The 72,089-nt window shown below is 40.1% G+C and overlaps 2 protein-coding genes and 1 long non-coding RNA gene across 6 annotated transcripts in view; 2 read left to right on the forward strand and 1 right to left on the reverse strand.

The window, feature by feature from the left end:
* LOC127637176 (nuclear pore complex protein Nup50-like) overlaps window positions 1–3,814 on the forward strand; it is a 23,759-nt gene extending 19,945 nt beyond the window's left edge. For both annotated transcript variants that reach the window (XM_052118106.1, XM_052118105.1), the window contains exons 6-8: window positions 1,459–1,540; window positions 1,629–1,747; window positions 2,356–3,814. In XM_052118106.1, the coding sequence (XP_051974066.1) occupies window positions 1,459–1,540; window positions 1,629–1,747; window positions 2,356–2,555 (401 nt within the window). In that variant the 3' untranslated portion in view covers window positions 2,556–3,814. The remainder of the gene's footprint in view (window positions 1–1,458; window positions 1,541–1,628; window positions 1,748–2,355) is intronic.
* Window positions 3,815–17,690: 13,876 nt separating this feature from the next.
* On the reverse strand, window positions 17,691–51,510 carry LOC127637207 (uncharacterized protein KIAA0930 homolog). The gene is made up of 10 exons (XM_052118160.1): window positions 51,271–51,510; window positions 46,451–46,599; window positions 31,723–31,827; window positions 27,275–27,352; window positions 26,562–26,663; window positions 22,957–23,097; window positions 22,676–22,864; window positions 21,697–21,856; window positions 19,997–20,152; window positions 17,691–19,435 (listed from the first exon to the last, which is right to left on the reverse strand). The coding sequence occupies exons 1-10, from the start codon at window positions 51,407–51,409 to the stop codon at window positions 19,395–19,397; spliced, it is 1,260 nt and encodes a 419-aa protein (XP_051974120.1). The 5' UTR covers window positions 51,410–51,510; the 3' UTR covers window positions 17,691–19,394.
* Window positions 51,511–51,639: 129 nt separating this feature from the next.
* On the forward strand, window positions 51,640–57,225 carry LOC127637211 (uncharacterized). Of its 3 annotated transcripts, none has more exons than XR_007969687.1 (12): window positions 51,640–51,694; window positions 51,903–52,539; window positions 53,574–53,675; window positions 53,768–53,868; window positions 53,939–54,048; window positions 54,265–54,340; window positions 54,553–54,597; window positions 54,727–54,835; window positions 54,912–54,950; window positions 55,043–55,148; window positions 55,272–56,353; window positions 57,054–57,225. It is a non-coding gene; the product is annotated as an uncharacterized LOC127637211 (long non-coding RNA). The 3 variants fall into 3 exon arrangements; XR_007969688.1 differs by having other exon boundaries at window positions 51,903–52,214; window positions 52,346–52,539; window positions 55,272–57,225; XR_007969686.1 differs by having other exon boundaries at window positions 55,272–57,225.
* The last annotated feature ends 14,864 nt before the right edge of the window (window positions 57,226–72,089 follow it).

A 72,089-nucleotide genomic window follows, 5' to 3' on the forward strand; every position in this document is an offset into this window, starting at 1 on the left:
ACATGACACAGACACAATGATGACTCAAATGACACAGAATAGAACTGAATGAGATTGCATTATTCATGCCTGCTTGATTTTCCATGTGTAATTAGATCTTATGTACAATTATTATTATGTTTTATTTGTTTGGAGAGGCTTTTGGATACTAGGATTAAATATACTTTTAATGCTATAATATTTGATTGCTTTATCATATCAACAACAAAAAAAAAAAACATTGAACCTTTATCTCATCATTAGTAAATAAATATTTTCCTCAAACGCATTGGCAATAATTATTGGCACCCTTTTATTCAATACTTTTTGCATCCTCCCTGTGTCAGGATAACAGCTCTGAGTCTTCTCTTATAATGCCTGATGAGGTTTGAGAACACCTGGCACGGGATCTGAGACCATTTCTCCATACAGAATCTCTCCAGATCCTTCACATTCAGAGGTCTCCTCTTTAGTTCACCCCACAGGTTTTCTATGGGGTCAGGTCAGGGGACTGGGATGGCCATGGCAGAACCTTGATTTTGTGGTCAGAAAACCATTTTTGTGTTGGTTTTTAATGTTTGTTGTTTGTTTTGGATCATTGTCCTGCTGGAAGATCCAACCAGGGTCCATTTGAAGCTTTCTGGCAGAGGCAGCCATGTTTCTATTTTTTATCTGTTGGTATATGATAGTCCATAATGCCATGTATCTGAACGAGATGTCCAGGACCTCTGGCAGAAAAAGAGCCCCACAACATTCAAGATGCAGCACCACATTTAGCCATGGGCATTGGGTACTTAATCTCTGTGTGCACCAAACCCATCTCTGATGTTTGCTGCCAAAAAGCTCTCAAATATTGGAGAATCTTTGGCCACTTGAACAATCCTCCTCACCGTGTGTGGAGTCAATATAGACACACGCCCTGTTCCTGATGGGGGAAATGGGTATTTTCAATGCTTTGGCTATTTTCTTTTAGCCACTTCCCATTTTGTGAAGCATCAGAATTATATTCTTTAGTGTAAGCCACTGAGATTGATGATTAAGGGAATTAGGCCGGTGTGTTCCCTCATATTTATACCCCTGTGAAACAGGAAGTCATGAATGCACAATTTCATGTTTCTAGTCACCCAGGTGCACACATTGTTTTTAAATATGAGTGGGAATATACTTCAAATATATTTTTGGTGTTTTGGAGAAAAGTGTTTATTTCATAATGAGATTTTTCCCCCTTTTCAACTGTTTTACTTCAATTAAAGTTGAGATTTTTGTGATTTGTATTTATTTTTGAACGAAAGATCAAAATATAAACAAAAACATAAATTGGTTTGTGTGATTTTATGGTCCTATTTCACCCCCAAATAAATCATATAAATATATATATATATATATATATATATATATATATATATATATATATATATATATATATATATATATATATATATAAAATTCTTTCTCCTGTAAATGTATCTTATTCTCTAGATGAGAACGGAGAAGAATCAGACGAGCCGCCCGTCCCTGTGGTTAAGGAAATCAAGGAGAAAGACGCCTTCTACTTTAAAAAGTAAACATCACGTCTGTCAATCATTCAGTTTTTTAACAGCACTTGTTACTTCCACATATGTCATGTTCATAACTGGTCTTCTCCACAGGTGTAAGTTGTTTTATAAGAAGGACGGTGAGTTTAAGGAGAAAGGAGTTGGTACGCTGCATTTGAAGATTGTGTCTGAGAATAAACTACAGCTGTTAGTGCGAGCTGACACCAACCTGGGTGAGTGTTTAGAAATGTATTGATTGAGATATCTGATGCATATTGTCAGTCTGATAATATTGATGACATATTGCAGGTGTCAGTGTCATCAATCATGTTCAGTTTGAATTTTGACATTGTGTCATTATCAGTCAGTATTCAGTCAATCAAGAACTGTTTTCAGTATATATCGGGTTTTTTCTTACTCTTTAGTCTGTAAAGAAGTAAAGCATTAAGACCTTTAGTCAGGGGTGATCTTTAAAGAAATGTGAGGTCATGTTTATCGGTCTTTAATTACAGCCCATTGAATTTTGGTGTTGTTTTGATTATTTATGCTGCCCAGAAGGATCGTGAAATTATTCTACTGATGCACTTTTTATGAAACTTGATGGCCAAATAAAAAGCACATTAAAATCATTGTGATATTCATGATATTGCTTAATTTTATATCGTCAGCCAAATGATCATGCTAATATAGTGAATATTCGACATATCGGCCAGCCGTAGCACTTTTTATAGACCATGTGCGCCAAGTATGTTGCCCTTGAAAACGGTCTAGTGTGAGGCACAATAAGTGATGTTTTCTAGAAGATGAACATCTGCTTACTGGTTCCTCTGCTTTTTCACAGGAAACATCTTGCTGAACATCATGGTGCCATCCTCCATGCCCTGCTCACGAACTGGCAAAAACAACGTGATGGTGGTGTGTGTGCCAAATCCTCCAGTGGACGAGAAGAACCCCAGCACGCCTGTCCCAATCCTCATACGCGTCAAAACGGCAGAAGATGCCGACGAACTGCATCAAATCCTGCAGGAGAAGAAAGCTTGAACTGTCTTCACCCGTCCTCATGTCCGTGTGTTTGACAATGAGACTTGAACAACCTGGTTACGTTACATTACTCTTGAGTTACTCGCTCTTCTATAAAAGTGACGGGAAGATATCTGTTCACATACTGTGAAATCACTCATGGTTCTACTGTAACGCTCATTTGAGTAGCGCACTTTTTTTTTCAGTGTATTATCACACTCAAGTCTGGATTTATGAACATTCCTTTAGATTTTTTATTTAGCTGCTATTTAAAGGAAAGTTCACCCAGGAATGAAAAATCAGCCATTTACTCATGTTGTTCCAAACCAGTATGAACATGAGGATTTTATTCTCATAGTGACCACGTCTTTCAAGCTCCAAAGCTTCACTACACGTTTATGTACAGATCAAAAACATCATTTGACACTACTATTCATGCGAAAAATCAAGTGTTCCTATAGTGTGCCCTTTTTCTTCATTTCGGATGCGATTATCAGTAAATGAGCCACACACTCAAATGTATCCCATGATTCCAGGAGTTTGGGATTATGACGCCAGTAATGAGACTTTGACAGTAAGATATCTTTTGTTCTTTTTGGAGCTTGACATTTGTAGTCACTATGAACAGTGAAATAATTTAGCTAGGACAACAGTAAATACAGGTTTGGAACAACATGAGGGTGAGTTAAAGATGATTTTTGGGGTAAAGTGTTCTTTAAAGGGATTATTTGAAGTGTAGACTGTTTTATGTGGATCACTTTGATTCATTTTTAATTCTTTGATGTTTTTCTCATCAGATTGGGTCTGTAAGTATGGTGTGAGTTCTGTACAGTTTTCCATGCTTGCACATGTCACTAAAGGTTTAGAGGTCAGTACTAAACATCCTGATATCTTGATTTGCTGGTATCATTTTTTCCAGTTGAGAGCAAAAGTATGCATCTGAGAGTTACATTGCTGTTATCAAGTTTAATTCCCCACAGTTTTTGATTTGAGAGTCAGAAATACTCAGTTATTTCTTGTTGCTGTTTTTGATGCATTTGCGGTGTTCTTCAATATTTATTGCATATAAGGATTTTGCGTGATGTACGTGAACCCTGTAAATGACTCCTCGCCCTTGAATGACCTGATGTATGTAAACGAGTGATTGCCGTCGTCAAAATGATCTCTGTAACTTGATGTTTCCTTTAAGTGACCTTTTTACTGCCTTACACGTGGTGTTTAAGTGTTGAACAACACTAGATCTACCTTACATTCATTGACTGGTAAATAAATCAAATGAACCTGACTAATGACTTGTTTTATTTGTAGCATGTTCATAATGTAGACAGCACTTTCTATGGATAGAGTAAAAATCAATAAAGAACAAAAATCCTATGTTTTTGGCATGGGAGTCGGGCATGTTTGTTAATTTTATGTTGGATAATAGTTTTAGCATCTTGCCGGGAAAAGTTAGTTTTACATTGGTGATTTTTACCTTTTGGACTGTATACAACAGTTAAAATCATACAAAAGTGTCATCATTTTAACAGTCTGATATTTGATATTTCAATCAGTTTTTTTATTATTATTAAACCTTTCTACAACATGGCATTAAGCCAAGTAAATCATTCCATTTTCTCAATATGCCATTTTATTCACAGGTTCTCTACGCAAGACTAAGATAAAAAGTCTGTAAGAAAACAATATATTTTTAATTAACGGGAAATGTATGTTTACAAGTTACAAAGCAATATTCGATCCTAAATAAATTATTTTGAACAAAAACTCAAATGTAAAACAAGTAAAAAAATAAAAACATTATTATAAAAACTCAAGTAAAAGTTTTTGGTTTTGATATGCAGTATATTATGAATTGAAACTTCATTAGCCCTAAAATGCATAAAGGGGGTCAAATTGACCCAAAAAGGTGAGTTTTGGAATATTTGATCAAAAACATTGAATTCCTTTATTTCATGTAATCCTCAAAAATTTTCTTGTTAGCTTCGCTAAATTCATTTTATATTTATTAGTCATTTTTGCATCACTACCCCCAAGTCTTCATAAATGGGGTCAAAATGACTACTGTGCATTTCCTGTGGAGTTCTGGCTCGTGGCATTTTTTAATGAATTTTGTCAATAAGAAATTTGTATTCCTTGACATTATGTGGATTACTCAATCTTGTTTGTGTCTGTCAATTTAATATATAATGTATACACTGATGAACCAATACATTATGACCACTCACAGGTGAAGCAAATAATTGATCATCTCCTAATAAAGGCCTCATGTCATGGTCTGGGTAGTTTGGATGGTAAGTGAACAATCAGTTCTCGTAGTAAACATGTTGAATGCAGGAGAAAAGATCTGAGCGACTTTGACAAGGGTCAAATTGTTATAGTCAGAAGACCGGCTCAGAACATCTCTGAAACAGCAAGACTTGTGGGGTAGTCCCGGTCAGCAGTCGTGAGTACCTACTGACAGTGGTCCGAGGACGGACAAACCACAAACTGGTGATGGTGTTGGGCACCCAAGGTTCATCAGTGCACGAGGGCAATGAAAGCTATCCCGTCTGGTCTGAACAGACAGAAGATTTGAATGATGTTTACTGAAGGAATGTGTAACAACACACGGGGCATCACACCCTGCTGCATATGGGGCTGCGTAACCACAGACCGGTCAGAGTGTCCATGAGGACCACTGTCCACCGTCGAAAGTGCCTACAATGGACACACTAGCGTCTGAACTGGAACTTGTAGCAGTGGAAGGTCACCTGGTTTCGATGAGTCCTGTTTTCTTTTAAAATCGTTGCAGACCAGGTATTCCTGGCAATGGTATTCCTGATGACAGTATCCTCTGTCATCATGATAATGTGTCCCGCCACACTGCACACATTGTTCGGGAATGGTTTGAGGAACATGATAAAGAGTTCAAGGTGGTGCCCTGGCCTGCAAATTCCCCAGATCTCAATCCGATTGAGCATCTGTGAGATCTGCTGGACCAACAAGTTTGATCCACAGTGGCTCCACCTCACAACTTTCAGGACTTAAAGGATCTGCTGATAATGTCTTGATGCCAGATACCACAGGACACCTTCAGGGGTCTTGTAGAGTCCATGCCTCGGCAGGTTGGCACTGTTTTTGGAAGCTTCCAGTGCACAAACAATACAAGACAGAGATAATAAAACATATAATAAGTATATATAGAAATACACAATAGACAAAAAAAAATATGTATATATACACTCACCTAAAGGATTATTAGGAACACCATACTAATACTGTGTTTGACCCCCTTTCGCCTTCAGAACTGCCTTAATTCTACGTGGCATTGATTCAACAAGGTGCTGAAAGCATTCTTTAGAAATGTTGGCCCATATTGATAGGATAGCATCTTGCAGTTGATGGAGATTTGTGGGATGCACATCCAGGGCACGAAGCTCCGTTCCACCACATCCCAAAGATGCTCTATTGGGTTGAGATCTGGTGACTGTGGGGGCCATTTTAGTACAGTGAACTCATTGTCATGTTCAAGAAACCAATTTGAAATGATTCGAGCTTTGTGACATGGTGCATTATCCTGCTGGAAGTAGCCATCAGAGGATGGGTACATGGTGGCCATAAAGGGATGGACATGGTCAGAAACAATGCTCAGGTACGCCGTGGCATTTAAACGATGCCCAATTGGCACTAAGGGGCCTAAAGTGTGCCAAGAAAACATCCCCCACACCATTACACCACCACCACCAGCCTGCACAGTGGTAACAAGGCATGATGGATCCATGTTCTCATTCTGTTTACGCCAAATTCTGACTCTGACCATCTGAATGTCTCAACAGAAATCGAAACTCATCAGACCAGGCAACATTTTTCCAGTCTTCAACTGTCCAATTTTGGTGAGCTCTTGCAAATTGTAGCCTCTTTTTCCTATTTGTAGTGGAGATGAGTGGTACCCGGTGGGGTCTTCTGCTGTTGTAGCCCATCCGCCTCAAGGTTGTGTGTGTTGTGGCTTCACAAATGCTTTGCTGCATACCTCGGTTGTAACGAGTGGTTATTTCAGGCAAAGTTGCTCTTCTATCAGCTTGAATCAGTCTGCCCATTCTCCTCTGACCTCTAGCATCAACAAGGCATTTTCAGCCCACAGGACTGCCGCATACTGGATGTTTTTCCTTTTCACACCATTCTTTGTAAACCCTAGAAATGGTTGTGCGTGAAAATCCCAGTAACTGAGCAGATTGTGAAATACTCAGACCGGCCCGTCTGGCACCAACAACCATGCCACGCTCAAAATTGCTTAAATCACCTTTCTTTCCCATTCTGACATTCAGTTTGGAGTTCAGGAGATTGTCTTGACCAGGACCACACCCCTAAATGCATTGAAGCAACTGCCATGTGATTGGTTGATTAGATAATTGCATTAATGAGAAATTGAACAGGTGTTCCTAATAATCCTTTAGGTGAGTGTATATACACGTATGTACAAATACAAATCAGTTATACAAATATACAGATAGTGCAAGTGAATGTATGGCAGAAGAGGTAGGATATGCTGGATAAATATAAATAGACTAAGCTGTGCATTGCACATAATTTTTGTTCATGTGAAGGATAGCCTGAGGGAAAAAAATTTTTTGTGCATGACTGTTCTGGTGTTCAGAGCTCTGAAGCACTGGCCAGAAGGCAACAGTTCAAAAAGGTAGTGGGCAAGTTGAGTGGTGTCCAGTGTGTTTTTTCCAGCCTTTTTCCTCACTATGGAAATGTTTAGTTCTTGACGAGAGGGCAACCAATAATCCTCTCAGCAGACCGAACTGTCCTCTGTAGTCTTCTGATATCCTATTTCGTAGCTGAACCAAACCAGACAGTTATTGAAGTGCAGAGGACAGATTCAATGACTGATGAGTGGAACTGTTTCAGCAGCACTGGTGGCAGAAGTTCAACCTGCATTGAACAGTGAACTTTCCTGATTGGCAGGTTGAACTTCCTCAGCTGGTGAATGAAGTACAACCTCTGCTGGGCCTTTTTCAATGTGTATCTCCTACTTCAGGTCCTGTGAGATGGCAGTGCCCAGAAACCTCCGTTTTGAGCGTGTTCAGCTCCAGGTTGTTTTACTGCACCAGAAAGCCAGCTGTTCAACCTCCTTTCTATATGCAGAATCATTGTCATCTTGGATGAGGCCAATGACAGTGGTGTCATCTGCAAACTTCAGGAGCTTGACAGAGGGGTCATTGGTGGTGCAGTCATTGGTGTACAGGGAGAAGAGTAGTGGGGAGAGCACACATCCCTGGGGGGCACCAGTGCTGATGGTACAGGTGCTGGAAGTGAAAGCCTGTCTGTCAGAAAGCTGGTAATCCACTGACAGATAGAGGTGGCAACAGATATTTGGGTTATTTTAGTCTGGAGTACAGCTGGGATGATGGTGTTGAAGGCCGAATGAAGTACACAAAAAGGATCCTAGCACATGTCTCGGGTCTGTACAGATGTTGCAGAATATGATGCAGTCCCATGTTGACTTGTGTAAGCATCCTCTTTGGCCTGACAAAGCTGCCAGAGTTTTGCTGGAAGCCGTGGTTTTTCATTGTTGAATGTTAAATAAGTGCTAGTAAGAATGCACATAGCCTCACAGAAACTGATAAATGATGTTACAGTATCAGTGAATGGTGATTCACCTATTTGAGTCCTTGCACTGTAATTAAGTTTTTTTTTACCTAACTGTAACCTTGGTTCTCTTTCAAGTCTGTCACTTTTCGCTGTTAGAAGTTGATGCTATGAACACTCCTCTTAAGAATGCTGATCTCTGAAACCCTATAACATCACAGCAGTTTTATTTGGCAGGTGGTGCTTGGCGCTCTGCCTCTATCTGTGTGTCGTCTTAGGTATAGAAACCGGAGCACAATGGCACACGTCTCTCTGAGTCCCTAAACAGCGAGACATCAGTAGTGTGGCAAAACTATGCAGCATCTAGTTCCCTCCTTTCAGGAAATCAATGTTACAACCGTTATCGAGATGTTCCATTTTAAGTCGGTCACTTCGATACTGTGTCAGTAGCTGTGGGTTGTGTACCATAACACAGTGCTACTGATTTTACACACACATGATAATGGCTTCTAGCCAAAAGGGACGTAAAAAACATTGGAACGATCTCCCATTCATATTGAAAAATTGGAAGGAAGAGGGACAGAAATAAATCCTTTATGGTAATAGAGCTATTTATGCATAGTTCCACTATTCAGAATGACTAGTGTCATTGTTATACATCAATCCTCCTTCGCAAACAAAACCTGCAGCCAGACAGATGTCCTTCAAGGACATGCCCTTCGCCCATGCTCCTGGTGGAATGAGCCCAGACACTGTATGTCTTGTAAATTGTAAATGAGCCAATGGCATCTACAACCCAGTGAGACATTTTTTGAAGGCTGTTCAAAGAGTCTGGTTGTCTCCAAGCATAGCATACAAAGAGCTGCCGTCTCTTAGCCACATCTGACTCAAAGGGAGTAGGACCGAACGCTTGCAGGGTAGCAACCTGAGCCCTAAATGGTGTGGCCAGCACTTTTGCACATAACCCTCTATGGGCTTGAATGGATTTTGACAAGCCTGGTCCAAACTCTAAGCAAGACTTGTTGTTTGATAAGGCCTAAAGGCCTCAGACATATTTGTTTTAAGACTGATGACAAGGCGAGTTCCAGCATAAAGAGAGTATGCATAAGCTTACCACCGCTAATGGCTAAAACGGGGAACCCGTAAGCACATTTAATAGCAGTGCTTTAATACCGGGCAGAGGAGAACTTTGCATGCCAAATTCAACATTGGGCATGACCTTACTCCTTGGCGATTCATATATGCCACAACTGCAGTGTTGTTTGTGCAGATCAGAACATGATATCCTTACATATATGACCATACATCTCAGAGCCAGGAGGACTGCGAGGAGGCGATTTATGTATATTCCATGAAGTTTGCACACCTGTCTTTGACTGGGAAAGCTTTTTATAGCCTCCAAGCATGGCGCAATCCAGCTATTTGAAGGCGCTACACCTGAGGCACCCTGGTGCTCTTGCAAAGGTTCCGTTGTTTTGACCAATTATACGGAACAGAATTTGACATAATTTTACATTCTAACTGTTAAAGCATTAACAAATTAAAAAAAATGAACAAGAATGAACTCATTTAAAGCTAAAACTGTTTCTGCCAGATCAAATCAACATGTAAAAAAAAGGTCAGAGAGAGTCATTTGAATTCTTTGCTCAGGTAGTGAAATCAATCCCTTTAATAAAAACATTACTGTGTTCAGCAGACTTTATTCCTGAAACTGCCTCAGTGGAAGTGTGGTTGTGATCAAGTGCTGCCCCCTTGTGTTTTTCTTTTCTTATCAATGAATCATTTGATCCGGTTTCCCTGTTCTGAATTCGAAATAAATGAATTGGACTAACTCAACCAATTAAAAGTGGTTAACAGCCTGTTGAAATTGATGATTTACAATGAAGAATAATAATAAATGAAATGCTATAGCATGACTTAAATAGAAAACTTGGAATTAAGCATAGATTTGTGGACATTGTTTTGGTGCTTTTTAGAGGTTTGATCTTTGAGCCAAAGTCCTCATTCTCAGTGATCAAGGCAAGTAAATCACAGGATTGTAATTTTTGAGAAGGCCATTTCTCTTAATGTCTTGCTCAAGGGTGCTGGTCATCTGTGCGTTCAAGTCGTTTCAGAATTGAGCATACATAGTTTTAATCACAAGTGGGAATCTCAGGATTTTTGGCCCTGTCTTTCAGAGTTTGGGGTGTGTCGATTTAAGAATCATGGAAGAAACAAATTGTTATTGGTAATAATTCAGTTTTACTTGTGGATTTTGACTAACAGTACAAAAATGCATACATACTGAACTGCGCAATGAAGAATAATAATCACGTTTGTCATAAAATAGGACTCATTTAGCTGGTTTATAAAGCAACAGGCTTGTGCAACACAACTCCATTTCTCTTCACTGCATGTGTACATTGTTATAAAAACAGAAATGACATACCTAATGTTTGACTCTGCTCTTCATTTTGTTCATTGGTGCTAAAAAAAGCCAGTAAGTGCCAAAAAGGTCTGTTCATTCCATCTAAAATCACTTCATATTTACAAACTTCCCAGGAGGACTTCAATGGAGTGCAACGGTGTCCACCCACTTTTTCAGCCATCTTGGTACCGGAAGTATTTTTTCCCATTCATTTTTTGCACAGGCTTTTCATAAATTCCTCCATAAAATGTTTGTAAGCCATGAACAAAACCAACCAACTCCAAGGTGAATCACAACATTATAGACTTTGTCTTTTTGTCTGAGATTTTTACTGTACTTACCATCTTTCACAATCACATGAAGCATTGGGAATTATGTAACTGAATAAAAAAAAGAAGGGATTATACGCTCAGAGCACTTAGGGCCTCTCTTTGCTTTCAAAACAGCCTCAATTCTTTGTGGCATGGATTCCATCCATCACAATTTCTGCAGATGTGTCAGCTGCTCATTCATGCTGCAAATCTCACGTTCTACACATCCCAAATGTGTTTCGGATACAGTGACTGGGAAGGCCACTGAAGAACAGTCAACTTGTTGTCATGCTAGATGTATCCATTAGAAAATGGGTAAATTGTGTCCATAAAGGGTTGCACCAATAACATGGTCAGCAACAATACTCAAACAGGTTGTGGCATTCAAGCGATGTTTTATTGGTATAAACAGCCGCAAAGTATTCCCAACACCATTACACCACTGCCACCATCCTGGACTGTCGACACAAGGCAGCTTCTGACCATACCATCCATGTGAATCTAGATTCATCAGACCAGGCTATGTTTTTCTAGTCTTCAACTGTCCAGTTTTGGTGAGCCTGTGCCCACTGCAGTCTCAGCGTTCTGATCATGGCTGACAGAAGTTAAACTCGACGTGGTCTTGTACCCCATGCGCCTCAAGGTTTTACGTGTTGTGGACTCTGAGATGTTATTCTGCTCTCTACAACTGTAGCATTAACTGGTTATCTCAGTTACTCCAACCTGCATCACCTCGGTCTATTGATGGACTACGATCTTGAAATGGAATGCTTAGACTAACTATTGCCAACAAAAGCCTTCATCAGCCAATTAACAAGGACAATTGCATCTATGTGAACTTCTGCAATTAATCAAGATGGACTTCAAAGACGTTGGTCATTAATCTTACAGTTCAAAGAAAATGGAGTGGTGGTGGCATAGTGGGCTAAAGCACTTAACTGGTAATCAGAACTGGTAATCAGAAGGTTGTAGGTTCGATCCCCACAGTCACCACCATTGTGTCCTTGAGTAAGACACTGAACTCCAGGTTGCTCCGGGGGGATTGTCCCTGTAATAAGTGCACTGTAAATCGCTTTGGATAAAAGCATCTGCCAAATGCAGAAATGTAAAATCAATGTTTAAACACTGACCCTTACTTAGTTGAATAATTTTAAACCATGATTTTACCTATACATAAGTAATATTTACATTTATATTCATGATGTTATTCAGAGGGGAACTGGCCCCCACAGTGAGTCTGGTTTAGGGTTAGGGTGGGGTTAGTCAGAGGGGAACTGGCCCCCACAGTGAGTCTGGTTTAGGGTTAGGGTGGGGTTAGTCAGAGGGGAACTGGCCCCCACAGTGAGTCTGGTTTAGGGTTAGGGTGGGGTTAGTCAGAGGGAACTGGCCCCCACAGTGAGTCTGGTTTAGGGTTAGGGTGGGGTTAGTCAGAGGGAACTGGCCCCCACAGTGAGTCTGGTTTAGGGTTAGGGTGGGGTTAGTCAGAGGGGAACTGGCCACCACAGTGAGTCTGGTTTAGGGTTAGGGTGGGGTTAGTCAGAGGGAACTGGCCCCCACAGTGAGTCTGGTTTAGGGTTAGGGTGGGGTTAGTCAGAGGGGAACTGGCCCCCACAGTGAGTCTGGTTTAGGGTTAGGGAGGGGTTAGTCAGAGGGAACTGGCCCCCACAGTGAGTCTGGTTTAGGGTTAGGGTGGGGTTAGTCAGAGGGAACTGGCCCCCACAGTGAGTCTGGTTTAGGGTTAGGGTGGGGTTAGTCAGAGGGGAACTGGCCCCCACAGTGAGTCTGGTTTAGGGTTAGGGTGGGGTTAGTCAGAGGGGAACTGGCCCCCACAGTGAGTCTGGTTTAGGGTTAGGGTGGGGTTAGTCAGAGGGGAACTGGCTCCCACAGTGAGTCTGGTTTCTCCCAAGGTTATTTTTCTCCATTAATCCACATCTTATGGAGTTTTGTGTTCCTTGCCACAGTCGCCTACAGCTTGCTCACTGGGGTTATTAATACAATTATCATTTAATTACTTTTAAACACGATTAACAATCATATTTTATCTAATTACACAATGATGATTCATAGACATTACAGTTTTATCGTCTGTTAATGCTGATCTTCTGTAAAGCTGCTTTGAAACGATGTGTGTTGTGAAAGGCGCTATACAAATAAAATTGACTTGACTTGACAGTAGACTTTCTGTCAACTCGGACCACTCTGGCCATTCTCTGTTGACCTCTCTCATCAACAAGACATTTCCATCCACAGAACTGCTGAGTAAATTCTAGAGACTGTTGTGTGTGAAAATCCCAGAAATACTCAAACCAGCCTGTCTGACACCAACAATCATGCCACCATCACTGAGATAAAAAATTTCCCGCATTCTGATGGTTGATGTGAACATTAACTGAAGCCCCAGAATGATTTTATGCATTGCACTGCTGCCACGTGATTGGCTGATTAGATAATCGCATGAATTGATATGTGTACATTCCTAATAAAGTGCTCAGTAGCTGCTGAAGGGATGTATATTTACCTTCACATTTGATTCTTCCTGATATCCTTTTGATTATATTCTACTTAAAAAGGTTGAAATACTGATTAATAGTTGAGTAAAACTTAGTTACAATCATACAATACTTATCTATCTACAATACTTAAATAATCTTGATAATGTATGCCTATATATATTTTCTCTCTCTCTGTTCACCAACTCCGCTTAGGCCTAACACAGGTCATCAACATAGTATTCCTGCCCAGGTCACCCACAGGGTCATCCAGGATCTAACCCTATATCTCCTATATCGTAAACTAAGCATTCCCTATTCCTGACTATACATTTGAGACACTCTGAGCTTAGGGAAGATATTGTTGTAAGTTACCCTAGATGAAAGTACATCTTATCCAGAGCCGAACTGGCAATAGAGAGAACCTTAATTTTTCCTGCGATAACCTCAAACTGATTTTTAGGAAAGTTTCTATGGAAAATCCAGGGCTGATTTCTCTTCCCAGTCTGCCCCTAATCTTATTTCTATGTTTTGGGAAAAAGCCAAACCTGACAAAGCTTTAAGCTTGCAACCTTGAGCTTGGAAGATGTGTGTTATTATTGCTTTGTCTCCTTTCTTCTTGCTCCTGAAACAATGTGGCCCCTGAGAAGGAGGCTATAGAGGGCCCATCTATAAGAAGATCCTTCATAAAGGAATGCTGACTTGTGAACCTGCTAGGTCATCTAGTAAATAATTTAGAACTGTACCTACCAGACCTGTCTGTGAGATATGTTAGGAACAGGACACCATGTTTGGAGACCAAACCCAATCATTGCATCTGTAACCTGACAAACATTGTTGAGCTCATGTTTTAGTATAATTGCCCCGTTATCTTGAAGTGGGTGAAGTTGCCTTCTACGAACTTGTAGATGATTTTTCTCATGCTGACTTCTGCCTTTGAAGAAGAGCTTAATGAAGAAAGGTTGTTTGCAGTTTCAATTGATTGCAACATTGACTCCTGGTCTTCATTTCACTGGTTTTAAGGGCCTTTACTGTACTTTCCCTACATTGATTCTCAACTATCTGGCCAGTGCGAGCTAGGGAAAATAGCCTTGAGCCATGAGACTAAAATCGATCTGTGTTCCAACCATCGGGCCAATAGCCCTGCAGCATTGGCCTAAAACCTGCCCTTAACATGCCACCCTGGTGCCAACATCACCCATCCCCACCATTTCACAAGCAAGAGGGAAGCTCAAGCTGAGGTATCATGTATCTAGTAATCGAGTTTATATAGTTTGTATACATTAGCAAGCTAGCAAGAGAAGTTAGCATTGACAACTTACTGACTGTAACTGCCATGATGTCCCGAGTGGTCTCTCCAATAACAGCGGGACGATGTCTCAGCACACAATCAATGATCTCAAAACATGGAAAGTTCTTTCTTTGGAAACTGCTTTGTCCGTTGTGCTTTTTAACGGATTTGCACTGTAACTGCAATTTACATTTTTTTTCCCCTAACCTGTACTGTTGTGGCATGAATACACATCCTGGCAAGTTCAGCGAAACCCCGCCTTTGATATTGACCTTGCCTCACTCTCCAGTTGGCATTGTTTGGCCCAAGGGTAGTAACCGGGCCAAAGGCCATTGGCCCAGAGAAACCCCTAAAGCGGCACGATGAAGCCTTGGAAGTGACTGAGGGAAAGCAACTGGCCCTGGCACGCACTTATTTGGCCCGACAGTGGAAACGTGGGTAGTGAGTGTATGTGTCCCATTGTTCAGTGGATAAACACCATTGCTAATGCCCAAATGTGTGATCACGATATACTGATTCACAAAATGTGCTAGGGAGTGAGATTAGACACCCTATGTACTGCACTTAATGAAGAACACACTTCTCAGCTGGTTCTTTAGGTATGCATGCAAGTAGTATGAACAGATTCCTGACATACGTCATCCGGAAATGTGGGCACTGTCCCGTGACCTGAATATATCGTAATCGTAATCCTTTTATTGTCATTGTAACCTGTACAATGAAATTTAAAAGTGCCAAACAGTTGGTGCATCAATAAAATCAATATCAATATAAAAATAAAAATACACACACACACACACACACACACACCACCATTCATTCTGTCATAGTTATTGCACAATCTAACTATATAGTATTGTTTTATGAATGTTTTTTTTATGGCATTAAGGGTGGTTATTGCTGTTGGATAAAAACTGTTTTTAAGTCTGTTTGTTCTTGATTTGATTGTCCTGTATCGTCTGCCTGATGGCAACAGTTCAAACAAGAAGTGACCGGGATGGAAAGTGTCTTTAATAATGCTCTGGGCTTTTTTGGCACAGCGAGCACTGTGAAGGTCAACCATTGTAGGGAGGGGGCAACCGACTATCTTCTGGGCCATGTTAATGACCCGTTGGAGAGCCTTTTTCTGGGCTACTGTGCAGCTACTAAACCACACACATAGGCAGTATGTTAAGATAGATTCTATGGAACACCTGTAAAAGGATAACAGCAGTTTCTTGGTGATGTCGTTTCTCCTGAGGACCCTCAGGAAGTGCAAACGTTGTTGGGCCTTTTTTAGCACCTTCACACTGTTTACGCTCCATGTCAGACCCTCCTCAATGTACACACCCAGAAAACAGAAGTCCGACACCTGCTCCACCCGATCCCCGCCGATGATGAGTGGTGTGATGTCAGTCTTTTCCCTCCTGTAATCAATCACCAGCTCCTTGGTCTTTACAGTATTAAGGAGAAGGTTATTCTCCCTACACCACACCGACAAATGTTTAACCTCCTCTCTGTAAGCTGATTCGTCAGCTCCAGTGATGAGCCCCACCACTGTAGTGTCGTCCGCAAACTTCACTATGATGTTATTGTGGTGGGTGGAGGTACAGTCGTGCGTGTATAGAGTGTACAGCAGGGGGCTCAATACACAGCCCTGTGGGGAGCCGGTGCTGAGACTAAGGGCCGTAGAAGTATGATGGCCAACTCTCACCCTCTGGGTGCGACATGTGAGAAAGCTTTTAATCCACATACAGGTGGGGTATGGAATGCCTAGATCCATCAGTTTGTTCATCAATTTTTGAGGAAGGATGGTGTTAAACGCAGAGCTATAGTCCACAAAGAGCATCCGTACATAGCTCCCCTTCTGCTCTAGATGGGACAATGCAGCATGCAGGGCTGTAGCTACGGCGTCCTCTGTGGATCTATTAGCTCTGTATGCAAACTGGTGTGGGTCCAGGCTTTTTGGCAGGCATGATGTAATGTGACCCCGGACCAGCTTTTCAAAGCATTTCATCACCACTGGGGTGAGTGCGACTGGCCGGTAGTCATTGAGGCTGGAAATATACGTTTTTTTAGGCAGGGGGATGATGGTGGAGGACTTCAGGCATGGTGGGACTGTGGATTCAGCCAGGGACTGGTTGAAAATCCTCGTAAAGATTCCAGCCAGCTGATCCGCACATTCTTTTAGAACACACCCAGAGATGCCATCTGGCCCAGCAGCCTTCTTCGGGTCCACGGCCTGTAGTGTACGCCTCACTTCATGCTCAGTAAAGGTGACGTTACTATGGACCATGGGGTGTAGTGTCGCTGCCATACTTGCTTCCACCTCAAAGCGGGCAAAGAAAGTGTTCAGTTCCTCTGCCAGCGAGGCCTCACCCTCAGCTGCTCCTGCGGTGGACCTGTAATTGGTGAGCTGTTGGACTCCCTGCCACACCCGCCTGCTGTCATTACTTTCCAGATATGCCTCAATCCTCCGCCGATAATCCAACTTGGCCCTTTTGATGCCTCTTTTCAGGTCAGCCCGGGCCACAGTATAAAGGGTCTGGTCACCGGACCTGAAGGCGGTGGATATATGATGGAATAACAAATCCAGAGTAGATTATCTTCACGGTTTTCATTAAACAAGCTTAAGCACAAGCAACAACTTTCTTGGTATATAGAACTGTGGCAAAAAGAAAAGAAGGCGTGAACCGGGTGAACAATCATGAAGACATTTAATCAGACACAACACAAAAACTGCTTTTCAGCACAACCAAACATTGATGCGCACACGCACGCCACACACACACACACACACACACCTCCGTGCATATCTCTCTCAAACTGGCTTCTCGGTCGTCTCCTCATCCCTCTCCTGGCTGATATGGGTAGCTCAGTGGCAGGCGTCCATCCTTACTCGTCACAAGCACATACAGTTGAATTGAGCCGCGTGGCTCGCAGTTCTCCACCATTTATCCTTTCATTCAGCATTTTAAACGTGACGTCTACACATAGTAAGTGTTTGTTCCCTAATCTTTTATAAATATTGAGGATTCGGACACCCTACTGCTTTATTGGCATACTGTTTTTGTCATACTAAACATTAAAAAGTATGCCAATTTGGATGCAGCTTTAGCCTGTCAGTGAAAGGGGTCATATTTCATGGCACCCATTACAGTGATATCAAGCAGGTAATATTAACATTTTCATAAAAACCAAATCGCTTAAAGCATCTTTAAGTGTTCACATTTGGATACAGACAACTCTATAGACCGCAATCTCTGTTACGTTATGTGAAATCCCACAATGCACTTGTAGTAAAGGTGAGTTCATAAGCTCAATTCACTTCAACAAGAGCTTGTTTTTTTGTAATGTGTATTTTTTCATAAAGATGTACAGAAAAAGTGTATATAACTATGACAACATGCACATTTACTTTGCTTAATAACCACTTGATACAAAAGCACATGTACAGCATTTAACAAACTGCTAACGTCCTTAAAAATAGCCTTCAACTGAAAGTCAAATACAGAAAAAAACAATGGCGCAAAAGACTTGGGTCTTGAAAGAGTTCAAACAGCATTTTTCAAAATCTTATATCAAATGGATATTAAAGCTGTATGGTCAATTATTACATTCAGCCGACACACAAATCAATACTGACAATTTGGGTTGGCTAAACACGAGCAACTCCAAAAGCCCTTTAGTGCAAAAGATTGTTCAAAAACAAACTAATTTAAGAAGACCCTTTAACACTCACAGCGAATGACTATCTAGTGTCACATTAATGGACAGTGTCATGGTGGACGTTGATGTTTCTAAGAACTGTGCTCTGGTGATGTCAGAAACTTTGAGCCTCAAAAATGACCTATGAAGTTCCTTCAACACATCATAATCACTAGTATTTCAAGATCACAAAGAGAGTCAAACAAATCAAGTAACAGACAGTGTGTAAGCATAGAAGAGCATTCACCAAACATCCAGCACTTACTAGAAGGAATAATTACCCAAAATTCTGTCATTACTCATGTTGTTTTAAAACCCTTGGTACTTTTCCCCATTTGAACACAAAAGAAGAACGTTTAAGTAATGCACTGCTCGCTCTTGTCCATTAGCATGAATGGAGCTTACCAGCTTCAAAAAGGACACGAAAGAACCATAAAAGTGTATTAAAGGTGGACTTTTCATCTTGAGCGTTACGTTTCCTGTAACTGAAGACAAAAAAGACGACTAGTTCATTCTTCAGAATGTCTCCTTTTGTGTTGCTAAATGAGGGTCAAGAGTAAATAATGGTACAGTTTTCATTTTTGGCTGAACTATTCCATTAAAGTGTTGACAGTTGGGATGCGAGACGGGCTATCAGAAGGACAACGTTTGTTATATATTAGCTGGTCAGCGATGTATTAAGGCCTAGAGCTGTATGGAAAATATACTATGCACAAAATCACGAAGTGTCTCTTGAGTTCAGGCTGAAGGGATGGAGTTGTGGTCGTACATTTCACAGAGTATCTAAGCAGCAGTGTATTTACAAGAAAGACATTTGTTTACTCTTTGTCTTATTTCCCATTAAACATTTCCCTTTCGCGTCAATGTCTGGAGTTATATAGTGCCATTTTAATTCCAGGACTTGAGTCATTTCTGTTGGTCGCGTCGATTCCACAGAAAACTTGTAGAAGAGGCACTTCTTGAGGGATTTTATTCCTTAAGTTTCTCCTCTTCTCTTTTGCTGTTGTGTATTATTTTTAGTAATCTGTCCAGACACCAGATGGCAGTTCCTTGTGGGCCTGATGTGAGGAGGCACTTGGTAATGTGGTTTAGAAGTCAGGAATGCTAGAACATCAAGATAGACTTCTGTCTCACCTCCATAATATCTAAAGATGATTCAAAAGAAAGAGAAGACATTACTTCTTTGAGGCTGTCAAAAGGGATGAGAAACTTATAGATATAATTAGAATTTGGAAATGTTTAAGATGTTATTTCAGTTAGGAAAAAAGCTTCCAGACATCAGTGATCATCAGATTTTTAAAGTCCACAATGGGGCGATGAATAAATATAAATCAAACATCACGGTTACAAAGTTTTGAGAATATGAACTTGCTAAAAATCAAGTAAAACAAGGAATAATACATCTAAAATTTGAACGCACAGTTTTTGCATATATTTGAGGAATATTCCAAGGTTTTAATGTTCACAGAAGCAGCTTCTATATTGCTACCATTCACATATCACTGCAGTTCAGAACTTTAATGTTTCGGCTTTACTCATGCACATCAGATTAAATCAAAACAGAATTTTACATACAATGTTCCAACTCTCTAAACCGGATGAATGTCTACAATGTTCCTATTAAATGTTCTCCTGAATGCAGATAACCCGTCATGTCTTCTTACTGTTGTTATGTAATGTTAGCATGGGAGGCAGGTGTGCTGTACCTGTGGTGATGCGATGCAAAGGAAGAGTCACATAGGTGAGATGAGAATACAGCAGGAAATAATCGTCTTTTCTGTTCAGCTTTAGCCAAGAACCCACCAGTGATCGACCAGTCCCGGACAGCGATCGGGAACGCAGGTTTGTTGTGTTGCACATGTCTGAGGGGGAGGAATTCAGTCCCTTCAACTTCACTTTGTTTAAAAAATAATGGGTGAAATAAATGTGTCACAAATGTAGCAAAAAGCAACCGTAAATGACCAGATCCTCTTGTCTTAACAGGTGGGCATCATGGGAACTACACTCCAATGGTTTGAGGTCCCACCTTATAGGTAGATCCTTAATGGAATAGTTCATGTGGTGTATGACTTTTCTATTCTGCTGAACACAAACAAAGATCTCAGCTCTGTAGGTCCATACAATCCAAGTGAATGGTGACCAACATTTTTAAGCAAAAAAACACATTAAGGCCGTGTTAAAGTACTCCAGAAGACATGGATTAAAACACTGTAGTCTTATGAAGTGATCGAATCGGGTTTGGATGAGAACAGACCAAATGATATCTCCTTTTTCACCGAACATCTTACCATTGCGGTCTCTAGCCACGATCATGAGATCAAGCTCGATTACACTTCTTGATGCATGTGTCAAGCACTAAATGGCTTGAAATTATGATTGCAAAGGAGACTGCTGATGTCAGAATTTATAGTGAAAGAGGAGTTATATTTTGGTCTGGTTTAATCCATGTCTTCTGAAGTGATCCAATAATTTTTGGGTGAAACACTTGAGTCTTGTGGATTACTTTTATGCTGCCTTTAAGTGCTTTTTGGAGCATCAAAGTTTTGGTCACCATTCACTTTCATTGTACTGACCTACAGAGCTGAGATATTCTTCTAAACATCTTTGTGTTCTGAAAAATAAAGAAAGTTATACATATCTAGGATGGAATGAGTAAATGAAGAGATCATTTTCATCTTTGGTTGAGCTATTCCTTTAAGGGTATCTTGGAGGGAAGTGTCTAAGTCACATCAGTTAAGCACTGGTTCAGTCCTCAGACCCTTCTCACTGTACACAACCTTGCTGCCACCTACCATCCAGTCACATGTGTTTCCTACCACTGCTACACCAATGACACCTTTCTGTACTTATTGTTCTCAATGGACAACCACACAATGGCTGCATGGATCTCAGCTGGCATAATGGGCACCTTTGCCTGGATGAAAGAATATCACCTCCACCTCATTTAACCAACATCAATGATAATACTATATAGCATTCTACAACATTAGACACTTCCTATCATGCTGCACAACTCATTGTCCAGGCTCTTGTCATCTCTAGACTGGACTACTGCAATGCTCTGAGCTGCCCTTCCTATATGTGCTTTCAAACTTCTGCAAATGATCCAGAACAAAAAAACCAAAGACAGCGCAGGTAGTTACAGGTATAGAACAGTCACTGGTTCAGCACCCTTTTACTTCCACTCACTTTGTCTAATTTTACACGCACAAAGCACACACGCACACACGCACGCACACACGCACACACACGCACGTCAAGTACGTTTCCATTATATTCCCATTTGCTTCCACTGACTTGCCTTGCTTTTATATTGAGCTGATAATACTGTGACAATTCATGTGTGTGTGTGTGTGTGTGTGTGTGCGCATGTTTTGTGTGGGTGCGTGTGGGTTTGCGTCAATACCTTCATCATCTTCCTCTCTAAAGAACTCCTCGCTGTCATTTGCAGAGTGTGATTTCTTCATCTCAGCGTTTCGGTTTCGGGGCACTTTGCGGCGCAGTGATGGTGAGAAGAAGGAGGGTCTGTTTCTCTCTGGGGTCGGGGGGGTGCTGAAAGATGTCACCTGTGAGGAAAACATCTGTATATTTTAATCTAAATTTATTTCAACTGAATGTTTCGAACTCAATACAAGTGAAACTCAATCAACAGAATTTGTGGCATAATGTCCATTACTGCAGAAATGAATTTTTATCATGTTGTGTAAAGAAAAGCTTCCAGAGGATTTAAAACACAACTGTGAGGCTCATTTATTTTGTTAAAACAAGAATTATTTAGAAAACCCTGCTCATTATTTGAGCTGTAAAATGTCTAATATCCATTTTGAGGTGGGACTCCTGTTCTAACAGACGAACTGGTTATGTGTTCCTGTAAACCAGCCGCAGCCCGTGCATTTCTAGGCCTTCAGTGCGGTTCAAGCCATTAAAAAAAAAACAGTATAACAATGAATAAGACGGCGTATGCCCATCATATATTATGTGGCAGTCAATTGACATTTTAAAACACGTCCACACAACAGTTGTCACACTTTGTTTGTAAGCATCGAGGAATAAATTCTGATGGGATAAACCTTAAATTTTTCATTTTGCTAATTCATTTCTAGATGAATTATGAGTGGAATGCGATTGAAATACAATGCATAAAGGTCAATGAGAATGAAAGGATGAAAAGATTTATTTATTAGGCATGTTACGTCAGCAGAGAAGACTTTGCTGGCCCTGAGAAATCGCCACGGCTGTAAACACATTATTGTTTTAACGGAAATTAGGCCACAAATGCTACTGATAGCACTTATATTGAAGAAGAAACTTTCGTTTTACAAGTTAAGACGTCAAGTGATTGTAATGAACTGAAGAATGGGGAACAGATCATAGGTTCTCCTGACCCTCTCGTGGAGTGGGGAATCTTGGTCTTCTTCAGTGCCACAGGGCGAGGTGTCTCCAGTGGGCACTCGACTCACAGCCATCTCAGCGTGACCTTTGCCCTGAGGACCTTTCATCCGCACAAACTCCATGTTGTTGTACTTGTAGAAGCCGAAAGACATGCGCTGCGCCATCTTAGCTGCCACGCTTACCTTAAAAGATACAAGTAGACACCATGACATAAAAACAAATGAGTTCTTTGGACCCGTCTCAGGACTGTAAAGGAAGTGTAATGGAATCGTACCCGGTTGTCATAGACTTTCTTGAGGGCTTCGTATCGGATGGACCCCTGGAAGATAACGCCCTGGAACGTGTTGCTCTTGTCACTGGCCACCAGCTCCACACAAACCATTTCACCTTCTCCAACAGTCATATCACTGAACACCTACCAAACACACACAACCACATTTCTTAGATTTAGATTAGGTCAGATGTCCATTAGAACCTCCTCAAATCCTGCTGGGACCAGGAACATATCAAATACCAAGATATTCTCAAATGCATGTTATTTTTTCAATTAAAATGTTCACTCAAATTGTTATGCTGATCAAATAATAATCAATTAAGTTGTGTTAAATATATTAAATTAGAAAAGATAACGGATGCATTTTGACTAATGCTCAGAGATGGGTTGTGATATTCATTCAAATATTGTGGCAGGGCAGAGGGTGGAGCCGGGTCGTAATTATACACACCCGGTCCCTTATCAGGCTAATCAAGCCTCTGAGAGGAATAAAGGCCGAGAGTGATACGTAGTAGAGTTCTCGGCACTACCGTCCAACCCAAGCTGCCTGGAAGCGGATGACGGATGCCGACCGCGAGGGGAGAAGGGGATCCTAACGACCACCTAGAGCGGTCAGGGCCGCTGCCAGGGGTGGAGGAGTCCCCTACCAGCCGGCGAAACGTGCCAGGGTCTGAGACTGATGACTACGAGCGTAGAAGGGCTCGCTGCCGACCGCCTGGAGCGGGAGAACTGCTGCCAGCGGGCGGGGGAGACCCCTTCTGTTCCCCAAGAATGTGGCGGGGCGTTCCGTCCGCAAGGGGCTGGAGGTCTGCCTCCGATCCGCCCGGAGACGCGTGCCTGACGTCCGTTAGAGGGTGGAGGAGTGGCCGAGGAACAAGCTACGGTGTATCGGAGAACTGGCGAGTAAGTGTTTTATCTCTCTCTCCTCTCTCTCTCTCACTGCCGCTCTGTGTTGGCCTTTTCCCTCTCATTTAAATTTTACAGTGTTTTTTGGGGGGGTACTACACTGTTACAGGAAGTACCCCTCCTATTTAATTATTTCTGTTTCCCTCCCCTTGTCCCCTCCCTCATCCAGGTAGACGGGGATGACCTGCCGGCAGACGGGGCAAAAGGCACGCCCCTCCCCAGGGAAAGGGGGGGGGGGGTGTACGTCATCCCGGGGCCTCTCCTGCCTGAGAGAACGAGGGAGGAATGTGGCAGGGTGGAGGGCGGGGCCGGCACGTGATTATACACACCCGGTCCCTTTTCAGACAAATTAAGCCTGCGGGAGAGAGATTGTTGGCGGTCCGGCGTGGTGCTGGCCACCCACCCCCTTGTGTACCGTTCCGGCCTTCATAGGTGCTCGCTAACAGCACTTGCCCCTACAGTCTGTTAAGGCTAAATGGGGGATCTTTGTCTTTGTGTGTGTTTGTCTTTTAAGTTTATCATTCAAAATATTTGTATCATCAAGCCTGTTCTCGCCGCCTCCTTTACATTGAACTTCCTTATGCAAACCACAAAAGATATTTGTAAAGAAGTAATTTGAAATGATATGAGGGTGAGCAAATCCTTTATTGTTTGTCAGGGTGGGTCAAGTGAACTAAATATTGAAAAGGTACTGATGGCCTCTGTTGCAGAGTGGTTCAGTGTAGGATTTTATCTAAAGATCGGAGAAAGAGCCAGACCTTCAAATGTACATATTGAAGTCTTAAAGATACAGTCTAAGTGAGGGTGGAAAATGGTCATGAAAAACTAAAATATTAGTTTTATGGCCACTTTAAGAGGTTTTAGTCTGTGCTTGTCTAGAAAAACCAAAAGTGAATGCACATAAACCCATCCAACCTGTCTGCACAAACATTTAATCAATGCTGACCTTTTCACGTCAAATATAGGTGTACTTCATTTGATTTCCTATTGCAAGAGGACAGATATTTGGGCACATGATTTATAGCTATGTTCTGGTCCCACTTTATATTAAGTGTCTTTAACTGCTATGTACCAACTACACGTTGTTCTGCAAAATCATCATAAGATTTACATTTGCTGCTACTGAGGCTGAAGTATGGGTGGTGTTAGGATTAGGGGGTAAGATAAACAGGGTAAATATACAGCTGTAAGTACTTTGGTTGTAATGTTTTGACCCATTATATTCACCCACAGGTGAAGTGAATAACATTGATCATCTCCTAATAAAGGCCTCATGTCATGGTCTGGGTAGTTTGGATGGTAAGTGAACAATCAGTTCTCGTAGTAAACATGTTGAATGCAGGAGAAAAGATCTGAGCGACTTTGACAAGGGTCAAATTGTTATAGTCAGAAGACCGGCTCAGAACATCTCTGAAACAGCAAGACTTGTGGGGTAGTCCCGGTCAGCAGTCGTGAGTACCTACTGACAGTGGTCCGAGGACGGACAAACCACAAACTGGTGATGGTGTTGGGCACCCAAGGTTCATCAGTGCACGAGGGCAATGAAAGCTATCCCGTCTGGTCTGAACAGACAGATGATCTACTGTGGCACAAGTCGGAATAATCGGAATATGTAATGAATACAGAAAGTTCGAAAGTTCTAACAAGTATGTATAAATATACAAATATAGATTCCAGGTTTTATTTATTTCCGCACAAGAAAACATGCAAGTATGAACAGCAGTAGCCAGAAAACACCTATTACAAGTTTTATCTGTGCCTGAGAAAAGCTTACTTCATTTGACCTTTGTAAAATAAATGGAAAACCTTAAATTGAATCAGACTTAGTCTGGCACAGGATGATGTAGAATTAACCCTGCCAGCAACATCCTCACACCAATCCTGGTCCAGACTAGTTCCATCTGACATTGATTGGTGGACTGAGAGGAAGGTGGCAGTACATGCGAAATAAACAAATTGTATTAAATGGACACCGAACCATGTTTCTGAATTATACACTTTTATATAAAGAAGGTTTCAGACAATTTTGGAAAAAAGGACAATAGGAGCAAGCAAAATTATAAACTTGAAATTAACGAAAAAAATTAGAATCTGAAACTTCCCAACAAGGTCAGAAAAAGATGCAAAACCCTTTCAACATAAAGATCTGAAAAGTTTGCTTACATTCTGTGGAAAAACAGATGCCTTGCAGAGTCAAGTATTGAGGGAACAAACATAGAGAGCCATGTTGTCCGAATGGTTTCCATATATTGAGAGTAGAAAGTACAACCATTTTTTGGGTGAATTTGAGTAGACAGAGGGGAACAAACCAAGGCAGAAAGTGAAGATGAAGAACAATACTGCACCTCTACCCTACACCAGTCTGTATCAGGACAAGTATACCAACAAGAAATTTTGCTAATATTAGCTGCCCAGTAATAAGGTCATCTGGAGGATGCATACTTCCAAACGAGACACAGTGCTTATCGTCATGATTAACACAAGGTAACGATTGGGGTAAATTCTGTCATGCGACACTATATTTTTGGTTTTCCATGACATTTGAAGTATCGACATAGAGTTTATGCGCTACAGTTAAACGGAAAAATATTATGTCGAAGCTTTCAGCAATAATTAGCATTTCCATCAGCTTTATTTTGATGCGGCAAAACTTTTTTCCCAAAAAATCCTTGGATGGAAACATAGTCAGTGACGGTTACCTCCTCGAAGTTGTCGATCATGAAGAATATGTTTGGGTAGCTCATTTTGGACTCTTCTCCTTTGCTGTCCATGGGGTGTTTGCTTGGAGAGGCAAAAACTTGCTGAAAAATAAAGTGTGAAGTGTTTCTGCATCAAACACAGCTACTCTAAAATCTGATGAGCCACATTCATTGCTGAGACACACACACACACACACACACACTAATCATAATTAACTATATTACTTGGAAAAATAATTAATTATTTATACCATTTACATTTTTATTGAAAATTGCCTGGGTTAACACCCTTTACCGTGGTAAAATCAGGTCTTTCATGCTAACGATAATCCAAAAGGTGGATCCATTAATATTTTATTCATTATATTTTTAGTCAAATTGTTTTAAAGGGATAGTGATAGAACTCACCATTTCTATGCACATAAAATGAGATAAATGTTCAGCCTCAGTCACTATTCACTTTCACTGCATATTTTCCATAAAATGAAAGTGAATGTTGACTGAGGCAGCCAGTTCCTATAACATCTCCTTTTGTATTCCACAGAAGCATGTCAAACTGGTTTGGAAAGACATATGGATGAGTAAATAATGAGAGAATTTGTATTTGGGGTGAACTATCCATTAAATATTAAAATATTAATAACAGTAAACGTGAATTGCGTGCACACTTCCCCTTCTTGAGCAACAGTGATAAATGGGAACTGTTGTGTTACCTGTGATTTCTTCTTGTGGATGTGAATGTCTCCTGCATCTGAGCGTGTGCAAACTGCGCATGTGACCACATAGTCCAGCTGGGAGAAAAAGACTTCATAAATACTACATACAAACTACGTCACAAAATATGTTAAAACCTCAATGATGCAGAAAGATAGTCTTGCACTGTATTTGTTTTCCGGTATAAACATCATAAGATATAAAGGCTATATACAGAGAATATACAGTATCTTTAATACTACTGAATGTTGTTTCGTTTGAACCATCTAAGCTCTGAGTTTTTAAAGATTTCTTGTTTCAGTGGCATACCCAAAATTAAAGGTGTATAACGTGGCATAAAAAGGGTGAACTGTTCAGTATTATATATTAAAAACAAATACTTTTCAATTTTTTTTAAATAATATATATTATGGAAAAACTCAGACTCTCAGGTTATGAAACTGCTGAAAAATCATAAGCTCCAAACTGCTTTTGTTTTATTCCCAATCATGTCACCCGTATCGGAGTAAAATTTTGAGTGGATAGGACAAAGCAAATCAAAAGTTATAGCATTACAACAATAATTTATCTGTCCAAAAGTCTCTTCAAACAAATAAACAATAGTTGAACATAAGAACTAATTACACAACAATGACTAAATGTATTTTCTCTCTACAAAGAGTTCCATTCTGTGTCATTTGAGTCATCATTGTGTCTGTGTCATGTACTTGGCTCCATCTCCTGGTGGCCATATGTAATAAAGAGTGAATGATCCTCTCTGCCTAGATTTGGATGACTTCCACCTCTGGCAGCAATCATCTAAATCCTAATGTGATTGGTTTAGTGTTCCAATGACGCTGTACAACATAGTACATCATTTCCGAAGTTATCTGATCCAGGAAAGATAACTTAATTTTAACCAGATAGCACATTATGTGCTATGTGCACAATGTGCTTTGTGTGGATTATCTAATAATCTATGCATCTGATTACATGTGAAGTACATGTGTTTGGGCTTGTTTTAAAGATAATCGCCTCCTCGAAGTAATGGTATGTGACATTTTATGTTCCGTTTATTTTTCTTGAAGTTATAAGCAAAAACGTGGCATACAAGCAACACTTGTTTACAAGTAACAAGTATGTCAACGATATATACTTAAATATTACTCGCTATATTTTTTCTGTGAGTAAAACATATTTTACTCTTTGAGAGCATTCCAACAACATATGAAACATGGCTATTTGATCAGTTTGATGTTTTTACTGATTACAATTAAATGTGCAGTTCAAAAATATTAATCGATCAAGGAATACTTCAGATTTGTCAGCAGATTTCAAAGCACTTGTTCAGCTTTGGTCATAATGCCTTCATGCATTAGAAAGTACAACTTCTAAGCTTTAGATGGATACCTATTTTGTGTTGGTCAAGTCTATAGCTATTAATCATTTTATAATATATTTTTTCTCTGCGGGCCCATCCTAGCTTCAAAAGTCAAGTAGACCGATCATCCACAACATTAAAACTACTAGCCTAATATTGTGTAGGTGCCCCTCGTGCCGCCAAAACAGAGCCAACCTGTATTCTTCTCATCACAATTGTACAGAGCGGTTATCTGAGTTACTGTAGACTTTATCAGTTCAAACCAGTCTGACCATTCTCTGTTGACCTCCCATCAACAAGAACTGCTCACTGAAAGTTTTTTGTTTTGGGCACAATTCTGAGTATATTTTAGAGACTGTTGTGTGTGAAAATCCCAGAAATACTCAAACCAGCCCGTCTGACACCAACAATCATCCATGCGATTATCTAATCAGCCAATCATATGGCAGCAATGCAGTGCATAAAATCATGCAGATATGGGTCAGGAGCTTCAGTTAATGTTCACATCAACTATCAGAATGGAGAAAAATGTCTCAGTGATTTGGAGCGTGGCATGATTGTTGGTGTCAGACGGGCTGGTTTGAGTATTTCTGGGATTTTCACACACAACAGTCTCTAGAATTTACTCAGCATTTCTGTGGATGGAAATGTCTTTTTGATGAGAGAGGTCAACAGAGAATGGTCAGACCGGTTTGAACTGATAAAGTCTACAGTAACTCAGATAACCGCTCTGTACAATTGTGATGAGAAGAATATCGTCTCAGAATAGCATTCTGGTTGGCGCTGTTTTGGCAGGATGAGGGGGACCTAAATAATATTAGGCAGGTGGTTTTAATGTTGGGCTGATCAGTGTATAAGCAAGTAAAAAAAGACAAAATACACATATTTTCGAGATACATTGTTAATATACTCTGAAAATAATTCTAAACGTAGTGTTGCTTCTCAATAAATCTTTCTTGTTTAAAGGATTTTTTGACATTTATACTGGAAAAATGCTGTTTTTTTTTTTCTTTTATTTAAAGCTGGCCAAAACTGCACCACCAAAATAATTTGTATAATGAAAGAACAGTGGTTCCCAAACCTTTTACAGTGGCGTAAGATAGGCCAGTATTGTGAGCCACTCTTCATCTGTGCAAGCAGTGACACAATTCAAAAGCATGGTTGATAAAAAAAAAAAAAAAAAAAAAAGTTCATCCCTCAATTCAAACAGTTGAGTTGGTACATTTCCCCTGGACAACCATCGCACGTCAGTATGGAGTAGCAGTGTGACGTGGTCGCTGCCCATTTCACTGCACAATGTCGTAAACAAACAGGAATTCAAGGGCCTTGCTTTAACAAAGTTAACAATTCTCACAGCACTGTCTAAAACTTCCTTCAGATGGTCAGGCATTCCCGTGGTGGCCAGCACCTCTCTGTGGATGCTGCAGTGTACCCAAGCCGCACAGGGCGCAACTGCTTGCACGTGTTTTACCACTCCACTACGCTTCCCTGTTATGGCTTTCACTCCATCAGTACAGATGCCCACAGTTTGTCCACTAAAGTCCATAGTTACAAAGCTAAGACATTAAAAATGTCCTCCCCAATTGCCCTGCCTTCCAACGGTCTGCAGAAAAGTACATCTTCCATAATTGAACCTTCATGAACGTACCTGACATATACCAGCAGTTAAGCTAAACCAGCTACATCAGTTCATTTTTTACAATATGTAAAGAGTTGAATTCACTGACTTCTATGCGAATCAATAGCGGTTTTAAAACTACTTCTGCCATATCAGTGATTTGATGTAAAACAGTGCTGTCTGACCATGGCATCATTATGAGAGAGCACTTTTGCACATATAACACACTGTGGCTGGGGATTTTCTTCACTGAAAATGTATGTAAAGCCCAAAGAAATATATTTCTCATCATATCTGCCCCTCTATGATGGTCTTTCTGCAAATTGCTGGTGAATATGAGGTGGCATTTTATCTTTGGATACGTCGCTGTGTGTATCAGTATGAACTGGGCTAGTAGCAGTGGGTGCACTCGCGCTTGCTACTGATGCGCTGTTAGAGGGACCTGGGGTACTGCTGTCAGAGGACTGTGGATCAGCAGCGAGGTTCTTTCTGTGGTTGCAGGCCGAATTCTTTGTAGACATTTATCCATTTTAATCTTACTAGCCATTACTTTGCTTCATCACATAGCTGTGTGCGGCCGATAAATGACATGCAGTAAGATGCGCACTTACGCATGATGCTTGAGTGGATGCAGTTTGGACAACAAAAGATGGGGTAATTTGATTGGATGTCATGTATTTGACCTTAACGCCATTACCATTTTGCTGTTTGTACACTAGAGGAGGCTCAAATTTATTTTTTGCCTTTGAGAAATACATGAACTTGATTTGAACGTTTTAGAGTGAGGTGGAATTAAATGAATGGTAAATCTCAGCATTTATTCATGTACCCCCTCTGTCCCCCATTGCTTACTCCCATGGGAACGCATACCCCAGTTTGGGAACCACTGGCTTCAATAAATGTTTGCACATTACATGTAAACATACCTGTCAACATTTGGGTACCAAAATCCTGGAGACCTCCGAGGGGGAGGGGTCTTTGGCGTGGGCATTGTCGATATGGCTATGAGATATGAAATGTAATTCTTCCGTCCAGCTGTTAAATTTACATGTATATTTAGTTTTTTTATCGCCAGAGTACCACATGAGTATTCTCCTCCGATCTATCAATGATGCTTGATTCAACTTCTTGTGTCTACACCCTGTGCAGATATCAACAGAGCAACTGGGATGTAGGTTGCCAGGTTGAGGTCACAAATGGGTTGAAATTTGAATGATGTGTCGACTGTGCGAGTAGGATGCGTTTGATACAAGATCTGGCAACTGGACAACCTTGGAATAATATATTGATGTGATTACTCATATAATATGGTTTGGGCCATACAAATTACGGGAGTTTACTGGGAGAACTAACAAAACCGTGAGATGGGTGTGAAATACGGGAGACTACCAGGAAAAACTGGAATGTTGACAGGTATGTATGTAAATCTCTTGAACGTGTCTGCTCATTAAATTTGAAGTTGAAGTTACTTTCTGCAGGATAAGGTTGAGATACACGCTCTCCTCCCAGTCAATATCGGGATCACCCAGTCCAGGAAGCTTTTTTGAATCTCGTCTGTAAACTTCAACCTCCACCTAAACAAACAGAACAGTCAAAGCTGACTAATATACATGCATCAATGTCATGCTCACTTTCACAATCTCCATTTCTCAACCTGAGATAAGGGCCTAGATTTTTCTGTCAGCATTTTCATTCATCTCAATGGCAGTTCTTTTGGCTGGTGTGAGTACATGGGCACTCTGGCCAATTTTTGTTTAATTTAGCTTATCATCTGACCTGTAAATGTCATGTGACTAATCACTCAGGATTAGATATTAAATTAGATAGGATAATATTAGACACATAATATAATATTAGATACATAATATAATGTATAATATTGGATTACAATGCAATTTAACACAATGTACACTACCAATCAAACGTTTGGACACAGCTGAATTATTTAAAAACCCAATGATCTAAGTGTTTATGCTTAAATGTTAGGACTAACATACCTAGATAATGTGACTGCAGCTCGGCTTAATATTGTGTGCATGTTAAATATGATGCCCATAATAATGTATTATGGACATGACAATTACAGGCGCTTTAAATCAGATCATAAGGATATCAATGGGAGAATCAAACATTTTGGATGGTTTAGGTTGTTTATCCATGCCCATTTTTGTCACGTCCATACCTCCAGTACATTTCTCATATCCCCCAAAAAACTTGTCAAGACTGAAACTGTTCTGATATCAGGACTTGTATCTTCAAGAGTTTTTGATATACAAAGAGTTTGATAAACTGGTAATTAGTGGTGGTGGCGGCGTCGTGGGCTAAAGCACATAACTGTTAATCAGAAGGTTGCTGGTTTGAACCCCACAGCCACCACCATTGTGTCCTTGAGTAAGACACTTAACTCCAGATTGCTCCGGGGGGATTGTCCCTGTTATAAGTGCACTGTAAGTCGCTTTGGATAAAAGCGTCTGCCAAATGCATAAATATAAATGTAATTAGAAGGGTATAACAGGGCTAAAAGCACCCCTTACATTTATTTTTCATTTTTTCTTCTTGGTAAGTGCATCAAGACTAAAAAAAATAAATACATTCTTCTTTACTGAATACTGATGGAGCAGCATAATTTGTCTGAAAAGAGTTATCTGAGTTACTGTAGACTTTATCAGTTCAAACCAGTCTGACCATTCTCTGTTGACCTCCCATCAACAAGTGTTTCATACACAGAACTGTCGCTCACTGGATGTTTTTGGCACCATTCTGAGTAAATTCTAGAGACTGTTGTGTGTGAAAATCCCAGAAATACTCAAACCAGCCCGTCTGACACCAACAATAGTCAGCCAATAGTGTTGGAAATTTCTCGAATCTCTACAATTTACTCATCAACAAGGTGTTTCCATCCACAGAACTGCTGAGAGGTCAACAGAGAATGGTCAGACTGGTTTGAACTGCTAAAGTCTACAGTAACTCAGATAACCGCTCTGTACAATTGTGGTGAGAAGAATATCGTAATGCTGTTCTGAGATACGGGTTGATGCAGTTTTGGCAGCACGAGGGGACCTACTCAATATTAGGCAGGTGGTTTTAATGTTGTGGCTGATCGGTATATATATATATATGTGTATATATATATATATATATATAGTGTATATATATATATATATATATATATATATATATATATATATATATATATATATATATATATATATATATATACATATACACAGTGCATCCAGAAATTATTCAGACCCCTTAATTTGTTTCACATTTTGTTATGTTGCAGCCTTATGCTAAAATACTTGAAATTATTTATATTTTTCACATCAATCTACACCATACTAGGGATGTGCCCGAAACCAAACACCTTATTCGGAAAGGCACGAATAATGACTTCATACATCATAAAACGACATTGAAAAATGTACATTTTGAATTCATGAATCTGTGCAGCCAATATTTCTAATGTGTAAACCTTATGAATGAAAATGCACACGTTGTGTTTTCAGATCAGATGGCCGCTCCATTTGCGGTCTCTGTTAATGTATCACACGATTCACACGTGATACTCACGTATTTAAATAAAGCCTAAACATGAGCGCGATGTTAAATTGCTGACCTGAAGTGATCTATATAATCTATTCAGAATATTCTTGCTCATGTAAAACAAAGTCACTGAAACTTGCTGTTTTTTTTCTTGTTCCTCTTTAAACTGTGCTAAATTTGAGAAAGTTAAGTGTTCTTGAGCTCTGAAAAGGTGCTGTATAATTGTATCTATTTTTTAGGATTTTATAACATTAATTTTAACATTCCCTTACATTTGGATGGAATCTGAAATCTTAGAGAGTAAAGATAATCAACAATTGGATATATTGGCTGAAAGAAAATAGGAGAAACTGAAATTACATCCATAATAAAAGTAACAAATATTATAAGAAAAAAAGGACAGAAAAGACATAAATTGTGGTAACAATACAATATGTTGCAAAATAAAGTTAGCTTTTACAGTAATACAGCCTTTTATGTAATTCAATAAACAATATAGTTGTAAATGTATTACTCAGCCGGTAGATTGGGTACCATGTCCGCCTTTCAGTTTTAGCTTCTTATATCACCTTTTTAACATCACCTTCCTTCTCTTCTTCCCTTCTCTCCTCAACTACAGCCGTGGCCAGAAGTATTGGCAGTGACATAAATGTTGTTTAACAAAGTTTGCTGCTTCAGTATTTTTTCCCCACATGTTTCTATGGTATTCTGGAAAACAATGATAAGAGTTTCATGAGTTTTAAAGGCTTTTATTTGCAAAAACATTCAATATATGCAAGGAGTCAATATTTACAGCATTGACCCTTGTTCTTCATAACCTCTGCAATTCACTCTGGCATGCTGGATATCAGCTTCTGGGCCAAAACCTGACTGATGGTGATCCATTCTTGCCTTATTAGTGCTCGGAGTTCATCACAATTTGTGGGCTTCTGTTTGTCCACTCGCCTTTTGAGGATTGACCACAGGTTCTCTATGGGATTAAGATCCGGGAAGTTGCCTGGCCACGGATCCAAAATCTCAATGTAATGATATCTGAGCCACTTCATTATTACTCTTGCCCTTGTGACATGGTGCCCCATCATGCTGGAAAATGCACGGATCATCACCAAATTGCTCCTGGATCGTTGGGACAAATTGCTCTTGCAGGATGTTTTAATACCATTCTTTATTCATGGCAGTGGTTTTGGGCAAAATTGTGAGAGTGCCCACTCCCTTGGATGAAAAGCAACCCCACACATGGATGGTCTCAGGATGCTTCACTGTTGGCACAACACAGGACTCATGGTAGAGTTCACTTTTTCTTCTCCGGACTATCGATATTCCAGATGTATCAAACAGTCGGAAGGGGGCTTCATCAGAGAAAATAACTTTGCTGTCCAATCCTTGTACTTCCTGCAGAATTTCTTGGAGATAAGTGGCTTCTTCGCTGCCCTTCTTGACACCAGGCCATTGTCCAAAAGTCTTCGCCTCACAGTGCATGCAGATGCCCTCACACCAACCTGCTGCCAATATTGAGCTCTGCACTGGTGGTGACACGATTCTGTATCTGACTCCTCAGGAGGAGACGGTCCTGACGCTTGCTGGACACTCTGGGATGTCCTGAAGCCTTCTTCACTGCAGTTGAACCTCTCTCCTTGAAGTTCTTGATGATCTGGTAAATGGTTCTCAGGTGCAATATTCTTTGCAGCAATTTCCTTGCATGTGAGGCCATTTTGATGCAATGTGATGATGGCTGCACGTCTTTCTTTAGAGGTAACCATTGCGAACAAGAATACAATGATTGGAAGCACTTTTTCCCTCCTTTTATAGCAATCAGTCTGCTCTTATAATCCAATCAGAATGATCGAGTGATGTCACCTGACTAGTGCTCGTTCACACTTTCACAGGTGCTGCTGATATGATTAGTGAAATTATGTTAGCTGGTCATTTTGTGCCAGGGCCAAAAATTTCATTCATTATTACTTTCGTAATCCTATTTCTCAAGATTTCCCAACTCTTCTTAATTATCATAATTTCTACTAGGTCTGATCTTAGTGGATCATTTTCCCATAACTTGACAAATTTCTCAGACTGTAACCGAAGATTCATTGTTAAACTCTCCATCATGTAGATTTCGTACACTATTCCCAGCCAATCATTAATTTCCGATATTTCAGGTTGAAACCATTTTCTGGTTTTAGCTTTTTGCAAGCTATCAACAGAATCCTCATCAAATATTTATCAGATTTGTCTTCTAATTTAGGATTTGTAAGACCAATGTATAGAGTTAAAAACTAAATTGATGGGTACCTTGAATATACTCTCTAAACTCTAATGGATTTCTTGCCAATTTTTCTGAACTTTAGAGCATTCCCAGAATATATGGCTATGATTGGCTTCATTCGAGCTGCACATTCTCCAGCAGATTGCGTTTTTGCTTTGATATCTCTTCTGCTCAGGTGAGGAAAAATCTAGTCATATTTTTCAAACCAAATTCTCTCCAGGTTGAGAAATGTGTCGTCTTCCACTGTGATTTAAGAATACTTTTCCAATCTTCCTCTAGGATTTCAAGATATTATTAGTTTTTTACTACATAGTGTATTTTCTAATTTACTGTCTTGAAGACTTTTATAGAATTTTGTAATGATTTTAGTCATGTCACCCACTTTATACATTGAAATAAACATTGTAAGAAAACAATTGTTTACCTTTTCATTATAGTCCCTAATAATATTATTAATTTTATGTCTTATTTATAAGTACCTATAAAAATCTTGATTACATAACAAGTATTCTCGTTTGAGTGTCTCGAAATCCAACACTTTTCCTTTATGTAAAAGTACAGTATGCTGTGAGACCTCATTTAGTCCAAATTTTAAAGCTACCATCTATAGTATTTGGAGCAAATGTTGAATCGTAAACGGGCCATCTCAATATTGATACCAATTCTATCAAATTATTTTTTTTATTTATATCTTGCCAAATCTTTTCTAAGTTACTAGTACACAGATTGAATTACTATATATGTATATATATATATTTTGGTCAAACGATCATCTGCCATTATAGATTGTATTGGAGGTCTTCTTAAGGTTAGCATTTTCTATTTCTTTCCATCTGGCTTTAAAATCTGGATTGCATAGACATAATAAAGACCGTAATTGGGCCGCACGATAATAATCCTCTAAACATGGCAAGGCAAAGCCACCTTTTTAAATTTAACATTATTTTTATTGCATCTATTATTATTTAACTAAATAATGGTGTCCTATCGTAAATATTCTTGATAGACATATGGGACTTTCACCTGTTTCTAGGCTATATTGATTTATTATATTTATTTTAATGCTTTCATTTGTATTTATTATTTACTGCAAAATGTGTGCTTGACATTTCACATTTTGCTTGAAACCTGTTGAAATTCCTTTTCAGACAGATATTAATATCAGAAATACCAGGAGAAACCAAAGTTAACAACATATTCCACAGTTAATGTGTCCAACAAATTCAGCTTCATCTGATAAGAAAAACATTATTAAATAATAATTTAATTAAATAATAATAATAATAATGATTTTTATTATTATGAAAAGGCATTCAAAAGGCATATTTTATTAATAGAAACTATAAACATAAGAGTAACATTTAAAAATGGTTGTTTCACTTTTCAGAGATTTTCAGTTGGGTTTAAGTCCGGGCTTTGGCTGGGCCACTCATAGCCCTTTTCCACCGACATGGTTTGGGTACGGGTTTCTGGGCTGGTGCAAATTCTCGAACTGTTCCGCACATTTCCACTGCAGAAAACGCCGTTCTGGGGCTGAAAACCTGGTTCTGCACCGGCCCCAAAAGCTTGCTGGTCTCTAAGCAGGAAACTATTACATTAGGGGATGGAGGGCGGGCTAATGTTTTGTCACCATGGTGAAGTTTTCCCAAACAAATACAGTAGTTACCGTCTGCAGCAAGGAGTACTTCTTCGCTCTATAACAACAAGAAAAACCCCACAAAATTATCAGACATCAAAAGCGTTCAGGTAACTACTTGCGATATGGTATTTAAGAAGATCCGAGATAAACTAGATAGCTCACACACGAACAAAAAGATACAGCAAGAAATGATGCGCGCCGCCTTCAATCAGACAATTGACCATAAGTAGGACATAACAAACAGTGGATGGAGCAACAATGTTTTGGACTAAGACACCGACCAGTCTACTAACCAACGGGCATTGAATTCAGCCAGAAACACTCATGATACACAGTGAATCGCTGGTGTCCTCTGCAGCTCATCTTAGTAAGTTGTTATATTTGCCAACTTTGTTAGCTTTCTTACACTGTTGTCATCTTGTTTTTTGCATTGTTTTGTTCTGTAAGGGGATTTTTGACAAGCTACTCACAAAGTTTGGAAGATTGCAGCCATCTGTTAAGTAAAACGGTGGGATTCTCAATCAATATTATTATATGCTATGGCAAAAATCCAAATACAACATCTGCTAAACCAATGTTAATAATGATTCCACTGTAACAGTTTACAGAACTTAGCAAGTTAAGCCATAGTTCATACAATATAATGTAATTACCTCTTGTCTTTAGCATAGATGTCGTCTCTGACAATCTTCTTGAGCAATGTAATAACGATGGATTGCATTCATTTGTATGTTTAAATATGTCCTCAAAAACAAGAGTAAAAACGATATACAAACACACTGAGATGCGGCATGTTTGATTATGTTTGAGGTAGTCACATGAAAACTAATCGTAGACAGTAACCCGTTACATCACTGATCGCTTTCATGTCATTGGAAAAACGCGGCCGGTTTACGATAGCTCCAGATTGTCCCGGTCGTGAATCAGGAGAGCACAGGATCGGCACGAGAACATCGCAATTTCAGTGGAAAAGGGCAAACAAGGGCATTCACGGAGTTAAGCCATAAGACACTCTTGTGTAGGGTTGTAACGGTGTACCGGTTTCACGGTATACCATGGTATGAAAATTGATGGTTATCATACCATGTACATTTGCGTATCTGCGGTATTGAGAAAAAAATGCAACCGGACGGAGAATCTCACATGCATGTACGCATCTCCATTTCTTCTCGACTGCCTGTCAGACTCGTCAACTTACGCCACACACACACACATGCAGCGGAGAAAATGTCAGAGAGAAGCGAGGCGAGGGGGTCTGACATGAGTGTGTGTGTGAGTTAAAGCAGTGTTTCTCAACTGGTGGGTTGCAGGTCTATTCGGACTGGGTCGCGGACAAAAGGGAAAAAAATGTCATGGTTCTCCCATTGAAGATATTTCGGCAGCTGTCCAAGTAATAGTCTATTTAGGACTGCCGAGGCAGATTTAATGAGAATCTCGCAATCAGCTAAAGGCTTCTCATCTGCACTTTCGCATGAGTGTAACAGAACAAGCTCGCAATCATGATCTGCTCTTCTCTCTGACACGTGCGTGCAACAACCGGGCTTCTTTCGATATTGCGGAGCACAGACCTCAAAACTGATCTGACCAATTTCAATTCTAGTGAGACTTTTATAGTTTAAAGCATTACAGAGGAAGTCAAACAGTAACAGCCCTGACATGCCAAACAGCTCTGAGGAGGAAAAGAGCAACACTGTGCTGTGTGCCAAAAAATAAAATAATGACACATCACCTTTACAAAATTGTTATTTATCCAGAATATATGTTATGCAACCGTTATATTTTCACAAAATGTTATAGTTTCATATGAAATAATCTAAAGGTAGAATCTATTAGACCATTTTATATCAACAGTGGCAGTTTTAGTTAAAGTTTCAAGATCTGATAAAAGGGGGGAGAGACAACTTCCTGTTGCTTTTAATGTTGACATCAACAACAAAAATAATGTCACTTGATGCATGTCCTTGTACTGGAAAACCATGAACAAAACTATACAACATAAAAGGAAATGTGACCCAGGATACATTAAATACAGGTTATGTTTAATCTATGACAGGTCGACACTTGATTTAGAATGTAAAATCTGTCCTGAAGCAAAACCAGTTGAGAACACTGAGGTAAAGGTACAGACAGGAGCAGTCTGGCCTCACAGTCACGCACCTACAGTATATTCATGTTATAGTTACATGATATTTTATATCATGTTTATAAATCTGTTTATTATTATAATTCTGTTAGCTTTATTACTTATTTTCAAAAGGGAAACTTTTATTTTTTACACATACTTGAATTTCAAATGGTTTCAAGTTGCAATTATAAATGTAGCTGCAAGCAGCGATGATGGTCCCAAGCACCATTTTGCAAAACTCACAAATAATCATTATATACCCATTTAACTGTGTTAATTACATTTGAAATGCAATTACATGTAAATATTTTAGTGCATAATAACGGAATATGCAGTTAGCAACCAAAAAAATTAAAAAATGCACAACAAATAGCATACATTTAAGTGAAAGCTGTGGGTATGGTTCATTATTTGTGTTTTATAAATTTCTGCCTCAGAGAATGCAACAAAACTCGTCTAGGCCTTCAGTGCGATTCATGCCATTAAGAAAACACTTCTTAACGAATAAGATGACGCATGCCCATCATATATTACGTGGCAGTCAACTAATACCAAATGTCATTTTAAAAACATGTTAAAAACGTGTTATTTTGCTAGCCATCTAAAACAGATCTTTAACTTTATCTGTCGTTCTCTTGATAATCATAGTTCCCTGAAGAACGTAGTTACACATACTTAGAACTAGATCTGCACAATTAATCGAAAACAAAATCGTGATTACCATTACGGCTGCCACAATTATGTAATCATGAAAACTGACGATTACGGTGTTCAATTTAAGTCAGCTTCTGTTGCATCAATGGTTTGTATTTACAGCGTGTTTCTGCAGCGGTTGAGAATTCTAACCAATAACTAACATCTCCGTTGAGCAATGAAAAGGCAATGGCCAATCAGAGCCACTTAGATTAGCCCTCCGTCCTATCAGTAATGCCAACTGATCCTAATGAGCAAGTTATAACCCATCTGAATGCCCAGATGCTTGCTTTATGTTCTAGTTCTAATATTGAAGAAACATCGCCTGACACTTGAAAAGAAGCTGTAGAACAAGAGTGAAAAACACTTTGGAATTATTTTGGATTCATTGCATATTACACCGCTCGCTTTGAACGTAGATGTTAAATACACTGCAAATGAGCAACACACGCTCCCGTTCCAATCAAGCCACAGACGCGGTGTAAATAATTGATTTATTATACTGATTAGACAGCTTTGCTTTTAATGAGATCATTCATGAGATGGCAGAACATTGTGCGGAGCGTCACTGACCTCGTGTCGAAATGCAGATCTCAAACCGTGAGTGACCGCAGTCATTGTAATGGGAGAGTTTCTGTGTACAATTTATTAAAAATGTCATTAGTTTTGTTTTGACATGTTAATAAGTAGGCCAATGTGAATTTGATTTGTACAAAATAGCAATTACAACACACTGGGTTAGACATGGGGTTTCTAGTATTTTTACATTTCAGTTTATTTATATAAAAATTATGAAATATGCTTATTAACATTACCTCAAAACATGTGAATATGCACAAAAAGGAATTATGACATTTAATGCATTGCCATGGCAACAGTATTTAAGATATCAAGAATCCCTTCAGAATTTTAAATCTTCACTCTCTTGACATTATTCAATTTTTGGAAGCAATTCAGGTTAACATAATAAGGATATTGCAAAGTCTGTTAAAATGACACATTTCCTTCTGCCAGTTGATGGCACTATGACTGTGACCTACAATAGTCACATTAATATTATCCTCCACAACTTTACCACGCTCTAATGGCCAGCGACTCTGATTTGTGGGCAAAAATAATTTTCAAGCATGTTATGCACCCCACAATTACTGAAAACCTTGGAATTAATAATAAATATAGCTGCAAGCAGCCAATTATCAGCTCCATGAGCAGCAAAAGAAGCTTTGTGACATTTTTGGTTAGAGTCCAAACAACAGTGTATGATGACTTAGAAAAAGTTTATTTAAAAAATAACTAAAATAGCTACTTCTTAGAATTTTTGTCCAAAATGTGGTGCTGTTCTGAAAATGCTCAGGTAGTATCTGGGCATGATGGTTATCATGCAGGAAAGTGGTCAAGAGTTATAAGCCAAAATAGCCATTTTTCTATCTCCTGGCCAGTAGGGGGCAGTGTGCTTTACCAAAACGCTGAAGGTAACCTCAGGGCCTAATGGTGATGACACGTACCAAGTTTCGTCCCAATCCCTCAAAGCGTTGTGGAGATACAGATTCAAGTAAAATTTTACACGTTCTTCGTCGAATTTGTTGAAGCACCATTCGAAACAGTACGATTTATCATAATTCTTGGAACATTTTTTGTCGTGAGTGCCTCTAGATTATGTAGGTAAATTTTTGTGCACATCGGACAAACAGTCTAGGAGAAGTTAGAAAAAGTAAGTTTTCAAAACATTTAAAAATGGCGGACAGGTAGTTTGCTCGATCATAACATAATTGGTATCATTGTTCTTGGTATGAACCACGGAATCCAGCAAGACCAGTCTCATTTGGGATGAAACGATTAGTCAACGTTATCGACAACGTCGACAATAAAAAATTGTCGACACAAATTTTCGTTTTCGAATAGTCGTTTGATCTCATTTAATGTAACAAGAGATCACATTAAACTCTAATGATGAGAGCAGCACTGCAGCTCGCACCTGACTTTGCACCTGAAGGATCACACAACTCAGTCCAGACGCACTCTAAACTTTCTAAACAGCTTCAGGTGATGTAGATTTCCAAGTATGAGGGAACTATAATGCAAAAATACAAAATAAGTAAATACAGATGCACTCTCGTTGTGGAATAAGTGGAGCGTCTTTAAAGGAGACACCCCGATGTTAAATCTTAAATGCAGTTATATTTAATACATTATAGCTTTATTAAAGTTCAAATAATACGGAAGCATGTCATGTAAATAACTACAAACTCAGAAACTGGCTTTTCTCTGTGCGGTCAGTGCCTCTACACAAGTTGAGCGAATGTCCCGATCTAAGGAGGAGAGATTGTAACTGCACCGGCTGATGCACACTCTGTCACGGGATGCTCATCCCTCGAGCGCACACGCTTAATGCAGCTAGATTATAATGTAATGCTTGTGATTTATTGAATCATAATATATTTCACTGTGCATTTGTTAACATGAAGAACATTGTCAATACGCAGCTTTATTAATACGAGAGAGTTTGTTTTATTGTGAGTTAAAGATGGATTGAAGTGAACAGAAAAGGTAAGGGAGGTAGTCTTCAACCCATTATACACGGCAACAAAACACGTTTTTTCTTTGTTTTTGTTTTGGCTTGTTTTCCCATATAACTATGTAAAACTCTTAAAATAACATAAAACATTTTAGCAACTGTACTGCAGAAGAACAAATTTTTTTTGTGGAGAATTTATTGAAATATTTTAAAATATACAAAAAGAAAAAAGATGTATATAAGATATTTAGGCTTGCTTTTAGAGAACAGATCTTGAATATAAGTATATTAGGCCTATGTCTTTACTGCACTTACAGAAGTATAACCAAGTAAAAAATACACTTATATTTAAGACACATTCTCTTAAAGCAAGTCTAAATATCTTATATGTTGTTTCTCAAGTAAATCTATCTTGTTAATGATTTTTAGACATTTTTAAATGGAAAACAAGACAAAAACACTTGATAACAACAGGATTTTTGCAGTGAATTTCTACTGAATTAAACTTAAAAGTATTTTCCTTTAATTCAGTGAATGTCATTTAGAGGTATTTTTAAAAGATGATTTTGTCCTCTTTATTGTAAGTCTCTACTTTCTTCGAAGGCTGAGGAAAGCACATCTTCCACCCCCCAACCTCACTACATTCTATAGAGGGACTATTGAGAGCATCCTGAGCAGATGCATCACTGCCTGGTTTGGGACTTGCACCGTTTCGGACCGCAAAGCCCTGCAGAGGATAGTGAGGACAGCTGAGAAGATCATTGGGGTCTCTCTTCCCTCCATCAAAGACATTTACAAAAAACACTGTATCCATAAAGCAACCAGCATTGTGGACTGACCCCACACACCCCTCACACAAACTCTTTACCCTCCTCCCGTCTGGCAAGAGGTACCGAAGCATTCGGGCCATCACGGCCAGACTGTGTAACAGCTTCTTCCCCAAGCCATCAGACTTCTCAATACTCAGAGACTGGTTTGACACACACACGTGTCCTGAGTTGCACTTTAATAACTGTCACTTTATAACTGTCTGCTACCTCAATAACTGCTATGTGCATAGAACATTATCTCATAGTATGTTATGTTTACATTTTTAGAAACTGTCATCTTTTTGCACTACTGAGTACTGGTCGGCGCTGCACTGTCTATTGTCCTGTTCATTGTCAGTAATTTGTTGTACTGTCCTGTACTTTTTGCACATGTTTGCACGTGCACTTTATATAGGTATATATAGGTAGTTTATATAGGTATTTTATTTCGTTGTGTAGTCTCATGTGGTCCTATGTTGGTCCTTTGTTGTTTTTATGTAGCACCATGGTCCTGGAGGAACGTTGTCTTGTTTTGCTGTGTACTGTACTAACTGTATATGGTTGAAACGACAATAAAAACCACTTGACTTGTAAGCATATTTAATCCAACCTTTTAAGTCAGGACACAAGCAGAATAAAAGAGCTAATGATTAATCGCTGCAATAATCGTTCTAATGATTGTTAGATTAATTGATTATCAAAATAATCATTAGTTGTAGCCCTACATGACAGTAGGCAAAAGGAGACAATAGCTATTAGCATTTTGAAAAATAGCATTATAATTTTTGGCCGCAAGATGGCGCTGTCCTGAAACATTTTGATTCCCTTCAGAGCATGGTGCCAAAGACACATACTGAGTTCCGTAACGTTACGCCAAGTTGTTTGTAAAATACAGCATTTTATGTATAAATTCAAAATGGCCGACGTCCAAAATGGCAGAAAAATTTATTTTTCATATCGTTGGACAATTTTATGACAAATTGTTCAGAAGTTATAAGTAAAAAAGTGCTTTTTCATATCTCGTGATCACTAGGTGGAACAGTTCCGTAGTAGACATCACTCTCTGTGTTTACATGAATACCTCTCCAAGACGGGCATTTTGGAGGATTTTGAAATGTATTTTACCGTTCAGGCACGCATTAGCACAAGCATTTTCGGAAAACATGTTCAGCACACACACACACATCTCCTGTCAACCAAACAGTGCAGCTGTTACTATGTATAAAATGACCTGTATAAAATGACGTGCTCTGGATTATGAACTTGAAAAGATTATGAAAAGAATATGATCTAACAAGTGAGGTCTAGGCTATCACAAATATAGCTGATTATTGTTTCCTTATTGATGTTTTAATCAGTCTGCTTAAGTAGAATTCTCTTTCACTTGTACCTTCAAACATTCACTTGTCCCACGCATATATCTATATAGGGTTTATATAGAGCCCTGATTAAATATTATATTCAGCATTCTCTGATAACAATTGTCTCTTCTGCAGTTTAGCTCATAAAGTAAATGTACATTGTTTTAAAGGAGTTTTAGATAACAAGTAAAAAAAGACTAATCAAACATTTATTTTGTTCTAGTGTATAATGGGCCAAGTCTACACTCTCACTTTTATGTTCACTTCTATCTTTAACTTTCTCTTCTTAACAGAGCTGTGTATTGTCAATTTTCTTCATGATAAGATGCACAGTGAACATGACAATATATTATAATTCACTACATCGTGAACCATCACGTTACAATCTAGCTGCAGCAAACGCACACAAGTCACAAACGTCCACGCGCTAGTGTGTGCATCAGCCGGGAGAACATTCAATTTCTTCCCCAGTCAATTCACGCAACTCATAGACACACAGAGAAATGCCAGTTTCTGAGTTTATTTTAATAACCCACTTCCTTATTATTTGAACTTTAATAAAGGATGCTTTATAGATATAACGCCGGGGTGTTTCATTGCCAAACGGAAGGTGGCACAATAATCGTTTTAACTCGATTATCTTGTTTTCATAATTGTTGGAAGCCAAAATCGTAACTGAAAATAAATGAGATGAATTGCCAGCCCTATTGTATATACACCGATCAGCCAAAACATTAAAACCACCTGCCTAATACGAGGCCCCCCTCATGCCGCCAAATCAGCGCCAACCCGCATCTCAGAACAGCATTCAGAGATGATATTCTTCTCACCACAATTGTACAGAGCAGTTATCTGAGTTACTGTAGATTTTGGCATTGGGTGGCCCATTTTATCCTACTTTCTATGAAAGGTTGGTTGAGAGATTGTCTGGAGCGTGCAGAGTGGTTCTCTAGGCAGAGGATAAGATTATAAAATAGTTTATTAAAATAAGATTCATTTGAAAGAACCACAGAAACTCAGATTAACAGATCTAAAGTTGACTCCAAGCACAGTTTGAAAGAAAGGCTATGATATTTAGAAGCAACAGCACTCTTGGTTGGCCAGTCCAAGACGGAGCAATTTTCTAATTGCTACATGCATCTGGATGACTATGTACACCAGCCATCACCAGGAAAAACCCTGTGTGAAATTTCTGGAGCCATTGACACCATACTTTTGTAAATGGCACTTTACAGGTTCATCATACCTTTTTTCCTTCTGTGTTGTCGGCACTGACATAAGAGAGCTTGCGTCTCACATAGAAGATCATATCATCCTGACGCGGCGACAATTTCTCCATGAAGTATGTGGAGAACATCCATGTCCAGAACACTATCCGGTCATCCTTAAAACACCCTAAAAAAACAAAACAAGAGTTTGTAGATTGTAGTTCTGAAGATTCTGAAAATTAACATCACCAAGGCTGAAAACCAATATAAATAAAAGTTCTGTATATAAAGACACAATTTATCCTATTTAGTGTTAATAAATGTCTCTGGTCTTATTGAGCATGATTCATCAGTGCACTTTCATTCTTTCTTCAAACTACAATAACTTTCTCTGCTTCTGAAACAACTATTTTTTTCTGCTGATAGACCATGCAGGCATGGAAAAAGAATAATTACCCAATAATACAACAGCCCACTGTAACGCAGTTCAATGGAAAGGAGGCGGCGAGAACCGGCCTGGCGATATAAATAATATTTTAATGATAAACTTAAACAAAAGACAACAACACATACACACGATGGTCAGCTGGCCGTAAATTATCTCTCTCTCTCACACCACCGTCCGCAATCAGCCTTTACCCCTCTCGGAGGCTTAATTTGTCTGAAAAGGGACCGGGTGTGTATAATCACCACTCGGCCCCGCCCTCCGCCCTGCCACATTCCTCCCTCGTTCTCTCAGGTCGGGGAGCCCCCGGCATGACGCACACCCCCCCCCCCACCTTCCCTGGTGGATGGTGTGCCCCAAGCCCCGTCTGCCGGCAGGTCATCCCCATCTACCTGGATGAGGGAGGGGACAAGGGGAGGGAAACAGAAATAATTAAAATGGGGGTGTACTTCCTGTAACAGTGTAGTACCCCCCAAAAAAACACTGTAAAATTTAAATGAGAGGGAAAAGGCCAACACAGAGCGGCAGTGAGAGAGAGAGATGAAAAAAAAAAAAAACACTTACACGCCAGTTCTCCGATACGCAGTAGCTTGTTCCTCAGCCACTCCTCCACCCTACTACGACGTATCCTCCTCCTTCCCGGGTTTTGGCATCAGTGTAATGCAGTTCAATGGAAAGGAGGCGGCGAGAACCGTCTTGACAATATAAATTATATTTTAATTATAAACTTAAACAAAAGACAAACACACACGATGGACATGTCCGTAAATGATCTCTCTCTCCTGCACCATCTTCCGCAGTCGGCCTTTATCCCTCTCGGAGGCTTCATTAGCATGATAAGGGACCGGGTGTGTATAATCACGACCCGGCCCCGCCCTCTGCCCTGCCACACCCACATTTCACAATCAAATCAAAACCCAATGGATAAAAGTGCACACCTATATTATTTCCTGATGAATATTCTCTTTCACTCGTGAATATACTATATCATTAAAATGAAATGCGCTGTGAATTATGTTTCATATTGTTTTCATAAGTCACTTTATAAGGTCCAAAAAGTACTTTCAAAGAAAAGAAGCAGATGATATGAGATGTATTGTTTACGTAGTTATTTCCTGTTATAATAACCATTTCACAGTACAAAAAAAAAAACAACAATTATTCCTAAGAAAGCATATTTACATTTATGCATTTGGCAGACGCTTTTATCCAAAGTGACTTACAGTGCACTTATTACAGGGACAATCGCCCCGGAGCAACCTGGAGTTAAGTGTCTTGCTCAAGGGCCCAACAGTGGCATCTTGGTGGTGCAGGGGCTTGAACCCCCTGCTGCATAGTGGCACAAATGTGGCTTTAAACACATCTAGTTTTGCTTTGCCAATATTGAATGTAAAGACAAATAGTATAACTGAAGTTCAGATGTTTCAGTTTTGTTCCTTCAATACAATACATAACAATAAACAAGAAATAGTAACAAGAGTCATACAATCTATGTAGTGAATCTACATTAAGTCAATAATTCAGAAATAGTGTAGTGTAAGGAGTATACAGACCACTTGTAGAAAAAAATAATCTGAGAAATAGTAATGCTGTATCTAAAGAAGCAAAAAAGATGATTCCAGATTTTATTTCTGATTTGCAATTGTCATTGAATCAAAAGATTACAGACTTTCCCAGTCAAGTCGGTGGAGCTGTAATTGACTTTAAATAACTGTCTGAGGATGTTACAGAGATGTGCACAGGCCTTAAAATGAAACCCCAACCTGTACCCGGGACCGTGTGACCCGACCCGAACACTACAGTCAGATTTGAAGCCTGAACCCTACCTGAACCCAAAACCATTCACTCTTTTCTCCCCTTTTCCCCCCAATTTGGAATGGCCAATTTCCAATGAGCTCCAAGTCCTCATGGCGGCGTAATGACTCGCCTCAATCCGGGTGGCAGAGGGCGAATCTCAGTTGCCTCCGCATCTGAGACAGTCAATCCGCGCATCTTCTCACGTGACTTGATGAGCGCGTTATCGCAGAGACGTAGCGTGTGTGGAGGTTCACCCTATTCTCCGCAGCATCAACAAGAGCTAGAACCACATTATAGTGACCACAAGGAGGTTACCCCATGTGACTCTTCCCTCCGTAGCAGGCAAATTTGGTTGCTTAGGAGACCTGGCTGGAGTCACTCAGCCGCCCTGGATTCAAACTCACGACTCCAGCAGTGGTAGTCATCATCAGTACTCGCTGAGCTGCCCAGGCCCCGTGTTACGAGCCTTTAATAATAAACAATTCTGTTCTAATTTTGTGAAATTAATCAGATGTCATCATCTCTGGCGTGGATGACAAGGACAGACAATAAAATGACTAGTTTGTAGTCTAGTCTCTCACTTTAATGAAAATATAAAAATAATGTGAATGTAAAAATGATATGCTGTCGTTATGCTTCAAAACAAACAGATGAGCTTTTAACGTTCGTATCCAAGTGCACTTGATTGATAAACTCTTTTGGTCAACATTTTGGTAAAAGATCCCTCAGACACCACTGCAGTTCTGTATAGACTATTTTGACAGTTTAGGATTTTTTTCTTCTTCTTTTCGTTGGCCAACTTCAAAATGTAAAAAAGTGTGCAATGTGAATGTATATAATGATAAATATTGATATCGAGCGATGTGACAAATATTTTTGGCATACTGCCCAGCCCTAGTGGATGATCTTTTACTTCCATTATTTTAAATGTAGCAAAAAGAGGAATGATCATATGACACCTTTATCACATCCTCATTGAGAAAGAGAACAATGCTGCTGTTCTGTTAAACATTATAAAGAGAAATCCTAATGTCTCCTGTCAGCATCAGTAACTATACCAAATCTTCTTGATAGCCCTGGAACAGACCAAATTTAAGAAAATATGAAAAAAAGAGTGGCCAGGATAGAGAAAAATATACGTATTTATTTTTAGGACGTTTCAGGCAACCAGAGATGACCCTTTAGAGTTTGCCACCTAAAGGAATAATATCATATAGTGCAGAAAGAGCCTTATAGCACACTTCCAACCAAAACGTTCATCTAATCACTTACTAGGCCTTGCTGTGTTAATAGATAGTCTACAGCAATCTTTACATGTGGTATCAATGAGTGTTGCCAACCAGCATGACTTTTAACACTTACTGTTTACATGATCTTTCGTGGATTACTGTGCACTATGTCTATAACATTGTGAGGCTGACATCTGTCACTCCATACAGTAAAAAGGAGAGGAGGATGAACAATGTATATTTGAATCTGTATTCCACTACAGATGACAGAATACATGCTGTAGTTTGTAACATATTCCATTAGATTACTCAAGGTCAGTAACGTATTCTAAATACTCTGGATTACTTCTTCAGCACTGGCAGATTTTTTCACTTGTTTTGACTATAACATCTCTGTCAGTACAGTAAGACAAAATACACATTAAAAATACATTCTGTGAAAAACCCAAATACCTTATGCAGTGTTGTTTCTAAAACAAGATCAATCAAAGTGATATAAAAATATGGTGGTGTCTGGTATCATGTGCATGTAAAATGTCTAGAAATAGCATTTTAAAGCTGACAGTTTACACAAGGTTTATTTCTATTTCTTCTGCTCCAAACTTACTTCAAACGTACTTATCTCTCATATGAATAAACACATCATAAGAAAGTGTTTCACCGCTGTTCAAATGCACTTTGTATCTCATCATTTATATGTAGAAATGTTTTACATCTGAAAGGAGGAAATATTAAATGAAACAAATGACAATAAAAATGCTAAGTATTCTCTTCAGTACTGAAAATACTTTTTGAATGTAACCGTATTCTAAATACCAATGATTTATTGTAACTGTAGTGGAATACAGTTACTTATATTTTGTATTTTAAATATGTAATCCCGTTACATGCATTCCATTACTCCCCAACCGTGGATATACAAAGGGTACACCACCAACCTGGCACATGAGCCTGCTGTGGAAATGTCACTATTTGAGTCAGAGTAACTTGCCACGTACTGTTATTTACAAAGATATATAGATTTAGGCAATATTGTACTTTGCATATGCACGAGATCTGTAAAGTGTGATCTCATTTTCAACATGTTTTTACTTGTAATTGATATTGATCATTAACAAGATAGATAGACAAACAGAAAATAAGTCAAAAATAACTTTGAAATGAAGATAGTACTTTGACGTCACACTAGCAAAAGAGTGGCTGCGCGACAAACATGCGCTTCAGCGGAAACAAAAGCAGCTGATCACGACCTATATTAGCGTCTGATCCCAGTCATACATTCATATTATGATGACATGCGTATGGCGTTTATGACGCCCAGAACTAGTCACTCGTGTATTGATTTAACAGATTTCTACTTCTGATGTAATGTGGCAGATGTACTGACCCAGTCCACTCAAGTCCTGTCTGATGTTCAGGCGGCTCCGCTCGTCAGCAATGGCTTTCAGCATGTGCTGCAGGGACTGATCCGGTTCGGCGGGACCCGGTAAAGCGGCCATAATAAGCGCGCTGATGTCACATCTCATAAATGTGATACAAGCACTTTAACACAGAAGAGCCGAAAACAACAGCAGCGCTCTTCACTTCCGTCAGCTAGAAATGCGCCGGGAACACCCCGTGCGCTCCCGGTGACGTCACACCACAGGCTATTTAAAGGGGACGCATCAACATAATTTCCAAACTCATGGGTCTGGCTGCAGACATGCAGATGCACTCTCACACATGCGCATTGAGATGCAGACGTCGTTAACGCACTGGTTTGGGCATGCGCCCATCACATTGATCTCCACGACTGTACAGGAATTATTGCCGTATGTATGATTTTTGTTTTGTTGTTATTTATTTACACAAGGATATGTTAAAGTAACACACTGGCACAGGCACATTTATTAAAATGAGTCTTTTTGAAGAGCTTTTACTGTAAAATCAAATGCAACAGCTGTTTAATCTTGATTGTCAACATCTAGCTGTTTTGTTTAATTATTTTTCTGATTTGAATACTGTGTTTATAATTTATAGATACAAGATTATGCAGATGCCATTTGGCCTGCAGAACAGAGGCCCATTACCATTACCCTACTTGAAATGCAATGGAAACACACCTGCAGATGTGCATACCATCAAATGTACAACCCTGACCTCCTTCATCCCCAGTGGTTCCATGGTCATTGGTTATCACACCTGCACTGGCTCCACAATCCTCCCCATCCACACCAGGCTTGGCTCCGTCCCCATCCACACCTGCACTGGCTCTGTCCACACATGAACTGGCTCCATCCACAACCACACATGCTCAGTCTTCATTTACTGCCTCCAAGAATCAAACAGAGAGTAAATGTCACACTGTTTAGTGGTTATGCTAAAGAAGTATTTGGACACATTAAAAGGAAACATACTGATCATTCAAAAGATATAACAATGCAATCACATCTGTCCACTGTGTGTACTGACTCATCAAACAGAGTGTCAGCTGTTCAGAGGAGTGGCCGTGGTTTTTCTGTATCGGTGCATTTGCAAAGAAAGACATCATTACGTCAGGTGTGAGTTGGAGGAGTGCTGGCAATACAAGCTGCTTTCTTACTGGAAACGAAGCCACGTGCAATCATCTCCAAATTCACTGATTGCCAGAACTCCTCAATGTCTACTTCCCCCTTGAGTAAGTAAGATTTTCCAGAAAATCTGGGAGGCATCAGGTGAGATGAATTGATTTAATAGATTATTACATAATGTTATTTACATTTACGCATTTGGCAGACACTTTTATCCAAAGCAACTTACAGTGCAATTATTACAGGGACAATCCCCCCAGAGCAACCTGGAGTTAAGTGTCTTACTCAAGGACACAATGGTGGTGACTGTGGGGTTAGAACCTGTGACCTGATTAACCTGATTAACCTTCTGATTAACAGCCCTGTGCTTTAGCCACTACACCACCACTCTACTTGTTCTCAAATGTTTTAAATGTATTTTCCAGGTGGGAGGTCTGATGTCTTATTTTAGTTTAATTTGAGGGCAGAGAGTCCCAGGGGTTTTGCTGACTTGTTTTTTTCATGGCAACAGTTTCCTAACGTGAGTATATGTGACTTTGCGCGAGGCTTGGCCACACACGCCAATGTCCGTGTACCTTCATCACTTCCGTTTCAACCGTATGAAGGAAGACTGGCAGACTCAACACCAGAAAACATCGTTAAAGCAAAGCAGGGCAAGCTCAATGTATCCCTTCCTTGGTTGATCGAGAAGACTGATAATCTGAACTCAAAAGCCCATCCGATCACTGGATCATCTGAACACTGTCTTGTATGACAAACTACACGAATCCAACACAAAAGACCCACAGGATGTTCTCTGATGAATCAGTCTGGTCTCAGAACAACAGGGTTTGCTGAATAGTCAAATTGCTGAGCATTTTTTTGCAAGCTTGCGAAAAAACAACTACTTTCTCAATAACATGGCTTCTTCAACACATATTTTCATGCTGCGCAACATTATTCATCACAAAAACACATCAACAAACAGGAAGCTTTTGGAGGTGTAGCTACAGCTTGGTCACAGACCTCACAGCATAGCAAATGTGATCCTGTCTGACTTTGGACCTTTATGTTTTCTGTATTTCTGTCTGTTCTAATCGCTGCTATTGTTAATAATCTTACACTACTAATCTTGTTTTTTTTCCTCTTCTGTCTTTCCCAGCCCCACATTCCAGTGACAAGTACAATTCTTCTGGCTTGTCTTTAGGACCTGAGCATGAATCAACATTCAAACAACATTCATACCACACAATTGAGGACACTGGTAAGGAGATGTTTTCTTTTTTGTTTTTAAATGTTATTATTTTTTTTTTAAATTCCTGCTAATACTTTTTTTGTTTGCCTTAAAATGTGCAGAAGAGTGTGGACCTCAATGTGAAGAAGTCACAAATAGCAAAAACGTTGCTGCCTGCCAAGCATGATGGTCTTTAAGATACCATTTAGCTCAAAATGAACTGGTTAGTTTCATAAAATCAACAATACAACTACTTAAGTTTGTGTTTAACCTTGGCTTTGTGTTTTTATTAGCTCAACTACGTACTGGACATTGAGAGCCCAGGGAATGAGCTGATTGAAATGCATGCCTGACCCGTGCAAACCTTTGGGTCTTGGGCTTGAACAGAGTCATGGAGGCAACTGTGAGATATTGACTTTTACATTTATGATATATATATCATTTTTATATTAGTTGTCATAACTGGTTCCTCATTTTAAATATTATGTGTTTCTCTAGATTGGAAATAGTTGTTTTCAGTTGATCGAGAGTCAAACCTTCTGCATACATATCCTTATACAGCCTTACATTTTGGCACCGCAATTGTTATTGATTTATTTGTCCTCCGCATACTTGACAGGGATATTGCATATAGGATAATGCCTGGAAAACGGACCGAAAAGACAGGCCTTGATTTGCATAAAAAATCAAGTAAGGTAAAAAAAACTAAATTTGAACCATTATATTTATAAATATTTTGTCATTCTTATGTGAAAATGCACTCATGCCTTTCTTTCATTATATATAAGGGTTTACCAAGACAACCGTATGGAAATGACTGTGGTATATTTCTGTTAAGATGTACTATATATTCGTGGTTTATTAATACTCTGTTTTTGCCATATTTTGATGTGTTTTTCATTTCTAGTCTGCATTGTACATGGTGCTGGATGCCCAATTTGACTACACAATTGTGAGTATTAGTAATTAAAACTTTGGACTGATAGGTACAGAATTGTTTGTTTTTTGCCATTAAATACTTGGCTTTAATGAGATAGAATATACAACTGTTACATAATACATTTTTATCACCGTTCTCCAGCCATGGAAAAATGTTTGCCCACTACACTGAGGAGTCCAAAGTCTTCCTGAGAGGTGATCTTCAGCCTGTATTTAGATTGAGAAAAAGGAGGTTTGAAGAAATCTCTCAGGTAAAAGCATATTCTTGATAATATGCCATTTTTGACCATCTGCTTAACAAGCTTATGCTGCATTTTCTACTAACAGGAAGAGACTTTCCATCACAGGCAGGTATCACCATCACAGGTAAATGTACAGTGTAATACTCAGAAATGTAATTTAAAAAGGCAGTAATAAAGGTAACAGGCTCAAACTGAATAATCATATTTGTTTTATAGGCAGATGAAACAAATAGTTTGTTCCTGCAGCCTGCACTGGAGAAGGCAGTGGTTCAGTCTCCACAAAAAGTGGGTTTTGTTTGAGAGGTAGCAACATCAGGCCAAAGTAATAGTTTATTTTTTTTATTTTTTATTTTTAACATTTGAGATATTACATTTGTTTTCATTTTAGTTTAGATTTTAGTTTAACTTTTTTTATTTATCTTCTTTTGTATTGTGTTTTTCTTAGGTCTGTGTCATGATGGACCTAAAGACTGCCAGTCAGGTGTGTGTGGAGCACTCTAATGACCTCATTGGGTCAGTTCAGCTGCCTCGGATTCTTTGTATGGAGGATGAAGTTGCAGAGGTGCTGGACAGGTTCTTTATTGCAGAGTTCATGGATCATGATTGTAGAGTATGAACGGAGAATCATGATTCTGAATGCAATGCACACATTCTTGCAGATGGTCATAAAACCCCCACACATCCTCGTGCCTTCTAAAACCCCCTTCTGAGATGGGAAAGGAATGTGAGACTTTGAATGGCACAATGTGTTCCTAACATTTAAAACCCAGAAGGGCTTAATTTTAAGGAAATATGTTTTATCCCTGTATGCTTGTGTATTTTTGTTGTTAGATCAAACTAGTTAAAATTGTAAGTTGTGTAGTTAAACTCTGACGGCTTAAATAAACAGCCTAAGTATCTATATTCACCTTTTAATTGCACCAAATACACGCTTCTTGGTATCAAATTAAACCTTACGACTTGTCCTAGCTGAATATAAATATAAGGTTACATTAAAATGTATTCTGCTATGTGTTACCATCTTTTGAGTGATTCAACCCAAAATCCTGACCTGGTCGTAAATCATGCAAATGACTAGCCGTGACAAGACAAAGGGAACCATCTCGCGCCCAAAACGGAGGCGTCCCATTGGGCCATTCCTCCCAAAGGAGGCGTGACCTCCCTACCTTAAAAGTCAGCATCCGGCATTGAATTGTCCTCTTACTCTCTTGTCCTGTGTTCTCTGATCTCTCTCTCCAAGCTCTCTTGCTTTTTCTTTGTGTTACTTTCGTCAGACATGTCTTTTGTTTTATTTGGCGTTTATCTCAGTCTTTTATTTGTCTTCAGACAAAGCTCAACACTCTACGTTTTTGGAGCAGTCCGATATCCTCCGGGTGAAAGGACTCTCTCTCAGTTTCAACCATTACTCCTAAGATGCTTTGAACTCCCCGCGAGTGATCCACGCTCGGGGAGCACCAACAGAAATCCTCCATCTCACGGACGCCACGAGGACACGATAAACACGCAGTCTTGTTCAGCGACACAAAGGTCCATTGTGCAAGTATTATTTCATCTAAATTCCAATGCGTTAAAGTGTGTAACTCCTTGATGGCTGTGAAGGTTTAACGAATTGTAACAAGTTTGCTATATCATAATCTCTTTATTTTCCTCACTGTTTTGCTTTGTTTGTTTCATGTTATATGTTAAATGTTTGTTTGTTAAGTTTGTGATATATCCTAGTTCCTTGTATTAAACCCAATTATACGCTTGATTGTCTGTGTTTGTTGGTCATAAAACAAAGCCTCTTCATGTGCGATCTAAAGCTACGAGCTGATATTATCAAAGTAAGTTAACGTGCTTTGATTAAGTAAGCTTATACTAAGAATAAACCTTCTGGAGAATTGATCACGAGTATTTAGCAAAGCGGTTCGCTGGACGAACTGGTTAGTTGCGATACGGGTCAATTCCCTTAAGGTGTTCTGAAAATTAATATAGCCTGTCTGCATATGATGTATATTCCTAATTAATTATAATTCGTTGTGTTTAATTATCTATATATATTTGAAGCAGACTCTTGGACTATATAAGCCCTTTTTGGGGCAATTTGTATGTATTGTTATCTAGTTCAAACCGTATGATTAATCATTGATTACGATCATTAAAATTAATTGTACATTCCCCAAACCTGAACCTAGATACCCTGCATGATGCTGTAGAGCCATTGATGTTTGTTTTTACATTTATGCAGGACATGCAGACATTTCTGAAGCATGTTGTTGACCAAATGAAGCTGAGGATCAACTGCCGAACAGAACAAATTGAGTAATTGTAATAATAGTCCCTTTAATTTATTTTGTGTTGGTTTATCATGTATGTATTATGTTAAATAGTCCACATTGTTTCATAGTGGTGTTATAGAAGTGCCATGTTTTGTTTTATTTTTATTATTTACTAAAGTCATAACAATCAACAACTGTCTTGTGTTTCTTTGAAATACTGGTGTGGTAATCGTGTCCTCATATTAATGTACTGAACCTGACAGCAGCAGAGCTCATGCTTTAATGCTGTGTTAAGCAATCAGTGATTTAAAAACAAGTTATTGTAAAGTGATACATGTGGTCTACAGTGAAACAATATACACCGGTGCAATTTCAATGACATTAAACAACTTAAATACACATTACCCGCATAACAATTTATCTTAAACTGAGGAATATAAAATAGGAATGTATACAAGAAAATGTGAATGTTAATTTGCAGCAGACATGAATTACGCATTTATTTTGTCAATATTGCATGATTTTTATTCGCACATCCTTTCACAAAGACACATTACACACCGTGTCCTGTCAGATCTTTGATCTGCATAGTAATCGGATCTTATTAGAGTAGACGGTCACAGTGTCCGTGAACTATGATTTGTATAAAATCCTGTCCCACCAGTCCCGATGATAATATTAAAAAGTCGTAAGCTCCACCCCAAATACGTGGTGTTTAAAAACCCACTGTCATTTTCAGATCAATTTTAAGGCAGCTCTAACAGAAATGTCTTCTCGGCTGTGCCTTCAGTTTATTTGTAAACAGTAACTTAATCTATTTTCGATTTGCGACAGCCTGTTTCCGGTTTCAACATACCGATGAGTATATGACGTCACAGCAAAGAGTGCACGCGTGACTGATGTCTGAGAGTGCATGTCAGTGCGCATGCGTGAGTCTAAGGCTGCATGTCCGAAAGTGCATCTGCATTGCCCTGTCCCAAATGGCGCACTTCATGCGGACTTTCGGTCTCGTGGACTTAAATTAGCGTGCTCGCTGAGTCTACGAGTCCGTAGGCCGTCCCATTTAGCATTTTAACGCTCTGAATTGTGCTCAGCAGCGCCCCCTTTGTACTCTTGAAGCAGTCTTCCGCGAAGCCCGCATAGATCCAGGCTTCACGCACTTCAAGTACCCAGGAGTCCTTGCGAAAGGCCAATCAGACAACTGGTGTGAAGAGCGCTTTCGCTCACGGGCACAGACAATTGATAACATGGCTGAGAAGAAAATATTTAAGTGTAAGTATCATTATGGTTTTTATGACTGTGTACATTTTACCAGTTGTTACCTACAGTTTATACAAACATTATGGTCATCGACCAGTGGTTGATGTCTCAAACATAGTAATAGCGCGCTGAATAATAGGCTGATCGCATAACGATTCATTATATAGAACCGAATGGCAGGGCTTTACTGAGTCATATGTAAGTGAAGTATGGATATTTAAACCTGTAAATTAAAAACGACATAAAAAAAACAAGGTACACATAAAAAATATAAAATACATTATATATATATATATATATATATATATATATATATATATATATATATATATATATAAGAAAAAGAAAATTAAACAGTAAATCAAATAATAATGACTTAATGCATTAACGACTTTTGACAAGTTATATGTTTATCTACAAAGTCAGTAACATTTACTTGCTTACCTTTCCTCCGTGCATAACATCAGCATTTGTATGCATGAAAAATAATCTTGTCTTCTACGACGACGGAGCGTATAAATGTGATTTCTCTGCATGGCAAGCCATCTCGCAACACAATAGTAAATAAAAACAACAACAATAGGCAGCATATTTCCCCGAACCGAACCTGCAGCTCCTGTCCAACAATAACCACGCTTCACGATCGAGTCTGTCCCAAAAATACTTCTCAATGCGCCCTTGTGGACTTGCGCGAGGGGCCCTATAAGTCTGCACTACATGACGTCACCGAAGTGTGGACTCTGAGGAAGTCCACAAGTCCGGAGTGTGCCATTTGGGACAGGGTCTGCAGCCAGACTCTATTGAACTCCGTGGATGTTCTGGCTTGGTTTCAAAGGAGATTAAATGCACATTATACCTTAATCGTTGGTCCGTTTCTCTTCTTCCTTTCTCTTTTTTGAAATTGAAATGCTGATGGTTTTGATATTTTAATTTATACAGATTTTTATCACATCCAAGTGTGTGTGTGTGTGTGAGAGAGAGAGAGAGAGGTTTTTGTCAATATATATATATATATAATGTCATTTATTGTTTTATTTAAGAAAAATTACAATAGATGTATTTAGGAGTGGGAGCGCAATTAATTTTGTGATTAAAGTGACATGCACACAATTAATTTTTTACTATTTATTTATTTATTTATTTTTTGGAGGGGTGGGCGCAATGCGCGAGACAGGGAATGGTAGTTGAGTGTGTATGTGAGTTTTTTGACCAGGCAGTGTAATAGGCACAGCATCTTCATTTTAATCATGCAACAGGCTTTGCAAGAGGGGTGTCCCGGAGGAGAACACCAAAATGGAGGAAGATAAGTCATGTTTTATGGACTTTATGGAAATGATCGATGGATTTACTGTACTATTCCCCGGCAAAACATGTGTTTAAAGTTAATTCATCATCTCTGTGTGTGTTTCAGTGACAGTTATTGGTGTGTGGCAACAGTAGTTTAAATATAGCATTTTATGTTATATACACATCCACATATTCATCAGTAGGACAATATAGAAGCTGTTTAATCGATGTGCAGGTAAATGTTAGACGTGTTTCTATTGTTGTTATGCTTGTGCCGCATATAAACTTAATTAGTCACTTTTGCGGTATTTCTGCATGAACGTCTCGGTTACGTACGTAACCTCGGTTCCCTGAGACGAAGGGAACGAGACATTGCATTTACTAACGCATATGGGGGGAGCCTTCATACACGACCTATTTGAAACCTCTCTACAATAACGGCAATATTCTAATATTGGCTGTGGTGTTTGAGCCAGCCTGTTTTGGCGCAAAACTGACCGCTCGTTTCGGCGCGAACTGACCGCTATAAAACAGGTGCACAGACACCATTTCCTCAGAATTTCTGACTGAGAACAAGGAGCGCATCGCTCGTGCCTCAAGAACTCTGAGTCTTGTGGTGCGGCTAGCGTTAACAATGTCTTCTTCCCTTCCTCTCAGGGAACCGAGGTTACGTACGTAACCGAGACGTTCCCTTACGACTTCAGTCCACTTGACACTGCATTTACTAATGCATATGGGGAACAGAATCCCATCCCATCACACCGCACTACACGACATAACTTCCTAGAGAGGAAACATGGCGGCGCAGTCTTATGGGACGGCGACCGACATGTGTATGCCGCAGTGAGTGATCCTCATGATGGCCAGGAGGAGAGCACTCATAATGAATATATGAGCTATAGCCATATAGTATGAATTACTCCTTATGAACCCGGCCGGGAAGGGAGTTTATTTATAATGAAGTGCTTGTGATTTATGGAATTATAACAGCTTGAATGCAGGAGATTGTGTAAATGATGCGGAGCCGTACTTAAAAAGGGGGCATAAGTATATAGATATATATATGGCCAATGAATAGCAAGTGCTCTAAACAGAGAGGACTTGTGAAGAAAGAGATGTTACTGCTGCAAAACATATATCTTGTAAGGAGACACCATTCGTCCATGCCCATGAGGAGGCCATGCCTGTAGTTGAGTGTGCTTTAACACCAACTGGGCAAGTCTGACCCTGCGATTTGTAAACCAGGGTAATTGCATCGACAATCCAGTGAGAAAGTCTTTGCTTGGAGATGGACATTCCTTTTGTGCGTCCTCCATAGCATATAAAGAACTGATCAGACAGTCTGAACTGGCAAGTACGCTCAACGTATGTATGTAGTGCCCGCACAGGGCATAACAAATGCAATGATTGTTCCTGAAGTCAGCAGTTATCAATGATTTCCTGTTTTAAACTATTTCTAACAGAACTGTAACTGGAATGGAATGACTTTAAAGGAACATTATTCTGTTGTCCAATCAAATGTCGTGTTTCTATGTTTCCACATTACCCATTTGGATGATTTTAAGCCACAAAATGGTTTCAGAACCTACACTAGGCTTGATAGCACAGTCTGAGGCAAACAAATGCAAATAAGGTGTATGATGTATTTGTATGATGCTGCATAGTGAATTGTTAATTGCCCAGGGACACTTGTAGTGAACAGTTTACAATTGAAAAGTGAAATTGTTTCCCCTAAGGGTCCCATAAAACAGGTTTTGTTCTGAATAAGCAGATGTGATATATTCACAATCAACAACCAAACAAGATGTATTGAGGGAACTTTTTATTTTATTTATGTATGCTCATATTTTGTAATAAACATTGTTCATATTTTAAAGACATTCTAAAAGTCAATTTTCAGCAAATTTAAATTTGGTAAGAGAACACAGATTCGTGGAAGCCCTTCCATCTTTGCTATGATTAATCAGGTGACAGGTCCCAGCCAACATGTCCAAGTGGGCCCCACATGGGATTTAAGTGGGTTATATGGGCGTCATCTGGGCATGGGGTAAGAGTGGGCTGAATGTGGGCCCCAGCTTGGTTAAGTTGCGGGCCCCAGTTAGGCTGCCCAATATTGTTTTTTGAGGGTCCTGTTTGGGTCCCATTTGGGCTATTGTCTAAATACAAAATTATTTCATTGCTTGTTGTATTTGTAGTTGATTTCATTTAATAGGTAACAACTATGATTGTATAAAATATAAAATGCTGATTCAATTGATTCATTTTCAATTAATAGATTAACTTATGGTTAAAAGAATATTACATCAATTCTGTGCGTTTTTAAATAGTTTTGTGTGCACTGTGTGTATCAGTATGTGTATACGTGTGTTCATGTTTGAATTTATTTATTGATATCTTCCCAAAAGGTGCTGCTCAAAAACAATATTTTTCTTATTTAAATAAATCACACAGCACAACAAAAGCACATGCATCATGCAGTCCCCTCCTCCACAAGCTTTGACGATTGATGTGCGTCAGTGTGCCTCGTCCCTATTAGGCAGGTGGGTTTAATGTTGTGGCTGATAGTGATAGGTGTATGTTAAAGGTGCTCTCAGTGGGTATTTTTTATACAAAAAGAGTAGAACAGTATTATTGAAAATATGTTTTAAAAAGATGTACACTTACATTAGATGATGACTCTAGTCATATCTTAAAGGGATAGTTCACCCAAAAACGAAAGTTCTGTCATCATTTACTCACCAGATGTGTATGACTTTCTTTCATCCGCAGAACACTAATGAAGATTTTTAGAAGAATATCTCCACTCTTTTGGTCCATACAATGCAGGTCAACAACAGGCCTCAAACAATAAGGTCAGATTTTACCATGAAGACTGAATCAGAGCGCAGGTGTCTCAACATTCAAAAGTCATTTTTAACTTGACATGGTGTTTAAAATGTGCCGGTCCTGTGTGAGATGCTGAAGAAACCGTGAGAAGCAGTGCAACATTCAAAGACATTCGTCCAGCATGTCTTTACATAGAAAAACATTTGCAGGTGTCTGTGAGTGAGAGTGTGATCGCGAAACAAGTTTAGTAAGCCTGTTTATTCTTTCATTACAAACCCGAACCCAGCCAGAAACCCGTCAGGTTCTCGTGTTCCAGACCTCTACATCAGGGCCCAAAACTTTTGAAGCTTGTGTTCAGAGATGATATGATAGTTGTGGGTGAGAAACTGATCAATATTTAAGTCGTTTTTTTTGTTTTTCTACTTTCAAACAGCCCTCTTAAGTGCTCTTCTCTCCTAAGAGTTCTTTTGTTTTTGGTAATTCAAAGCATTCTTTGTATTGCATTGTATGGACCTACAGAGTGGAGATATTCTTCTAAAAATGTTGTTTGTGTTCAGCTGAAGATAGAAAGTAATACGCATTAGAGGTCGACCAATAGTGGATTTTACCAATAACGATAACTAAGTTGGGCAGTACCGTATGAGATCAAAATCCCATCAAAAGTATTGCGGTCATGGATCCAAAAATAATAAGCGTTGTCAGGGACCAGGCATTAGGCAAGGACACACGGTTGTTGTTAAGAAAGTTTAGGCTTTATTTAGCCAACTGTGAAGCGGAGGGGGGGCGGGGCCGGGTCGGAATAGCGCGCGCCCGGTCCCCAATCGGCCTAATGAGGCACGCGAGGGATAAAGGCGGCCGGTGACGATGGCTCGAGAGAGAGAATTACGGGCATGTTCCTCATCACATAAAAGGTATGTGATGAGGAAAGGCTGTTTGTCTCTTTCACAAGTGATTCTAAATCTTCGTGCCCTTTGCATAAACTATGACATATGCCCAAGATATGAGAAGTTGCCAACAGTATATGAAAGATACATGTTTTTAAAAATAGATTTTCCACCAATATTTAATTAGCAAAGGACATAAAACATATTGGTGGTGAAGAAAAAGACAAGGGCAGTGACCCCATTGGTCAGAGATAGTGGGCAAAAAGATAACAAAAGGTATATAAATGAGAACTTAAGATGATGTAGTCAGAACGGACAGCTGACCAGTCTCAAGTTTGTTGGTGTTCAATAAACTGCAACTTTGGCATCTGGAACTCAAGACTCCGAGAGTTTTCTTGCAGGTGAGCTTCCCTCCCTCCAGGACATATACACCAGGCGGTGTGTGAAAAAAGCTCGGAGGATCATCAGAGACTCCAGTCACCCAAGTCATGGGCTGTTCTCACTGCTACCATCAGGCAGGCGGTATCGCAGCATCAGGACCCGCACCAGCCGACTACATGACAGCTTTTTCCCCCAAGCAATCAGACTGTTGAACTCTTGATCTATCAGGATCAATAATTAGCACTGCACTTTATTCAGCTATAATCTCACACTGGACTGTCAACATATTCTCCTCAATACAACTGCTATATATATATATATACACATATATATTTCATATACTCCCACTTATTGTATTGTATTGTATATTCTGTTCTATATTCTGCATTGTATATAATTATTGTGTTGTGTAAGTATGTGTACATCTGATTTGTAAATTGTTTTGTGTAAATATGTTGTTTACTGTAATTGGTATATGTCTCGTCACTGTCATGACTGCTATGTTGCTCGGAACTGCACACAAGAATTTCACCTACTGTTGCACTTGTGTACATGGTAGTGTGACAATAAAGTGATTTGATTTGATTTGATTTGATTTTGATTTTGATCTTAGAGAAGTTCTTCGCGATTTTCCACGACACCATAAGAAATTACTAAACAAACAAAACTACCAAAACCCAATATAAATCTAACCCAAACAAATTATCCACATGCTGCTGTGTTGTTAAGTATTTTGTAGATCAGAGTCCCCGTGCCCACTGCCAGGAGTTGGTTCCTTCCACTTCCTGTGGTGGAGTATAAAAGGCAGTTTCAAACTCCAGCTCTCCCTTTGGCTGATGACTCCGCAGTAGGAGCATGTGGAGAAACAAAAGACAGGTATAACTCACTAAACAATTCTAATCAAATGAATACTATTATTAATCAAAATGCGTGCACTCAGATTGGAAATCTTTGCATCATTTATGAAAAGAATAAACATATCTAAAGAAAATGTGTTTGTGGTTATTTGTAAAAACAAAACCCATTACCACCACTTTAGATGCTGGCGGTTGATAGGGCCGTCACAAGCTTGAATCAAAATAATAAAAAACACAGATAAAATAATAATAAACACAAAAATAAATAATAAGTATGAATCTAAAATATATGAACACATTTCAAATATGCTGCACAAAATCAACAGAAAAACAAAAAGCAAAGTCATCAGAATTGCAAACAAAAACGAAATATATTTGCTCATATTTTCATATTTGTATTTATGTTTGATTCCAAGTTCTGCACTTGGTATTCCAAAATTTGTGAGTACTGTAGAGTTTCATGTAAATAAAGGGGCGTTTTGCATCCCCATTGCTCCACTAGTTCTTAGTGGACAGCTCCTCCTCTACCCAAATCATAGGAAGTGTAGGGTATTACATTTATAATTTAGAGATGTGGACGGGACCAGTTGATTAGGGTATTTTGCACGCATTCTACCATTATATGTAAGGATATTTGGTATGCTAAATTTAGAAGGGAATTTAGGGTCTTGAAATATGTGAGCTATGAACTAAATTAAACTGTCCTTATTGTACCTTATTAGGTATTGAAATGTATAATGGAATTAGTCACGTTCGCCAACCATTATAAATTAGATCAATGATAGATTCTCCACCATTAAAATTGTAATACAATGATTCGTTGTTTCCGCTCACAATTTCTACTGTAAGGAATTAGCTTTAATAAGTGAATTATGATTAATTCACTTATTGGAGTGAAATTATTCTCATGGCTTACTGAAAATAATATCACATGCATTTAGGTACAGCTTTGAAGCAAAATCTTTTAGAAACAGGGATGAGATTATTTATCAAAATACACCACAGTCAAATCGTCTTTGAACACAGACAAACTTTATTGCTATTCTAATCATAAATCTAATCTAACACATATATACATGAGACAGGTTGGTGAGAAGAGTGACAGAATGTGAAATAAATTATCAGTACAGGGAAAATGAACTTTATGGAGTCTGTTGACAATACCTTAAGAACAATTTATCCTTCTTTGAGTCTACATCGATTTGCTATCGGATTACCCAAATTATTTAATTAATACACCAGCACTTTGAGCACAATATTGGTGATGTACTTGTGTGTCTTTGTGGTGCTTCCTTGCATTCTTTGTGTTTCTTGGCGCTTGGTCGAAGGTTCGTTCCCTCAATGTTTTAACTTCTGTATGATCGAAGTGTTATTGTCTGTATGAATGATGATTTTAGCTTGGAAGATAGACCTTCTCATGGGTTTGTGGACCGAAGAGTGTGACGAGCTTTCTTGGGATGTCGAGTCACGAGCTCCCTTGGGCCTCACATGGCATGGACCTGGCAGTCAGCGAAGATGAAGCATGTGAATGCAGAAGAGCAGAGAGGAGGTAGAGAGTGAAGAGGCATGAGCAGAAGTGAGTGTGTTCTTCCTGTTTGGAAATATTTGAACTGAAAGTGGCCGCATCCCCAAACGTGTCCTGCGCCAATCAGAAGTGACTTTTCAGAGTCACATGGTTGACTGCGCTGTCTTTCCCGACAGTCGATTTATGGTCCTTTGTTAGAGATTCTCACTATTTTCCCTACTCAGAGATCCTAAAGCTCTGCCTGCGATCCAAATAGATGCGTATAGCACGCACCGGACACAGCAACGCTGAGGCTGGGTATGCCTCCTCCTGGGGCAGTGCTTGCAGGTTTACCACTTGGTCCCTGAAAGGGGTTGTGGGAACCTTGGGCACATAGCCTGGTCGGGGCCTCAGGATCATGTGATAGTAGCCCGGACTGAACTCCATGCAAGTTTCACTGACAGAGAATGCTTGCAGGTCTCCAACCCTCTTGATGGAGGAGAGTACGTCAAGAGGGCGGCATTCAAGGAGAGCACACCTCACCTCAGCATCAGCATCTTGAACGGGAGTCTGTGTAAGGCCCGTTTCACAACCCATAAGTCCAAGATTGGCAGCAATCCACCACCTTTATTGGGTACAATGAAGTAGGGGCTGTTAAACCCCTTCATCTCGGATGGAGGGACAGGCTCTATTGCACGTAAAAGGGTGGCGATTTTCGCGCACAAGATGACGTTGTTCTCGCCCTTCACCATGGTAAAGAAGATGGCGGCAATCCTGGGCGGGTGCCTGGCCAATTGAATCGTGTAGCCGAGTCGGGCGGTCTGGGTCAGCCATTGCGACGGGTTGGAGAGCGTAAGCCACGCGTCCAGGGGGACCAGGGGAACAATTTCGTCAGGCGTACCGGCGGGTGGAGCCTCGCGGCGGGGCAGAGCCAGGGAAGCCACATTGATGGGGTTTGAGCCCTGTGGTGGTGCTGAGTCGAGAGACAACAAAGCACTTACCTCCGATTTGCTAAAATTGCGTGCCCAGTGCTGCCCTTCACCAAGATATTTGGGTTGATAATACAAATGGCAACACCCTTGTTCTTCTTAAAATTGGAACCACTCCATAGCGAAAGGCCAGAGGTCCAAAGCTCCTCCCACTTCCTGTAATTCTTTAAAAATGTTAGAGCACACACTTGCAACAAAAACTTTTGATAAGATCAAAAAGACTTAATAAGATTTAAAAAAGGATAAAATACTGTGCTCGCAGAGTGGCCCTCACACTTCTCACATTGACTGTAGAGATAGTGAGGGCATGAGCAGTGTAGTTAAAAGGACTGAGCTATTAAGAAACATTGTATATTAAAATCACAGAGATATAATTAAAATCATATTAAAACTTGTGACACTTACGTCCCCTTTAACCTGGAAGACCCATAGTCAGGAGGGTAGGTGTTCGAAGCCTCATGGGCCACAGATAAATTCTCTTGCAGCTCTTTTGGCGATGATGATTTTAGATTTACATGCAGAAAAGAGACCTCATTTGGGGATTCAAAAGGCCACACATCGTCCAGATATTTCCGATAAGGAGCTATCTGGGCGCTGCGTTGTCCTAAGCTTTTTCTCCTCTGTTTCAAGCAGAGGAGATCATGCAGGCCTTTTCTGCACTTGAGCATTTGGGAGTGAACACCCAGTTTCACTCCCACTCGAAACTGTTTGAGGGAGGAAGCTGTTTCCTCCTCCCCATCCCCATCCTCCATTTCTTACTCCATATACTTTGGGGAGGGAGGGGCTTCCTCCCCCTGTTTCAATACAATGTTCCACTCCGCCCTTAAGACCGCCCCTCCTCCTTCCTCCTGTCCAATCCCTGAGGCTGGCTGGGAATTTGAATTTCCAGCCAAAACCTCCGGTCCCGCAATCTCCACAGAGTTTACACCGTCTGCCATTGGTACATTCCTCAAAAATGAGACCAATTTCTCTACACTTCCTATATATTATCTCTTGGCATGCTTCAGCAAGATCCCCAAATTTCCCACACTTCCTACACAACTTGGGCATCCTCTGATAATGAATGTAGCCTCTGTTCTCTCCCAACACAATCATGGAAGGTAGATGTTTCAGACCCTGGTAGCCCCGGCGTCTTCCCATTGTTTAATGGGAATTCGCAAGGAGCATGTCCAAATGCCATCCTTATCTACCATTTGACTGGTGGCCCTCGAACAGTGCAAAATCTACCCAGCCAATTACAGATATCATCTCCATTTTCTGTTTCATTGAACATTCTGGCAATAACAGTTTTAAGTGTGTTGTCAGAAAGTTTCTCCACAGAAAACATGGAAAACTGGGCCTTAACTGAATCAAATTTTTGCCAAAAAAATACCCAACAAGGAAGCACTTTTAAAGGTTATTTCAAACCCTTTGTTCAGGGGCAGGGTCAATAAACAATTAAAATCATCCAGTTTAAATTTATTCAAATTATTGTGTTAGTGTTTTGGATCAGCTTTCTGGAAAAGTCAAGACGTGACATTCCCAGGAGCTTTCCCTCCACCTCCTTGAATAAAAAATGCACGCTGTGGTGCCTCCTCGTGCCAGCACGGGCAGCTGACATTTTGGAGGCACCCCAGCTTAAAACACTAAATAAATACTAAAATATTTTACAATAAAAACTTAAAACAGCAAATAAATGAACTAAAACAAGCAATAAATAAGATACAAAATAAACGTTACCTTTTTAGTTTTCTGCAAACGCTCCTTCAGAATGTTCTCTCAATGCAATTGCCCAAAGCCACAAAGACAGCTAAATGCTCCGCCCAACTGAGAAATCGATCACTGTCTCCACCTCCAGAACTTAGTCAAAAGGCAGAGAAGCCATGCCATAGTCACGCCGTGAGAGGACGGCCGCAAACGGCAAAGCGAGATGAGGTCATGATTCTCCAATTCCCTCTCATACCGTGGTGGAGCCAGGTAGATGTAGGCCAGATGGTTCAGGCATGGGAGGAGATCTGTCCTTACTACCTCTACCCTACCCCATAATGACAGCTCCCTTCCCCGCCACCTTGTCAGCTTCCCTTTCACCTTCCTCACTCTGTTCTCCCAATTGGCCTGGGCACTGTTTGCCCAGGCATCTCTTTTCTCGGCATGGAGTTAGATTCAGTCTCAATGTCAACGCGCCTCACCAACGAGCACACGCAGTCAGTGCTGGAATGCCTTGCTGCCTTCAGGCCAGGCACTGCGGTCCCTTTAAAACTTTTCCAGAGGCTCCTGGGGCACATGGTGTCCTCCGCGACAGTCGCGCCGCTGGGGTCGACGCATTTGAGTCCGCTTCAGCATGCTCCAGACTCGAGTCCCGAGATGAGCATGGCGACGTGGCATGCACCGTGTGATGTTCAGGATGGACAGACCTCTGCTTTCTGCGGGCAGATGTCCCCTTGCAGCAGGTGTCCCAACGCGTCCTGGTCACAACTGACGCCTCCAAATTGGGTTGGGGCGCCGTGTGCAACGGGCACGCAGCCGCGGGCCATTGGAAAGGGGCCCTGCTGCGCAGGCCTAGAGTTGTTGACTGTATTCTTTGCCCTGCTGAGGTTTCTCCTGCTGGTTCAGGGCAAACACGTCTTGATCAGATCAGACAGCACCACCGCGGTAGCGTACATAAATCGCCAAGGTGGCGTATGCTCCCATCACATTTCACAACTCGCCTGTCGTCTCCTCCTTTGGAGCCAGCAGTGACTCAAGTTTCTGTCAGCGACACTGGAGTTCAGAGTTCGGTCTGGCAGACACACATGTGATCCTGAGACCACGGCCGGGCTACGTTTCCAAGGTTCCTACCACACCCTTCAGAGACCAGGTAGTGAACCTGCAAGCGCTGCCCCGAGAGGAGGCAGACCCAGCCCCTTCGTTGCTGTGTCCAGTACATGCTTTGCGTACCTACTCGGACCGCATGCAGAGCTTTAGATGTTCTGAGCAGCTCTTAATCTGCTTTGGTGGACAGCAGAAAGGGAACGCTGTCTCTAAACAGAGGCTCTCCCACTGGGTGGTGGACGCCATTCCCCCCTGTCGCCGTGACTGAAGCAACTCCTCCCTCCAAAGAGGCGGGATCTACCACTGTGCCACTTCCCACATGTGACCTAAAAGCCCATGTGGTGTATGTCACCACTCTTACCTCCCCCTCTCTGGGCAGGTGTGGTCTCCGCACGGTCTTTTTCCCCTGAAAGAACAGGAAACTGGGTAAGACCCCCTTCCCCGATGCGTGTAAGGGCCCCAGCCGTTGAATTTATGCGACAAACATATAGAGAGAAGAGGCCCGGCTATGCTCGGCCCGTCCAAGTTGGCAAGCATTGCCTATCCTGTCTAGGATTACTATAAGAATTACGACGACTTTATGGGGCATTGGGGAAGGGTACGTGCAGTCTGATACAGCTGGTCGTTTTGGCACGTCAAGTACCTGCCCACTCCTGTGTCAGCAGTACATGTACATGGCTCAGTGCATGGCGTGATTTAAATTGGACCCCTAGTGTCGCTTCTTCGACACATCGTCGAAGTGAGCGACAGACGGGGAACGTCTAGGTTACGGATGTAACCTCCGTTCCCTGATGGAGGGAACGAGACACTGTGTCCTCCCGGCCACATCGCTGAGCCGAGCCACTGTTGTTGGCGGACCATTTCCGGCTCCTCAGAAAAATCCTGAATGAAACAGACGTATTTCCCCGCCTTTATACCCGTATGTCCAGGGACGGGACATGCAATTTCTGCCTGCCAACTTCTCATTGGCCTTTTTTCATAGATCAGAGATATATTTGGCGCTCAAGAGAGACCCCTAGTGTTGCTTCTTCGACACAACGTCTCGTTCCCTCCATCAGGGAACGGAGGTTACATCCGTAACCTAGACGTTATATGTCAAATTGTTCCAAAAATGTTTGCAAATATATTTTGGGGCGTGGCTTACAATGACTAATTAGCTTGCATCTTGTGAGCACAATTTTCAAACTTAACAAAACATTGTAAACATAGACAAGAGAACACTTTGAGGTTACATGCTGAGTTTCGATCCTTTTTTGAAGATGGGGGCGCTATAACTTAAGAAACTCCTAATTGTGCAACTGTGCTCAAAGCAGCTGAATTAACTCCAGAACCGTATAAGATAAAGAATACTCCCAGGTCCCCTCCAGGATCCTTGCGAGAGTAAAGATGTGATCCGTTGTTCCACGGCCAGGACGGAACCCGCATTGTTCCTTTTCAATCAGAGGTTTGACAATCGGCCGAACCATCCTCTCCATCACCTTGGAGTAAATTTTACCAGGGAGGCTGAGAAGTGTGACACCCCTGTGACCTCATTGACCTCCCTCAGTGACCTCCCTCAGGGAAATAGAATCTGATCCCCCATCAGACACCATCTCTGCCTCTAAGCATAGAGGGCGTGTTGGGATATAGGAATTCTTCAAAGTGTTCCTTCCACCACCCAATAACCTCCTTGGTTGAGGTCAACAGCGTCCCATCTTTGCTGTATACAGCTTGGATGGTTCCCCGTTTCCCCCTCCTAAGGTGGTGGACGGTTTTCCAGAAGCACTTTGGTGCAGACTGAAAGTCCTTCTCCATGGTTCCTCTGAACCTTTCCCACACCCACTGCATTGCCTCCTTCACGGCAGAGGCCGCAGCCCTTCGGGCTTGTCGGTACCTTGCAACTGCCTCCGGAGACCTCCGGGACAACAAATCCCAGAAGGCCTCTTTCTTCAGTTGGACGAAAGAGGTCCAAAACATATGGCCTCAGATCCAACGGCACAATTTCAAAATCGATCATCGACCTTCGGCCTAGGGTGCTCTTGTACCACGTACACTTATGAGCATCCTTATGTTTGAACATGGTGTTTGTTATAGATAATCCATGACTAACACAGAATTCTAATAACAAACATCCACTCGGGTTCAGATCGGGGAGGTCGTTCCTCCCAATCACACCTTTCCAGGTGTCCCTGTCGTTTCCCACGTGTACGTTGAAAGGTTAAACATTCCGTGAATTTGAATTCAGCTA

The sequence above is a fragment of the Xyrauchen texanus genome, chromosome 45, assembly GCF_025860055.1.
Source record: "Xyrauchen texanus isolate HMW12.3.18 chromosome 45, RBS_HiC_50CHRs, whole genome shotgun sequence".
In the NCBI taxonomy this organism is placed as follows: Eukaryota; Metazoa; Chordata; class Actinopteri; order Cypriniformes; family Catostomidae; genus Xyrauchen; species Xyrauchen texanus.

Excerpts from the sequence above, each read along its gene's own strand:
- LOC127637207 (XM_052118160.1), bottom strand. The coding sequence starts at position 51,409 with ATGAGATGTGACATCAGCGCGCTTATTATGGCCGCTTTACCGGGTCCC. Across the intron at positions 46,600-51,270 it reads ACAGGACTTGAGTGGACTGG|GGTGTTTTAAGGATGACCGG; the intron begins GTCAGTACATCT and ends TTGTTTTTTTAG. Across the intron at positions 19,436-19,996 it reads TTTGCATCGCATCACCACAG|ATATTATGGAGGTGAGACAG; the intron begins GTACAGCACACC and ends AATCATCTTTAG.